This window comes from Equus quagga, chromosome 12, assembly GCF_021613505.1.
Source record: "Equus quagga isolate Etosha38 chromosome 12, UCLA_HA_Equagga_1.0, whole genome shotgun sequence".
Taxonomy (NCBI): Eukaryota; Metazoa; Chordata; class Mammalia; order Perissodactyla; family Equidae; genus Equus; species Equus quagga.
This window is the reverse complement of record NC_060278.1, coordinates 27,900,376-27,971,575: the sequence shown is the minus strand read 5'-3', so window position 1 is coordinate 27,971,575 and position 71,200 is coordinate 27,900,376. Positions and strand designations below refer to the sequence as shown.

The following is a 71,200-nucleotide window of genomic DNA, read 5'->3' as shown; positions in this document are numbered from 1 at the left end:
AGAAGCTATAAAATGCTATCAAAATACGGCCATACCTTGTTTGATCAACAGAATTTCTTCTACAGAAACCAGTAGCATTAATGTTTCTAGAGAACCCCTAAATATTTGGAAACGTAATAACACATTTCTAAACATCCTGTGGGAAAAAGAAATAGCTGGGAATTTGTGGAAGTTCCACCAAAGGCGATAGCCTCCAGGAATGTGGGATTGGCACGTTTTCTTGAATTTAAACCAAGCAAAGTTAGAACTCTAGAGAAATCTCCATATATTTACAAATCAAGTAGCCCATTTTTAAATCACTCATTATTTGAATAAGAAATCACAAGAAAAATCAGAATACGTTTTGAACTGAATGAGAGTGAAAAAGCACGGTAATATTGTGGTGTGCACCTAAAGTGTCCCTCAGAGGAAAATTTATGACTTTAAATGACAATATTAGGGAAAATAAGGGCTTAATGTCAATTATTAGCGTTTTCACCTTAAGAAAGTATAAAAAAGAGCAAATCGAACTCAGAACAAGAACAAATAAAAAAATAAAGATCAGTGGGAAAAACTTAATGACGTCAAAGCATGTAAAAATTAACAAAGCAAAAGTGTTTATTTCAAAACTTTCTGGAAAATAATTCAGCAGTTATTCTGTTTTTACCCTTTGATTCTGAAATACTGCTTCAAGGAATTTTACTATAATGAGTAATTTGAAGCTCAAAAGTGTGCATAAAAACTTTTATGAAAGCTTTTTATGTTAGAAAAGAAGATACATAAATGTTCATAAAATGGAACCTCATACCACCATTAATATTGATGCCTACAATAATTTAATGAAATGAGAACACGCTTATAAGTATAAAATGCAAAGCATATATAGAGTGTGGTGTGTATACCTACATATACCAGAAGAATATTATTCCATTACAGCAACAAAAAGGAGTCGTTTCTTTGTGATTAATAAAATTGATAGACCTCTAGTAAAATTATTCTGAGAAAGAGAGAGAAGCTGAATAGCTATTAAAGAAATAGAGGGGCCAGCCCTGTGGTGCAGCAGTTAAGTTCGCACGTTCCGCATCTTGGCAGCCCAGGGTTTGCCAGTTCAGATCCCAGGTGAGGACATGGCACTACTTGGCAAACGCCATGCTGTGGTGGGCGACCCACATATAAAGTAAAGCAAGATGGGCATGGATGTTAGCTCAGGGCCTGTCTTCCCCAGCAAAAAGAGGAGAATTGGCAGTAGTTAGCTCAGGGCTAATCTTCCTTAAAAAAATAAAAAGACAGAAAAATAGAATTAATAATTAAAATATTTGAGAAAGAAAATAGCAGCCTCAGATAGGCTCACTATTAAAGTATATCAAATTTTAATATAGAAATAATAATTACAGAAACTTCTTCAAAAAAAAGAGGAAGAAAAAATGTTCCCTAATTCGTTTCATACCAAATAAACGTGTTATCAAAACCTGACAAAGATATCAAAAGAATGTACTCAAGTTGCATAAAATGTACTCAATTTAAATTTTTAAAATCTCATTGAAATATCGACAAATTGAGTTAAGTGACATTTAAAAGGAGCATACACCACAACCAAGTCGTTTTTGTTCTGGGAATGCAAGGTTGATCAAAAAAGTCAGTCGATGTAATTCACCAGAAGAACAGAATAAAAAGAAAATGCATGGCCATCATAGAGATGCAGAAATTGCATTTGACAAAATTCTGTAACCATCCATGAAAAATTCTCAGAAAACCAGAAAAACAATGAAATTTTCTCTAACTGATTAAGGCCTTCTATGAAAACAAAAACAAAAAACTATAGCTGGTGTGACACAACGTGGAAGATTCGATGTTTTTCTCATACGATCAGGAAAAAGGAAAGTATGTCAGCTCTCTGCTGGGAGTCAATATTTTACCCAAGCTCCTACCCAATGTAAGATGGCAAGAAAAAGAGGAAGAAAGATTTGAAATGAAAAACTAAAATCGCCTCTTCAGGATTATGTGTTGTTTCTGTATAAAAGCCTAAGAAATAAACAAAGTTAATCTACTAGGATTAATTAATAAATTTAACAAGAATGTAGGTTACAAAATCTTTTTTTACAAAAACAAATTACGGTAATATGTATATTCCAAACAACCAGAAAATATAATTTAAAAAATCACCTAAAAAGGTATCAAAGCCATGAAATATCTAGGAATATATTTAACAAAATTATGGAAGTTCTCTGTGCTGAAAAATATAATGCAATGTTGAGAGAGATGAAAGAAAGCCAAAATAAGTAGAAAGATATGTCATGATAATGATATCAATAAAATACCAATTCTCTCCATATGCATCTGTGGATTAAATGTAATTCCAACCCATATGCTGGTAGATATTTCTTTAGTAGAAATTGACAAGCCAATTCTAAAATGTAAATGCATATTTCTAGAATAGCAGAAATACGTTTGGAAAAGGAAATAAAGTTGGGAGACATTATATTCTTTCAAAAGCTACTATAAAGCAATCATAAATTTAAACATACAGACTAATGGAAAAGAAAGAGTCCAGAAATAGACCCATACATATGTGATCAGTTGTTTGTTGGCACAAGTACATTACAAAGGGAAGAGATAATTTTTTTCAACAAAAGGTCTCATAAGACCTGTACATCTACATGCCAAAAATAAAACTTTAGGGGCCAGCCTGGTGGTGCAGCAGTAAAGTTCTCAACATTCTGCTTTGGCGGCCTGGGGTTCACTGGTTCAGATCCGAGGTGTGGACGTACGCACTGCTTATTAAGCCATGCTGTGCCAGGCGTCTCACATAAAAAGTAGAGGAAGATGTGCACGGTTGTTAGCTCAGGGCCAGTCTTCCTCAGCAAAAAGAGAAGGATTGGTGACAGATGTTAGCTCAGGGCTAATCTTCCTCAAAAAAACGAAAAGGGAAAAAATAAAGTTTAACCTCTACTTCACACTATTTACAAAATTTATTTGAAATGGACTATAGATCCATGGTAGATTGTATAAAATATATTAAAACATAGGACACAAAAAGCACAAAATATAAATTTTTTAAAAGATAAATTAGACATTATAAAAATTAAAACCACCTGCTCTTCTGAAGACACCATTAAGGAAATAAATTGCAAACTATAGACATGGATAATTTATATATAGATATAGCTATAGCTAAATATAAATAATATTTATCTAGAATATACAAATAATGATTTTATTTTTGAGGAAGATTAACCCTGAGCTAACTACTGCCAGTCCTCCTCTTTTTGCTGAGGAAGACTGGCCCTGAGCTCACATCCGTGCCCATCTTCCTCTACTTTATATGTGGGACGCCTACCACAGCATGGCGTGCCAAGTGGTGCCATGTCCACACCGAGGATCCAAACCGGTGAAGCCCGGGCCACCGAGAAGCGGAATGTGCAAACTTAACTGCTGCACCACTGGATTGGCCCCTATAAATAATTCTTATAACACAATAATAGGAAGACAAACAAAACAACAAAAAATGGGCAAAGATTTGAACTAGCGCTACTTCACTAGAGAACATCCAATAAATGTGTGAAAAGATGCTCAACGTCCTTAATAATCAGAAAAATGCAAATTAGAACCATAATTAGATACCAATTTATAGCCAATATAATCTTAAATTAAAAGACTAACAATATTAAATATTGATGAGGATGTATAACAATTGGATGTCTCATACACTGCCACCGGGAATTTAAAATTATGGCCCAGCAGTTTTGCTCATAGGTATTTACCCAAAAGAAGTGAACCATATTTCTAGAAAAAAAAAAACAACTTATAAATGGCAAGACTGGTATCTAACCCAAAACTGAAAACAGCCCAGCAATCCACCCATAAGAACATGGATAAACAAATGGCAGCATATTAAGACCATTGAGCACTACTCAGAAATGAGAAAGGGCAGATGACACAGACTCACAACATAGATGAATCTCACCCACATGCCAGGGAAAGTTAGCCAGAAATAGAAGAATGCATACCGTGTGAGTCCATTTATTTGAATTTGTAGAGCTGGCAGAACTGAGCTATAGTGATAGAAGTTAAGGAGTTTCCTGGAGCAGGGTTTGGAGGAACACGCCAGTAACTTTTATGGGATGATGAAAATGCTCATGGAACTGTACACCCACAGTGTGTTCATTTCATTGTATGGATTGTACTCTATACATTGTATGTGTGTAGTATACCTCAATAAAGTTGACCAAAATTTAATAAAATAGAGCCTTCCACTCTAAGTTAGAGCATCAGGCTTGCTCAATTTTTGAGACATTTTGTGAACGATGAGTTCTGCCTACTCCACACACTGGGTTTCAGATGTGTAGCCATAAAGGCATTCATGGAACTTGGACAGTGGTGTGCTCCTAATACCTGAATGGAATTCATAAATATGTTTGAACTCAAGCTTCCTGTCTTGTAGCTACTTTGGAGAAGCTAGGAACACTTGAAACTGGCTAGAAGGGGGTTAAAAATGTCACAGGAAATGAAATGTTCTGTCCAATCCCCACCAGGAAATTGGAGAGAACATGGTATTTTTGGAGTAGATTGACAATTTATTAGTGTGTCAAAAGTTTGGCAAGTGGTTGGTTAACCACAAATACTATGGAAATATTATTTTAAGGAGGCCAAAGAGTTTATACATAAGGCACACATAGCTTAATATGAAAACATGTACCCAACAAATATTTTTACTTAGAAAGAAAATTACAGTTGAGTGAGGGATTATATACATTTAAAGGATCCACAGAAAGCTGGAAAATATAGACATCTACTATTTTTACTCCAAGTAGCATCAGTACCCATGACATAATTTGACAAATATATGTATATAATAAGAAAAAAAATGATGTTATCGGAATAAGTGAGACTTGGTTATATGGGGAAGGGAATGTTTAAATATTCAATCTAGATACCTCTCTGTAGAAAAGACAGCTTCTACTGAAATACAACTTTAAGGAGAGAGATCTTTTATTTCTTCAAAGACACAAAAAAATAAATGTTTACGGAATTTTGCAGGAATTTTAAGGAATTTTGTTCGGTCGTGCATTCAGTTTTCTAAAACTAAAAATGTCTTATAATATGTGAAAGGAAAGCCACCTGCCATGTGTCTATAAGAAAAAAACAAAAACATATTATTGTAAATGCTGTTTGGCATGTGGCCTTTAAAATTTTGAAAGGTCAGCCGCTTTGAAAACGAGTTTCTAAATTGCAGCGTCGCTATCCAGATTACCCTGGAAAATAGACTTTTCCTGCCATGAGGGGCTCATTAATGCTGTTTCATGGGAGGTGTTTAACTCCTGTGACTGGACTCCTGTGGGCTTCCAACTCTCTGTTGGGGAACTTGTTCCTCTCCAGCATCCCTGCCATTCTGTCTCTCCACAACCCAGCCACATGAACAATATGAATTGCTCTCTATCTTTTTGCTCTCTACCACAAACCTTTGCTTATGCACTTCTCTCAGCCTGAAACACTCTTCTCCCACTTCCACCTGCTTACATCCTCCCTGAACTTGAGTCTGAAGACAGGTGTGTGTTCCCTGAGGAAGTCCTTGAACTTACCCTCTGTCTGTGTTGTATCTCTTTGGTAGAGTCCCCTTCCTTCTGGATGGAGATGCACAAGGGTAGACTTGGTTCTGTTCAGCACTTCATCCCCAGGCTTTATAGGGAACCTGGAATAAAGCAAACACACACATATTGAATCAATAAATCAATGGAGGCGGAATGGCAGTATATTCTTTTCTTCTCTCCTTTCATTTTGTTTCTGCACTTGTTGTCCCATGAGGTAGGCAGAAGTCTTTCCAGGGCTGAAAATGTATTTTACTCCCCTTCACAGACTGTTGCTCTCCTTCTGCTCTGGGTTGGAGAGAGGATGCCGCACTAAACCCTCACCTCGGCAAAGTGCTCTTAGCTGGCTTAGCTTGGCTACCTGCGCTGGGATTTCGAAGTTCATGGAAAACATGATGAAAACTGTTCTGTGCTAGGAGAAGTGATTTCTGTGCCAGAGAAATTTCTTCTGTGCCAAGAGAACTGATTTTTAATCTTAACTATGTCATTATCTAATTCCATTAAATTGGACAATTTCAATTATTTTTGATGGCCTCAGTTTCTCATTTATGAAATGAGGGATTGAACTAGGTGATTTTAGAGGTTCCTAATACTGTGCAGTTAGATGAAATTGCCAGGGCTTTCCGAGCATTTGGTTAGAAATATATGATGCTAATGCATGGTTTGAATATCTTGTACAATCGGTAAATTCAATCTCTTGAATCAATTATATTAGCAAATGTGACAATGTAACAAAAATGCAAGCTGCAGGCTGCAAATCAAATTGGCTAAAACAATAAAGGAAAGTTATGAACGCACGTAACTGAAAGGTCAGAGGAATTCAGGTTTCACAGGCACTTTGGCCAGAGCCCCAGGGCTGCTCCTCCCCTCTTCTTGGATCTGCCCGCATTCTGTGTCTGGGCTTCACATTCCGGCTGCCTGGCCTTGCCTTTTGGTAGCAATCTGCTTACCACAGTTCCAAGCCTGCTGCCCAGTTTCTTCCTCCATCGTTAAATAAAGTCCTGGGCATCATTCTGATGAGGCCAAACAGGAGTACATAACTGCTTAGATCCCTAACGCAATCAATGAGGCTGATGCCAGCTCAACACAAGGTTGACATGAGGGAAGCCATGTTGTAGAAAAGAAACCATATTGCAACTTTGAACGACTTCTGATTAACTAACCCTGACTCACCAGCTCCTTTGAATTCTTGCTTTAGCTTGCCCAGATAAGTAAGGGTCTGTCTCCTGGGGGATTTGCAGGCTCTGTAGATTTTATGGCCCCTTCCGGCTGTGATAAGATGATAGCTTTGTTCTTTTGAGTTCCTTAGGAATGTGATGACCCCCAGGCAGAGAGTCTATGCTGATAGCCATCATCAATGACAACTGAAAGATCAGGGTACAGGGCATTGCTCTGGTCTCTGATGCGTATCCAGTAAAACAAAAGACTATCGGGAGCTAAGCCCAGATGCCTCCCTGACCTGGAGACCAGCCCCCATATAACTGGCCTGTAGTCTTTGTTCTGTAAAATCGTACTTTTGGACATTAGTCAGCCATCTTCCCGCTTGCTAGCAAGCTGTAGTAAAAAGTCTTTTCTCTCCTACCACCTTGCATCTTGACTATTGGTATGTCTTGCAGTGGGCAGATGACCCCCACTAGGTGGTAAAAAGACCAGGGTGGGGGGCAGGGTAGAGATTGTACTGATGAGCTCAGGCTGAGCCCAGGGCTGCATGGGGATCTAGTTCCTCCTGGAACAAACTGATTTGAGGGTTGGGGAAATACTCCAACAAAAATCTAGGTGATTTTATTCAGAAAGGAGGAAGTGGAGAGTTACTTACTCCACTTAGGCCCAAACAAAATGGTCATAGTAGGTAAGCCTTGGAAAACTATTCCTTTAAAACAGAGGAATGATAACTGTGCATTGAGGATGCTCAAAACTGCATCTTAATTCCTAACATCTATCTTCAAATTCACACACACATCTGCAACTGAATGCTATATAATGCAGCTGTCCTGTTGTTCCCTCAACTCAGTGTAAGAGCTGAGCTCTACAAAAGAGCACACAAACCTTCTCCTGTAAACACCAGCCCACAGGACACTCTGTTTCTCTCAGCAGCACCACTGTTCTCTCAGATTTGGGCACATGGAATCATCTTGGGTTCCACCCCCCGCAGTTTATGTATGTGATGATTAAGTCCTGTTGATTCTGCCTTCCACTTGGAAACATACAAACAAGTCTCAGGAAATATTCAGACAAGTCAAGTTTACTTATCTCTATTCCTCTATCTATGTTGTGTCCATCTTGAGGGTGGAACAATACCTTGTATTAGACTTTCTGGAACCTACTACAATGGTCTGCATACAACACTATAACCTCAGGAACAATTTTTAGATAATGATGATAATGTTTATTATGACAACAAATTCTTTAATTTCTGAATTTTCTTTTCCATCTTGTATCCCCAAAGTCCTCCTTCCTACATGGCCATCTACATTTTGAGATCATCTAAATTATATCCCAAGTTCTCAAAAGGAATGTTATGACTTTACAGTAAATTGACCAAGAGACCTAAGAAGGATAAGTTAAGTGAGCATTCTTCACTGTTCAAATTGTTTTAGTTCCTTTTTCCAATGAATAATTTGGATGATAACAAGCTATAAACTCTAGCTGACCTAGTTATTTTTGAAATAGAATAAAAATTATAAAAATTCAGAACATAAATTTTAAAAAGGCAAAAGCAAAGTCCAAGGGCAGGAAATTGGTTGGTTTTTTAATGACAATTTCTTATTGAGCTATCTTAGTGAAAGTCAATAGGAAATGATCTAAATAAAATTGTTTTGAATTTTCTAATTGGCTACTCTATTTCTTTTTCAGGGCTGCTGTACAAGTTACCACAAACTTGACTTACAACAACATAAATTTATTTTCAATAGTTCTGGAGGCCAAAAGTCCAAAATCAAGACGTCAGCAGGGGTTGTCCCTGTGGCCGAGTGGTTAAGTTTGTCCACTCTGCTTTGGCGGCCCAGGGTTTCGCCAGTTTGAATCCTGGGTACGGACATGGCACCACTCATCAAGCCGTGCTGAGGTGGCATCCCACATGCCACAACTGAAAGGATCCACAACTAAAAATACACAACTATGTACTGGGGGGCTTTGGGAGAAAAAGGAAAAGTAAAATATTAAAAAAAAAAAAAAAAGATGTCAGCAGGGCTGAGTCCTTCTTTATTCTCTAAGGGAAAGTTTGTCCCATGCCTCTCTCTTAGCTTCTGGTGATTATGACAATCCTGGGAGTCCTGTGGCTTGCAGCACATCACTCGAGTCTCTCATTGTGTCTTCCTAGGGCCTTCTTCCCTCTGTGTCTGCATGACTCTCCTTTATCTTATAGAACACCAGTCATTGGATTCAGGAACCATCCTAATCCAGGGTGATAGCATCTTGAGATCCTTCTCTTAATTACACCTGCACAGATCCTTATTCCATGTTCATTTTTCTGAGGTTTCCAGTGGACAGGTCTTTTAGGGGCCATCATTCAAGTCACTACAGCTGCTATCCAAGAAAACTGAAAAATATTTTTCCGAGTAAAATAGCCTGGTTTACACGAATAGAAGAAAATATTTCAAGGAGAATTGCAAATAAATTGCACTTATATAATCAGAATGAAGAGAGAAGAGAAATAAAATACCTAATTGTGACAAATTCTCATTTATATTTTTTATATATAATAACTGCTCTTTAAATTATTTTTCACTTGGCTTAATGTTCCTGGTGAAATTTTACCTAGGAGAGTCATTCATTCTCAAGGCTAGTACACCTTCTTACTTATGCAACTACGTATATGCAAACACACGCACATGTGTTTTATACATAAAATTTATATTTTGTGTAAATTAAAAGTGCCAGTTGGCTTCAAGAATCTAAGTTTGGGGTTTCAAAGCAATCTCTGTCTAGAGTGACAACATTGAATCCGGAAAGAGGAACCCCCTTCAGAGTCAATAACTGTGGCAACTCTTGAGCATCCTTTGGATTTAGGCTAATTGAGAACTAGGTCAGCTGAATAGGATTGTTCTGCACTGGATTTGAGGGCCGCAGATCCGCTGATAATAAAGTACCACTTTACTTTCCTAGGCTGGATTTCAGCAGATATCTTGCTGTGGAAGCTCATGGTGAGAAGGAGCATCTGATTGACAGCAAGATTTAGGTACTCCCAACATATACCTTCACAATATTATTATATTACTCAGATAATAGTTTATTTACAGGAACTGTGGGATTTCTGTAGGTATATAATGTTTATAAGCTGTATATTTTCTCTATAAAAAGTGTATGGCTGCTTCTCATTTTGGTGGATTTGGAAATTATTCATCATAATTTCTCTGTCATTTAATTGTGAATAATGTGTCTGCTCACAAAATCTACTGTTGGAATTTGGTTTATGATGGTGGTGGTGGTTGACAACAAGGGTTTATGGTCACTCATTCTTTTCCCCATTCAAGGGCCAAAGGGGTTGTGTGAGTGAATGAGAATTTAAGCATCTTTTAAGGCCGTGATTCTATAGTCTATTCCAGGCACCCGAGAGGTATTTTCACTTCTCACTCACTCACTTGTTTTCTGAATTTTCCCTCTTTCTAAACTCACTGACTACAAGTCAAAACCTTTCTTTATTTTGACCAGGGGTAGAACAATGGTTTCTAAAATAAGAACTTACCTAACTCATCAGTAACCTGGAACTCAGAATAAACAAAAAAGAAGATAAAAATGGATGATGTCGATGGAGAGAAAGAGTGCTCACAACAATAAAGGATGTTCCAGATGAGTAAATGTATTTAGGTCACATTTTGAAACAACTGAAATCAACCCAAATTAATTCTCTTTATACAGTACGATAAAATGATATGACTAGAAGAAAGACACTCAAATGCATGGTTGACTAAAATATTGAACAAAAATGAGAAAATACACTTAAATGTATTCAAGGTACAAATTCTTGAACTACATGTTTGTCCCCAAAGTATACACTGAGAGAGTGCCTGGTGAGCAATCTGCCCTGTAGCCAATGCCTCTCAGTCTCTTGAGTAACTAAATCTCATACCATCTAGGGGAAGTTACAATGTACTATTGCTATTTTAATGCCTAATTAATAAGATGTCTACACCACTTAAAAATACATAAAATATATTCACATGATATCAATGAGTTTCACAAAACAACTGCAAGAGAGTGTACAGGGGTGGTAGGTCATTTTTTCCATTCACAGACAATGAAATCAAGGTTCAAACAAGGATGTATGACTTGGCCATAATCACTAGGGCTAAGAGGTTTCAAAGCCTTAATTCCAACAGTTTTTGACACTAAATTTTGTGTGTTTGTCACAGTGTTAGTAAGAACGTGTTGTCACACAATTAAGCCATGTTTTCTGATAGTATCTGTGGTAGTGAATATTTGAATCCCCATCTTCCTGATTTCTCTGTCTTTCTCTCATTTTTTTTTTTTTAAAGATTTTTTATTTTTTCCTTTTTCTCTCCAAAGCGCCCCGGTACATAGTTGTATATTCTTCGTTGTGGGTCCTTCTAGTTGTGCTATGTGAGACACTGCCTCAGCGTGGTCTGATGAGCAGTGCCATGTCCCCGCCCAGGATTAGAACGAAGGAAACACTGGGCTGCCTGCAGCGGAGCGCGCGAACTTAACCACTCGGCCACGGGGCCAGCCCCTGTCTTTCTCTCATTTGATTCCAAACGCAGAAAAGGAACAAGGGAAACACATATTGAGTGCCACCACCCAGAACAAGCATGAGGTTGGCTATGTGAACCCAGAAATTCCAAGACAAGAACTAATACTTCAGGTATTATGTGAACGCCAATCTCCAAGTTATTCAGATGCCCTTTAGACTTGTTATTTTATTGATTTATATAGATATTTATTCATAATGGCATTTTAGACTTTGTACTATTTGGGGAGATACTTTTACAGTTTCTAAATACTTACATCATTTTATTTAAATTTTATAACAATGCTTGGATGTTGGTAAGGCAATTCGACTAATTTCACACAACCAATTTGTGAAGAACCAGGATTAGACGTTATATTTTTCAAACACTCATCACAATAAAGTTAATCCCTCCTGTTTTCCATCACCCAACCTGCTTTCTGCTGAGTTAAACCATCAGTTTATTTCCCTTAAACAATAGCGTTCTCTGACAGTTAGTTTACTTAGCATGGTGGGCGAAGTTAATACTCATGTCTCCCTCCCACTTGGGAATCCCATTATTTGATTGTGGAGTTCACTGATTTGATTATTTACCTATTTAATCAGTGTTTATTGAGGACACAGTATGTAATAGGTGAAAACAAGTTTTCATGAGTTGTACAAACGTATGAACAGACAGCTACCATACAAATGTCCAGGGCAGCAGAGCAGTGGTTGGTACCTAGGGTAAGGGGAGCATGCAAGGGGCACCCGCTCTGACTTGGTATCAGGAAAGTCTGCAGGATGCAACATGCAGTTACCACAGAAGGAGTAAGAGAGAGCCACCTGAAGGCAGAGAGTATGTTCCATGCAGAGAAAACATAGAAGTTAAAATCCAAAGGCAGGGGACAGCATGGTGCCCTAGAAAAAGTACACATCCAGTGATTCTGCCATATGGAGTGGTGGAATTAGCAAAGCTGGTGGGAGAGGAGACCTGAGAATTTGAGTCTGAATTAGGAAGTGTCGTGCACTCCATCTAAGATCTTCTATTCTATCCCAATAGTAATGCAGTCTTTTGAAGACTAATAAGTAGGTGAGAGACATGATCAGATTTGAATTCCCGAAGGATTCCTCTGGATGCAGCAAGGAGACTGTTTTGGAAAAATAAAGGAGCAGAAGTAGGGAGGTCAGGAAGCTGTTGAGGTACCTCAAGGATTGTCGTGGCTGGAATGGGAGTAAGTGCAGCGGGAATAACAAAAAAGGAGAAGATTTGAGACAATTTAGGAGGTGGAAACACACAACTATGGGGTTGGAGAGAGACCCAAGCATTGAGATCACCCCCAGGTTTCTGTCTTGGGTAACTGGAGGTGCCATCACTGGTGTACGACCCCTTCACCAGCACAGGTGCAGACACTGATCATCTCTTTCACTTTGCCAGTACGTGTCTTTATCATCCACTTCAGTTAAGTAGCATAAAGTCCAAGGTCCCTCATAAATGACTCCATTTAGCTCAGATTGCCTGAGAAACCCAAGGAGTTCTCAGGCCAAAGGGGCAGATTGCAACTTCAAATGACAAGGTGAGAGGGTGAGTAGTCATCCCCACACACGTCACGTTATCTAGTGCCTCAAAAGTGCACTCTTGAATGAATTCTTGCCCCAGACTGAGGCCCAAATCCCATCCACCATTTCCTAAAGCTCGGTGCCCTTCAGGGTGGCCAGATCCAGAGGAACTGCCAGACTCAGGCTCCTGCTGCTCCAGAAAGAGGACGTACCATAGGCATGCAGCCCCATAGTCTAGCCTGGGTATGTTCGCTAGGTTAAACTCCTAAAATGAAGAGGCACACGGAGGTGTGAGTTAAGTAATGTGGAATTTGATTTCTCTCTCATGTAGCGGTTCCACAGAGAGTGCCAAGACTTGTGGAGCAGCGTGTCCCATGGAGTGGTTTAGAGACTCATGTTCTTCAGGAGGCGTCGTAAAGCCACACGCTAGTCAAGGGTTCTTAGCCTTGTTCTGCGTAGTCTTCCTCTGCAGCAGCCTGACAAGACCCATAGACCCCTCAAAAAATATTTTAAATGTCAAACATAAAACAAAGAGGACTACAAAGGAAGCAATATATGAATATAATTATCAAAATATAAAATAAAAAAACAAAAAATTTAAAAAATTGTGGTAGTTTTATGGACAGAATGTTCCACCCCCCCAAAAAAAAATTTCATATGTTGAAGCCCTAACCCCCAGTGTCACTATATTTGGAGTAAGAAGGTGATTAAGGTTAAATGAGGTCATAAGGGATCATAAATCCCTGATCCAACAGGATTAGTGTCCTTATAAGAAGGGACGCCAGAAAGCTTTTGTCCTCTCTCATTCTCTCTCCCTCTCTCTCTCTCCATGTGCATTCACCGAGGAAAGTCCACGTGAATACACAGCAAGCGAAGAAGAGAGGATTCACCAACAACTGAATGGGCCAGCACCTTGTTCTTTGATGGACTTTCAGCCTCCGGAACTGTGAGGAATAAGTGTCTGTTGTTTAAGCACCCAGTCTGTGGTATATCGTTGTGACAGGCTGAGCAGAGTATTACATATAGTAATATTTGTGCTTCTTTAATAAGGCATTAAATAACACAGTCCAGAAGAGGCCCTATTACCCCCGTCAAGTAGTGATGAACGTCACCACGTGCTCATTTTGAGATGTCTCTAATTACTGTGATATGACACGAAGCTATTAGTGACAAAGACAGAGACACTGCTGATATTGTTGTGGGTTCTTTTCTAAATCACAGTTAAAGGAAATGGTAAATTTCTTAGAAGTTCATGAAAAAAAGTTATAACCATTTTTTCCATGACTAATTCATGGATGCTTAGGCCAAGAGTCTCTCTGGAGACTTGTCCTACTTTGCAGGATGGAAGCCAGGTCATGGCCATGTCCGTGTTCCATGTTGGGAGGGACAAGAAAGCCCAGAGCAATGAGCTCTGACATTGAGGTCACCAGATGTGCAGACAAAACTTCCGCCCCATTCCGGTGGCCCGTGCTTAGTCAGGAGATGAAAGGACACTGGGAACATGGGCTGTGAATGAGTAGCCACCTGCCCACGTAAAACTTATCTGCCAGTTGCCCATGATCAGAACCAAGATCAAAGCCTCCAGCCTTCTCTTCATCTCTTGGGGAGAAGGAATAAGAATTGCAGTCTCTTCCTTGCAAATTTCCCTCGTTTCTCATTCACACTGTACACCCTCTCCACGGGCTCTGCATACCACAGGGAAATTCAGCTTTTCCTCATCCAGTCAAAGCTAGAACCAGAAGATAGTAGTGTTATCTATGTATAGGACCTACGTCTCTACTGGTCTACTAATGTTTAAATAACCGTGAGAATCAATCATTTAGTGAACTGGAGGGCCAAAGATAATTGTGCTCTAATATGACCATCAATCTCTGCCTGCACAGGCAGGTGCTAGTAGCTCCTTAGTTATAGGATCTTATTGTACCTATGACTCCATTAAACTAAGATGGGGTCACTGGGGTCCAGGCAGAGGCAAGGTGGTAAGGAGATGTAAGGTCAGTTTTGTAAATGTTGCATTTGACGTCCCTGTGGGAGTGTCAAAGGGCAATTTTCAATAGAAAGTAGAACATATTCTGTGGATTTCTGAAGAGAGGTCTGGTCCAAAAATATGAATGCTTGAGTCATCATCATAGAGTTCATTCCAGAAGGTCTGAGAGAGGACACGGACTACCCAAGGAGTATGTGGGACGAGAAGGGGAGAAATTTTAGGATTGAGACTAAGGAACACCAATCCTAAAGTGAGGATATCAGAAGAGATGTCTGCACGGGAAACTGCTTGAATTTGGGCAAAGAATTTGGGCAAATAAGATCTGGGCTAAAAATTGCCAATATATTTAAGGAGTACATTGGTCACTTTGAAGAGACAAATTTCAGGGTTTGAGAACTGAAAGGCAGCTGAGAGTCGGAATTTTATGATTGTAAAGTAATCTTTCAAGAAATGTATTTCTAAGCCCATGGAGCAGTAGTCTGGAATTTGTGGGCAAGTGTTCTGGATTGTCACAATGATTGTGGTGCTCCTGTCCTTTAATAGACTATATCAGAGGACCTGGATATCGTGCAGTACACAAACAGTCTTGTACACAGATAGAACCATCAGCACCCTACCCAGCTTTCCAATATGCTGCAGGACCCTCCTGAGAGTGAAAAACCTTTTAATTGTCTTCCTTTTATTTTGCTGTACATTAAAATTAGGGCAGCATATTGACTTTTAAAAGTCATTTGTCTAGTTGTATAATATTGTCTGTGGATTTTACATCCAAGTCATAAAGGGAGGTGCTGGGATGATAGCATTGAAGACACTGCTCTAAGGGTGTGTCACAGTTCCTGACTCCACTTCCCACGTCACTCCCTTTTCTGAGAACTACTCCTTACGAATCCATGGGGCTAGGATCCTGGGGCAGTGTTTACACTGCCTGACCCTGTTCCTAAATGTAATCGGTGATCCTGAAGTGTAATGAGAGCAAAGCAGGGCCCATTGTATCCATTCTTCCTGGAATTCAGATTTGGGCTTCAGACACTAATCAGCGTCTGTAGGTGGCCTACACTGGTGTCCATGCCGACTTAGAATAGTCTGGGCAGTTTTGACTCATGTACACCAAAATCAGAGCACGTTGGTTTGCAAGGAGAGAAAGAACAAAGCAGAGAAAAGAGAGACAAGAGTCTTGTTGCCTTGAGTCATGACAGCTCTGTGGGCACAGGCCCCATGAGAACCAGGTCCTCTCCCAGCCTGAGCCTTCCTTTAGACACTCTGAATCTTTACTACAGCCCACCATGTTTTGCTTCTACTGGAGCAATGAGGTTTTCGCACTTGCAACCAAAAAGACTTGCCTAAGTATTTTAATTTACACTTCATGTGGTTGTTAATTAATAATTGTTAAATGAGTTAATGTAAGAATAAATGAATACATAAATTAAGTCAATGGCTTCAGATGACTTTTTAAAATTTTATTAACAACATAAGGCTTTCTACTATATCTTCCTACAGATTATCTTCATCTACTTTTTACATTTTCACTCCCAATTCCACCCTCTCCCCACAAAAAGGAGGCAGTTTGTGTTTCATAGCCTATTATGATTACTTTGTTCAACATATTTGTTTTAAATGAAAAGACTTGATTGTGTAGTGTGTTTTGTGTGTATGTGAGAGAGAGAGAGAGCATGAGAGAGAGCGAGAGAGAGATGGGGGAAGGAGATCCTTCCGTATGAAACTCTCCAGGCAAGAAATATCTAACGTATGGTTCTCAATAAAAATTGTATTTTCTAATGTTAAAAATAGCTAATTCATGGGGCCAGCCCAGTGGCATCGTGGTTAAGTTCACGTGCTCCGCTTCAGCAGCCTGGGATTCACCACTCATCAAGCCATGCTGTGGCAGGCCTCCCACATACAAAATAAAGTAAGTCTATCACAGACGTTAGCTCAAGGACAATCTTCTTTGAGCAAAAACAGGAAGATTGGCAACACATGTTAACTCAGGGCCAATCCGCCTCACAAATGAAAAAGCAAAAAAAGCTAATTCTTCTTTACAGTTCTGGCTGTAGGTCTAAAAGGAAGAGTTATAATTTTTGAAAGCTACAGGAAGTACTGAGGGCTTTCCATTGTTATGGGATTGTTGGATTGTGTATTAAAATTGAGAAAAGTGTTTTATAAAATTGTTTTTATTGTTAATAATTTAATGCATTATCAAGTTCAAATCTTGAAATCTTCTAAGGGGATAAGCTATACTACATAACCATTCAATTTCCATGTTTTAGATTTCATGCATATTTTATGTCATATATTTCTTAATTTTGGGGTGTTTAAATATACGAACATATGCATAATCTATCCCTGAACTAGAGTTTGATGGGAAAAAAAACACCGCACATTGTATTTTGTATATATTTTTTATTTATTCTTCTTTGGTGTTTCTTTCATAGCCATATTTCTGAACTAATTTTATTTTACCTGAATTCGATTGCGTGTTGTAAATCATCCATGTTCCTAGTGCTAAAAAGATCTAGGCTCTCATAGTTCACATTGAGTTTAAAAAGAAAACAAATACACTCACATTTTCTCTGTGTGATGTTCTTTCTGATGTTTACTGTGGGGTAGAGTAAAAAGACACAGTTCAGACACTAAGACAGTGCCAAGTAACTGCAGCCCATAATGTAAGCGAGTGAAGAATGTCTACCACCCATTTGTTCTTGCTAGGCTAGTTGATGTCAGATAACAGACTTTATCCTTTCTACTGAATTGCTGATTATTCGGGGATTCTGTAGGAAAAAGCCCATATAGAGTTGGCCTATTCAATGCTCAAATATTTTTCTCCCGCTAGAGTGTGCATGTGTGCACTCACACACACACTTACATACATACACACTCACACACACTCACTCACACACAACAATGCGTATATAACTCATAGACATGACTTCTCGCCTTTCTTTCCCCTCCCTTCCTCTCTCGCTCGCGCTCCAGGTTCAGGGTCTCAGCCCTCCAGGTTTTGAGCACTCAGTTTCCTATGTCTGGTCTCCCTTGTGTGACATTTTCAAAATAAATACTCCATTGCTGGGATCAAAAGAATGGGTGATCTGTTGCCCTCAGATAAGCGTAATGACTGAGAACTCAAGCCCTCTCCTACGTGGCTTTCATCTGCCTTTTCCATGCTTATAGTCCACTTCCACGCAGAAGGAATACAAGTTACATTCTCATGGCATCTGGGCTTCATTTTTGTTTTCTATAAATCTTCCCTGACTGCTTGAGACGAGTTACCTCTTCCTTCTCTTCATTCATATAGTGATTTTTTTTCCGCATAAATCATATCTGTGTAGTGCCAGCTCCTTTGCTCTCCTCTCACCTTATCATTTATTGTTTGGTTTTGTAAAAAAATTCATATTTATGGAGCTGGCCCAGTGGCATAGCAGTTAAGTTTGCACACTCTGCTTTGACAGCCTGGGCTTCACCGGTGTGGATCCCAGAGGCAGACATACGCACTGCTTATCAAGCCATGCTGTGGCAGGCATCCCACGTATAAAATAGAGGAGGATGGGCACAGATGTTAGCTCAGGGCCAATCTTACTCAGCAAAAAGAGGAGGATTGGCGGCAGGTGTTAGCTCAAAGGTAATCTTCCTCAAAAAAAAAAAACAAACCTCGTATTTATATCTTGACTTCACACACACACACACACACACACATATATATATATATAAATTCACTGAGTGCAACAGCCCTGTTTCACACTGCTTTGTGGTTCCAGAAGTACTCAGCACTGTGTGTTTGCAACTAGATGACAATCGATGCAGCTTTTATTTGACTCCTTAAGGCCAGGGTGATAAAACGGGAAAATGAGATACACAGACAGTACATTCTGTTAATATTTCAGAAGATTTGACTTTTTGGTGAGTGGAATAATAAAGGAGTATCTAATAGAGGAAATGTAAAACTTTCATTAAGTCCCAAAGAAAAGTAATAATGTAATTAAGCCAAGAGGGAATAGCAAGCTCAAGATAAAATAATAATTTGAACCGAAGCTAGACTCCAAAATGTTCACAAAAGGTCTGAGTGAGAAAAACAGGTTGGCTGGATTGGAGTGGAGGGCTCAGCTTGTGGAGATGATCTTATTGAAAACTAAGACTCTCTATCCCTCTTCTTTGCAGCAAGTAATAGCAAACTAAGGGAAGTTCTTGTCCTCTCTAGGGGTGGGTTAACAAGTGGCCTAACATGTTGAATCAGTAGGAGAAATATCATGGCTTCTTCCATAGACTGGCTCACAGATTCTGGAGTCAGACTGAGACCCAATTCCATCTCCACCATTCACAGGCTCTGTGACCTTGGGTGACCTCTGTGACCTTCAGCCTAGCCCCTCTGTGCCTCAAGTTTGTCAGCTCCAAAAAGGAGTTTATAGTCCCATCTCAGAGGGTTGTTCTTACAAATTACAGATAGTTTTAAGGGTATATGGGGGGAAAGGAGGCTGCGGAGGAAGGGCTGTGTGGGTTTGGGAGAAGAAGCAGCAAGACAGGCAGCATGGAGAAATGGTGGTAACCGCTATGGAGAGTTAATCACCGCTCAATCTTGCAGGGAAGTGTCCACAGCTCAGGGGATTTCTCCTGTGTCCATCTGCAAATACGTAGCGCGAAACAGCAGCCTGTAATCACAGAGTGATTGTATACTAACTGAATTTTAACAAAACCAATGAATCTAAGCCTCTTTGGTGCATCCAGCAGAATGCGGGCTTTGCTTTGTTAAAGGCTCACTTTTAAATCATAGTCACAGAAACAGTGCTTTATCGGTAATTGAGTGATTTTCAGCACCTTAGTGCAGCTCTCAAATGTTGTCTAGTACAACTTGGATAGTTAATAAGAATGAAGAAAACCAACCTAATCAGTAAACACAACAAACACATCACAGCTCTCTTTGGCTTGGGAATCTGACATGGCTTTAAGAATGAATCTTCAGTTGACATCATGCCCTCTAGGTCCATCCATCTTGCCTCAAATGTCAGGATTTCCATCTAAGCTCTTCTTTCTATTCCTTTCTTTTACATTCTTGTAGATTTTTAGTGAGATATAGAGACAAATACAAATTTAAGAGAATCAATTGACATTTGACCTCAAAAGAATACAGACATAATTACCAATGGTTGGTGGGTCTGTAAGGAGCCCTTGGAGGTGCTATTCATTTCGTGCTTTTGAAAAGTATGGTCATCTTCAGGTCGAATCCTCAACATACTGGAAATGCAGAGCTTACTTTAAAAATTCTGTCTTAAGAAAATCATTTAATATAGCATTTGGTTTTCATGGTTCTTTGGCTGAGCTTCTGACATTTCCATGACCTGCTTGCCCACGTTTCTAAATCATTCGGACTAAAGAAAAAAAGTCTTTGGATAGTGATAACCCTGAAACATGTGATTGAAAATTTGATATTTTGCATAGTCAGAAAGACTTTTCCTGCTTAGAAAATGTTTTCCCTGTAACACAGATGTGCTTTTCAAAGCCTTGGAATTTCCTCTTTTGAAAATATGTTGAGCCGACTGAATTTTTAAAGAAAATAATTATGTCCTGAATTTAGCTCTGCTGAAAGAGTGTGCAAGATTGCAATCACGCTCTTTGTAAATGTTTTGAAGTTTTCCTGGAGTTTATCAAGTGAGGATGAATTGAAGGGACTGGAGTCTCAGGATTAATGTAGACTTTGATTTTTAAAAAAATGAGAAAGTGCATAGAGATAAAAAGTAAAAAGTGCCAACATGTACATTATCGTTAATCCTTAGAATTTGAAAACCTTGATGTATAATATTCAAAATCCTTATTGGTCATTATTTGTAATATGTTTACCATTAAAAGATTCCTAGTAAAATAAAAATTGAGAGTGGGTGAATGTATGACAATGGTAGGAATGTCCCTTTATGTGCTTTCAATTTGGGGAATTACAAATACAGCCACTGTAAGCATTTTCTTTACAAGGTGGCTACACTATTGGCATTCCTATTAGCAATGGATAAGAGTTCACTTTGGTCAGTCAGCAGTTTTACCAACACTTAGATGGCTGGTCTTTTTGTTGTTCTTCGTTCTAGTAGATATGTACCTCTTTGTGGTATAATTTGAATTTCTCTAGTGATTAAAGATGTTGAGCATCTTTTCATGTGCTTATTTGCTATTCACATATATTACTTAGTGAAGTGTCTGTTCAAATCTTTTGCCTAGTTTTTTTATTGCTGCTGCCTTTTCACTGTTGAATTTTGAGTTTGTTGTATATTCTGAATGCTAATTATTTACTAAGTATATAGCTAATATTTCCTTTTAGTATTTGGCTTGTGTTTTCATTTTCTTAAAGGTGTCTTTCAAAACTCAGAAATTCTTGATTTCAAGTAATTCTATTTTTTCATTTAAGGGTAGTACTTTTGGTGTGATCTCTAAGAAATCATTGCTGAACTCAAGGTCACTAACTTTTTCTCCTACATTTACTTCTAGAAATTCGATACGTTTTAACACTTCGGTCTATAAGCTGTTTTGAGCTAACTTTTGTATACATTGCAAGGTAGGGGCCAAAGTTCAATATTTTTGGATAAGGACGACCCCGACACCATATGTTGAAAAGGCTATTGTTCCTCTGTTGAATTATTTTTGCAACTTTGTAGAAAATCAGTTGAAAACATTTAGCACATCTATTTCTGGACCCCTCTCGGTTGCACTGACTCATGTATCTATCCACCTGCTAACAGCCCGCTGATTTGTCTACTGTAGCATCTAGCAAGGCTTGGAGTCTGGTAGTGCCAGACCCTCCAACTTTGTTCTCTCTTTTTCAAAATGGTTTGGGCTATTCTGTTGCTTTGAATTGCCATTAAAATTTTAGAAATAGTTGTCAATTCTTATAAAAAATCTTGTGTGATTTTGACTCGAATTATATTAAACCCATTCATTAATTTTGGGATAGTTGACGTAACCACCTTACTGAGTCTTCCAGTTCAGGAACAGAGCCAACGGCTGTGTTTATTCATGTCTCCTTTCATCAGTGCTTCTTTGCTAAGTGTCTTTTGGTTTTGGCACATTGATCATGCACATACAGTGTTGTATTGATACGTAAGTATTTCAAGCTTTCTGGTGCTACTGAAAGGGGTCTATTTTTAAATTTCAATTTCCAATTGTTCATTGCTAGCATATAGACGAGCAATTGATTTTTAAATACTGATTACTAACCTCAAGTGTCTGTTCTAGCAGCTTTTCTGTAGATTCCTTTGGATTTTCTTAGACAAGTTGTCTGTGAATAGAGACAGTTTTATTTTTTATTTGCAAACTGTCTGCCTTTTATTTCTTTTTTCCCCTTATTGCACTACCTAGAATGATGACTAGAAGTCGTTATGGGGGCGTTCCTGTCTTGTTCTTGATTTTGGGAAGAAAGCATCCAGTCTTTCCCCAGTAAACATATGATAGCTGTAGGTATTTTGTAGATCTATTTTATTATGTTGAGGAAGATTTCTTTTATTGAATGAATTAATATTAAGTTAGGTCACATATTTTCTTCTGCATCTAGTGAATCATCATGTGTATTTCCTTATTTAATCTATTAATATGGTTTACTATATTGATTGATTTCTAAATATTAAACTAGCCTTCCGTTTCCAGAATAAACCTCATGTTTTACCACTTTTGCGTATTGCTGGGCTCACTTTACTAAATTTTTTTTTAGGATATTTGTGTTTATGTTCATGAAGGATAGTGATCTGTAGTTTTATTTTCTTGTAATGTCTTTGGTTAGGATTTTTGGGTAATGCTGGCCTCATAAAATGAGTTGGAAAGTGTCCCCTCAACTTCTTTATTGTAGAAGAAATTCTGTAAAATGTTTATTATTTCTTTCTTAAATGTTTGGTAGAATTCACCAGTGAAAATTTCTGGGTCTGGAGTTTTCTTTGTCTGAAGAATTTTAACTACAAATTTAATTGCTTTAATAGATAGAAGACTATTCTAGTTACCTATCTTCTTAAATGAGCTGGTAGTGTGTTACCATTTTTTCTTCGTGAGTTTTTCTCAAACCCTCTCAGTTGAATTCAGGCGCTCCTCCGTCTCCTCCCCTGTGCTAACATAGACTGAGGGTTTAACACGTGCACATTAGCTTAGAGGCTATAAAAGCCACAGGAGGGCGTGATGTCTCCCAGCTGAGAGCTCTTACTACTGAAAGGTGGCAGGAGAAGCTAGCCCGCTGATGGTGGAGCAGCCAGGGGGAATTCTTCTCCTCTGTCTCCATCAGTGGCATCCCTACCCATGCATATACCTCAGCATCCAGAAAGACTCTTGGCTCAGGAGAACTTAGTTTCTGCCTTCAGCCCTTTCAGTCACCCCTACACCTAGCTCTGCTCTCTCCACAGGACAAAGCAGGATGGTGACTTGGCATCTGCACCCAAAAGAGCCATAAACGTTTGAGTTCCTCCTAGAGTTAGCCACTCATACTTGTGTGCCTGGACTTTCCTGATTTTTCCACTGAAAGTCCAGGTCCTGGAACCACCTCAATCCCAGCCAACTGAATGGTTGGTCACCTTAGTCCTTACCCCACTGACTTTCCCCAGTTCCTTCAGCTTTGTTCTTAGAGCAGCTGAGGCCAGAGTTGAGGGGGGAAGAGGCAGGAGGGTCCTTCAGGGAAAAGCATAGCTTCTCAACAGGAAGCAATGCTTGGCAGTTACTTTCCAGAGGCTGCCTGTTGAGCTCAAAGAACTAACTTTTCCTCCAAAGTCCTCATCCCCTTATGGACATCATTTAATTCAGCATTGAAGACCCTGTGAGTCAGCATTCACAGCCATATCACCTTTCAGCTGGGGTACTGGGGCTCCCTGCCCTTGACCATGACATCATCTCTCTCTCCTCCGATTGGGAAGAGAGTGCACGACTGCTAAGGTATCATTTGAAAGGTGGATTTCAATCCTACTTCTCCCTGCTAAGCCTCTAAACATTCCTGAACGGATGGAAGAGATGGCTACCCTGCCTCCTTCTTACCTACTAGTAGGGTGAGAGCATTCCCTGCAGAACCCTGAGAAGTCTTCTCATATCCTCTCACCTAGCCTGTGGGGTCCTGACTTTTTCTCTTCCAGATGCCATGTGTTCATTAGCATCCCATCTTCATCACCAAAACTGTCAAGAAATGTGCAGGGTCTCAGATGTTACCCCATATGCAAGCCAACAAGCTAGCTTGTTTCATGGATGCAGGCAGAAGAGACGAGACTCCTGAGTCACGGACAAAGGACTTTACGAGTCATGACAAAAGCAGTGCCCAGAGCTTCATGTTCATTTGCATTGATTCTCCATGCCCCACAAGTGCCACAGGGGTGATGCAAGGGGCCTACCAGGGATGACTGCAAACATAGTGGGTCACATTACAGGAAAGGAAGCTGAACTCGCTGCATTCACTGCTTTTATAGTGAGAAGAAGCAAGTCTGCTCTTTATCCCAGTGGAAGATGTTACCCCATCCTTCATGGCTACTGCCTCCCAACATAATCCTGAAAATGGCTCTGAGTGGTCAGAGTCTGCATTCTTGGCCTGCCCTCAGGGCCATGCTGGATTGCCTCTCCCAACCCAATCCTTTCTCTGAATTCTGAAAATGACATAGGTTTTCAAAATGGCTGGCCAGAATTAGGAATATTAACTGGACAAAAAGTTTAGTGGGATTGGCCATTAATGAGTGACGAGAAAATGCACATATCCCTTTTCTGCTATCAGCAGGTACTCTATATTTGGATAGGGACAAACTTCCAGACCCTGTAAGTCACTGATTCTACGTATATACCTACTCCCCTAGAGGTGAAGAAAACTGCTTTACTCTTCCCAGAAATTAGATAGTTTATCATAGGATTGATAGTGTCATTGACTCTTTCCCCTTAGTTTTCTAAATGGATAGATATTCCTCCATTCACGCATTAATGTCACTGCTCCCACTACCCCATCTTTAGCCTTCTGATTTTGTCACTCACAGGAGTTTACTTTTCATCATTTTGGCTACCATCTACGTACCAATGGCTTTCAAATCTGTATGAAAGTCCTAGCATTGCTTGGTCTTCAGACTCATTACTTAATGTCTGCTGCATACTTCTATTTGGATGTCCTATAAGAAATTCAAGCTTAATATGCCTCCTGGAATGATTTCATTTTTCTCTCCTACTGTCCCATCCCAACTCTTTCCCTTGTGGCTCTTCTTCCATTTATGGGACCATTTTTTACCAAGTTCCTAACGAACAAATCCAGGATTCATTTGAAAACTTCCTTTCCTGATATTAATCAATCCAGTAATTGTCCTAAGAAATTTTCCTCTGCAAATATATTTAAAATAATTCAAATCTTTTTAACCAGTGTCATCATCTTTTGTCTGAAATACTTGCAACATTGGAATATTAGTTACTTCCTCTAGTCTTAGCTCCACTTGAATCCACCCTCTCCCCACCACCATCGATCCAAAATATAATATTCTTCACGTCTCCTTCTTTTTTAACAGCCTTTTGAAGACCCATTTCAACTATAAGTATATAAATTCTTTAGCATGTTAAATATGGGTCTCTATCATAAGCCTGTAGCTTCATCTCCTCTCACCTTTTCCTGGAAAATCATGGCCTACAAAAGCCAAACTGCTTATATTTCTGTGATTTCTTCATTGTTCACACTATTTCTTTTCCTGGAATTTTATTCAGCATTTTCATTAAGAAGATACCTTTAATCATTTTTTTTATATATATATCTCCACTCAGGCAGCCTCTCCTGCAGAAACCCCCTTTGATTCTCTACGCAAAGGCAACTTTATCCCATTTATTCATACTATATCATAATATGCAATTCAGATATTTATTATACATAGTTGTATACACATACGCAAATATATGAAAGTGAAATTACATATCTATAAGATTGCCTTCCTAACAAGAATAAGATCCTGGAAAACAGATAGGGTGGTATTATATCTAAATTTCTGTCCCCCGCTTCTAGCCCAGTGTCTGGCCCCAAAGTAAGTACCAAATAATATTTGTTGAACTATTCTGGGCTAAATAGCCCTGGAGTGGGGAGAATGCTGGAGGAAGATGTGACTATCATTTGTACTTTGTCAGCCAGTATTAGTTAGTATTTTGTGCCTTATCATTGAACTATGCGCTGGCATTAGCCAAGAGTAAGTGGAGATGATCCTCTTCTACTTTAATTGTTCATAATACACACTTTTGGCTCACAGATCACCTAAAACGTGATGAATGTAGACAACACTTTAACAAATAAATCTATCTATGCACATACAGACCAAATTTTGTCTGAAATTCCAGGAAGTTCACAGAACTCTTGATCTCCATCTCCTTTCCAATGTGTACACAGGCTTTCCATTTTGAGTTGGTTGGTATGATTACAACAGTATCCAACAAGACCAGGTGAACCAGGAAGGAATGGAAGAAAGGGTGCACAGGCACAGATGAAGAGACTTGAAAGAAGTCTCTTTCAAGGATCCAGAGGGTCCTCCTTCCACTTTTGGTGGAGAGAGTTGGTTAGGACGTGGTAAAAGAAGAACTGTAGGGTTGCTTACCTTGACTGTCTCCCTCAATGTTCGTCAGAGTTGTCGGTACTCCAGAATATTATCATGAGAAATTTCGAAGTCCTCCACAGGTATCCACCAGCGGCCAGAGTTAGTGGTGTTGACTGGGGTGAATTAATAGGGGGCAAAAGCCTTAATCCTTTGAGGAAAAAGTAGTGTGCTGATAAGAAGTGTTTTTTTTTTTTTTTAAGATTCTATTTTTTTTTTTCCCTTTTTCTCCCCAAAGCCCCCCGGTTCTTAGTTGTGGGTCCTTCCAGTTGTGGCATGTGGGACGCTGCCTCAGCGTGGTCTGATGAGCAGTGCCATGTCCGCACCCAGGATTCAAACTGACGAAACACTGGGCCGCCTGCAGCAGAGCGCGCGAACTTAACCACTCCGCCACGGGGCCAGCCCCTGATAAGAAGTGTTTCAGTTGTTACATGACAACTCTGTGGTGAAAGGAGATAATCCAAATGTGTGGATTTATGAGAACAGGTGGCTAGTCCTTCCACCTCTTCTTTTGAAGCCATTCCTTCCTGCTTCCCTATTCTGCTGATTATGTCGCTGTCAAGTATTCCCTCTCTTAGTTAATCTTTCCCCTCAGCATATAAACCTACTCAGATACACCATTAGCAAACATGCAAAAACAACAACAAATGACAAAAACAGCAAAATTATCTAAACTCCAAAACAAAATAAAATATCTTGGACTATAACCTTCCTCTATCTTTCACCCAGTATATTTTCATTTATAATCAAAATTCTGTAAAAAATAACATGAATTCTAAACTTCCACATCCTACCTTCTTACTTTCCACTCACCCCTAAATCTACTGCAATGCATCTTACGTTCATATGAATTACACTGAAACTGCTCACAGGAAAGTCACTGATGAACTCTCAGTTGACCTATTTTATCATCCTTTAAGGAATTTTTCAGTTGGATGTCTATCATGCCATTCTATAAAAATTGGGATGTCTTTGGCTCTAAATTTCAGAAAACTCAAGTAAAAATGAAGTAATCTATGAGGAAATTTTATTATCTCACATAACCTAGCCACATCCCTTAATAGGAGGTCCCAATATATGGAGTCTCCATGGTTGATTAATCATCAGTTCATACACTGTCAAGGGCACTGCTGCTTTTCATTTTCAATTTTACCATGTTCTGACTTTTTGCTTATCAAGGTTGTGTGTGTGTGTTGGCAAGGACAAGATTGCACATGCCAATGTCCATCCAAAGTAGGGAGACTGTTTCTCCGCATGTACCTATCTTTGAAAACCTGAAAATTTTTTCCAGAAACCTTTTAGCAGCGCCCCCTAACACAGGTCATATACCCACCTATAAACCATTCAAAACCATGAGAGAAAAGATTCCCATTTTCTTAGGGGTTCCTAAATAGAGAAGATCCCACTTGGCCTTAGGTTCCATGCCCACCTATAAATGAATTAATCTCACAGGGAAAGACCATCATAATGGGCCTAGACTAATCAGCGTTTCCCTGATTTATGTAGAAAAGGGATGGACAGAGTTCTGCCAGCAAGGATGAAGGGTGGGATGTTTGTTGAGTAACAACCAATAATGCCTGCTGTACACTTTTCACTGGATTTTCTGCTTCTAGTACAACTACTGACGCTTCACATCCTCTGCTCATCCCTTAAATGTTCATATTTATACAGTTGTTCAGGGCCCCCCTCCAGCCATTCTCCTCCTCCCATCTCTTCACTCACAACTTTGGGTCTATCTAACAACCGTATCCTCTTGATTTTGGAATCTATGCTTCTACGAGAGGTAATTCACTTGCGTTTGAATTGATATCTGCTTGGACAGAAGAGACAGCAAATCTAAACTAATCACCCCTCTGCAAATACACACCCACAGAAACACACAGGCATATATACTCACACACGCACTCATATGCACACAATGACACAGATACACCGACATATGCGCTTGTGCCAAATCTTTACTTTGTCTTTTATTTATTTTTTTAGCATCTGTTGAATTTATTCAGCATAACCACAGAAGTAGTGCCTTCATGCTGTCACACACAGACACAGACACAGATACAGCAGAGAGTCCATATTGAGTCCAAGCGCATTCCCTGGGAGGCTCAGGTCCGTCTGGAGCCCAAGCGCATTCCTTTAGGGGGCTCAGGTCCATCTCCAGCCCAAGCGCACTCCTTGGCAGGCTCATTTATACGTCTTCATATGCCACAGCCCATCATTTAAATAGTGGATGTTTTCAATGCCGATGCCTTTGTTGACCTTTCCGATGTCTTCTGCAGACATCTTCATGACGCCCACACACAGGGCGTGCTGCTTGCCCTCCGCCATGATCGCGACCACCGTGTCTTCCGCAGCGGGGTAGAGCTGAGCCCCGGGGGAGGTCAGGCCGGGACACATGATGTTGGCGCCGCTGAGCACGAACTTGATGGCGCCCTTATCCACCTGCTGGCGCGGCAGGATGAAGGGGTACTTGTGGAGCAGCCTCAGAGTCGGATAGAAAGGCCCCTCTCTCTGTCTGAAGAACAGCAGCTCCCCGTTGACGGTCAGGATCTCTATGTGCTCGTGGCACCGCACGATCTTGACCGGGTCCTTCTTGGGCATGATCTGATGCAGCCAGGGCTCCACGCCTGGGAACTGCTCCACCAGCTGGTTCTTGATGCCCTTGATAACGGAGGTTTTCAACTGGATGCAGTTGGACACGTTTTCTTTCTCATCGAATTTCTTGAACATGATCCAAGGCGAAGTGGGCGAAACGACAGAGAACGGCGCGGAAGAAGGAAAAAAATTGAATTCGCGAGGGTCCCGGAGACGCTCTTACCGGAGGCGGGCCGACAGTGATGGTCGGTGCGGGTGTCGTTAACCGGAAGGGAGGCGCGCTTTACGGCTCTCCGCGAAATCTACTTCCGCTCCTCGGAACATGGCGGCGCTCTTAGCGCGTGATTTTCGGCTCCGGAGCGGGTAGGTGAAAGGGCGGGACTGGAGAAGGAAGACGAGCTAGAGCGATCATTCCTTTTGTAGGAAGGGAGGAATGGAGGGGCCTGCCATTCCTTTTTATTATTGGGGAACGGAATCGTCATCCATCCTGTTAGCCGTGCTGGACGGCCGGGGCGATTCCTGGCTGACGCGCCTCCCCTCCTCCCCACGGTCTCTGCGGGAGTCGACCCCTCTCCGTTACGGCTCCAGGTCTCTCGGATCCTTCCACTCCCCTCACGCCCTCTGACGCTGTTGAGCGCAGGTGCGTGTAATTGCAAACAGTGGTTGCCTGGCACCCCCGAATGCGACCTTGTCCCTGCCGAGTCCTCTCCGCCTGCCCCCTCCCCCCGAGAGGAGAGGCTTTGCGGCTAGGAGGAGTGCAAACCTGGCCGCAGGATTTCGGTCCAGGGTACACATTCCCAAACTCATGCTGCGCCCCAGAATACGGTCCCTCTTGGCGAATGTTCCAAGTGCTCCTGAAAAGCATGTGCGTGTGCTCTATACCTGCCAGTAATGTCCCGTTGGTGGATAGAGTCGTTCAGATCTTTTCTATCTTGACTGGTTTTCTGCCTACTCATTCTGTGATTACCGAGCCGCGGATTGAAACCTGCAGCCGCCATTGTGGATCTGTTTCCCTTTTCATTTCTATCAGCTTTCGGTTCATATATTTTGAAGCTTCGTTGTTAGGTCCATGCCCGTTTAAGGTTAATACAGAAGTCACCCTGTTAGTTAGCATTTTATCCACGTGGATTTTACTTGTCGTTCTGAAAAGTGTGAGGCCCGTGAGGGCAGGAATTGTGTATTTTATCTCTGTGTTCTTTCACCCAGCACAAGATCTGTTTCACAGTACATGCTACATTCACAGTAAGTGACTGATAACTAAGGGAACAAATGCTTCCTCTTCCTCGAGATCTGGTCCCTTTCTTTCCCAGACAGCGCCGTGTGAAAAGAATAAGGGCAGATCCTTGCTATCTGGACACTTCTCCAAGAAACACGTACTTAATTTAGGAAGCCTATATTTCAGTAGGAATTTTAACAAGTGCTGGATATACAGTGGAAAGCTAACATGCATTTCTACGTTGGTGGGAGCTTATAGTCTATAAAGGTTTCATATGTGTGTGTTTATGTATGTGTATGTGTATATATGTATTTTTATATATATAGTATCCCCGTTTTCGGGACAAAAACCTGTATGAGTCTGGGTTCTCCCAGTCTATATATATATATATATATATGTATGTGTGTGTGCGCATATATATATATATATATATGCACACACACATATATTTAATTTTTATTATAAGGAATTGGTTTACATGATTATGGAGGGTGAGAAACCCCAACGTCAACAGTCAACGAGCTGTAGAGACTCGGGAGAGCTGATAGTGTAAATTCCAGTCTGAGTCCAAGTCTGAAAGCAGGAGAGGACCAGGGTCCCAGCTCAGAGGCCATCGGGCAGGAGGAATTCCTTCCTACTCAGTAGTGAGTCAGCCTTATTGTTCTATTCAGGCCTTCAGAAGGATGAGACCTGTCCACACTGGGGAGGACAATCTGCTTTACTCTACCAATTAAAATGTTAATCTCATCCAGAAACACCCTTATAGAGACACCCAGAGTAATGTGTGACCAGATATCTGGGCACCCGTGGACCAGTCAAATTCACACACAATTGACCATCACAAGGGTAGACTATCTTAAATGAGACAGGATAGTGGGTGTTTGTGTGTGCTGACTGTAGAACCCAGGAGTGAGTCCTGCTCCATCACTTGTAGACTGGGATCCTGGAAGTTAGTGAACTTGTCCATGTCTCAGTTTATTTATCATGACTGTCTGGTTAACAAGAACCCCGTCTCCTGGGGGTGGGTGTGAAAACTGCTTGAATTAATACTGAGAACCATTGGATTTTAAGTATTTCACATAGCTATTATTATTAAATTAACATCAAAACAGTCACATGAATATTTTTACACACTTTTCACACAGGATATGGTACGAGTGGCTCTAGATTTGAGCTTCCTGTTTATAGCTGAGCCTCTGATCTGCCTCCCCGAGGCTTCACTCCAGTCGCTTGATTCTGTGGGGAGTCACAGATTTCCAGACACGTCTCTGGTTCTTTTACAAACAGCTCACCTTGTCCATTACGGATGGGTTTTATGTGCTTAACTCTTGTAGGATGATTCTTTTTCTTTAGTTCTTGGGAGTTATCTCATTTTTCCTATGTGTAAAGACAATACCGTAGAAGCAGCATAAACCAGATGTCATAGAAATTCACGAGAGGAAATGTCGTTGCTGGCTAGCATGACCAGGGTGACCTGTCTGTGGATGCCTAGGAGCTTAGTGATCTGACCTGGAACTGGCTGTCAGAGGAATGCCCAAAGGATATTTTAATGAAGCTCTTTTAGACAGAGGACTCTTAAGAAAGTTTAGTCTGGAGTTGCATAGCAATGAAGACTCTTTTTGAAGTTAGTGATCCTTTTTATATGAAGTCATACTCTTAGTTCTGTAGGATGTAACTCTTTCCCAAGGTGCATGTTTCTTGGCCCACAAGCGTCTGTTGCTGTCTACCATGAAAAGGATGCTAAGTGCTAGTTTCTGCTGCTAAGTTCTTCAGTTAAAAAATGAAAAACCTCTTTTTTAAGACTTTCTAAAAACTCACCTTCTCTAAAATCTTGCGGCCTGGTTCTTAAACTTTATAGAAGAACCTAGGTCTTTGAGGCTGACATACATTAGATATGAAAAAATATGAGATACAAGTGTTGCTGTAAACAAACTAACAAGTTAAAACTTTAAAACACTACCAATTTATTCTGGTTAAATCATTTTAAATCAATTTAAAATTAATTAACTATGGATTTTAAAAAGAAGAAGGAAAGGTAAGGCACAAAATTCAGTCTTTCAAGTCTGGGGTGTACCACTTCCTAAATTTTATCAGCCTCCCTCAGTATCACTTTATTTCCTCCTGAAATCTGGATACAATATATACTTCACAAGGTGTATGGAGAAGTTCTGAGGAATAAAAAGTACAGTATATAAATGACTTGCCTAATAGTAGGAAACACAGTAAGTACTTTTAAAAGTGTTTCATTTATCTATTTATTTGTAAAAACCTTTATGTGGTAGTTATAAGCTATAAGATTATACTATATTTGTAAACATTTTACAGAAAATTACTGTAGCTTTGAATAATTTACTCTCTAAGTTAAAGTCAAGAGATACTGCAATTCAGTTTTATGTCAGTAATCTGAAGGGAGTATGTAATCTAGACTTGGTGATTATGTTACAAAATTAAAATGAGGAAACTGAGTGAGAAAATTTCTCAGGTTCTTCAAGTCTTTAAAATTCAGAGCGTGATTCACAGACCTGGGTTGTATTAACAGTTTCAAACATTTGACCTTAATACAGCTTTGTCTGCGGTTTTAGGAATGACCACTAGAGGGCAGGAGGCCCAAACTGAAGTCTGCATGCAGCTCACCACCACTGAAGAATGTTATTGGAAGAAATATTCTCAACCAAAAGGTCACAATTCTTTATCATACAATTATTTTTCCCCAGTTGTATTCCCTAAATAAATAAACCCATCTGTACAGAGTCACAAAATATTTCCCAAGCTCTGGTGAAGCACATTCTAAATAGTAATCTACTTGATTTATAATTTGTGAGTTTTCTCTGTATCTGTCTCTAAATAATCAATAATAAAATAATTATTTCTAAAATGACTTTCTATAAAAAATACATTAGCCCTACATTTTTGATCTGCTCAAAGAAATATAAAAGTGCCTTTTCTCACATTGCTTCAATTTATGAACTATTTTTGAAAATTAAAAAATTATATATATTGTAAAAATAATCCACTAATATCCAAAATGTTTTAAATGATCTCTTCCTCATTGCTCCATTCCATAGGTAACACTGCTAAGTTTCTCATACACTCCAAAAATGTTCTCTGCATACCAGGCATATCGATGGATAGATAGAGGGAGCGTGCGTGTGTGGGCATGCCCAGAGGAAACGGCTCCACACGGGAGGAGTGGGCAGGGATCCCCAGGATCTTAGGGGTTCTCATTCCCAAAGCAAAGCCTATGGGAGGATTGAGCCCTGGCCTAGGAGTACGAAACCGTCCCTTCTCCTCTGGGCTCTGCCCACCTCCTGGGCCCTGGGCCAGTCCCTGCCTCTCCTGGCTTCAGTTTCCCATTTGTCCCATGGGGGCTGCACATGGAACTGCATGAACCTGGCTCAGTGTGGATGCTGCCCAGGCTCCTGCCCCTTGGGTGAGTGTGGCGGGGTCCCTCCGGGGCACAGGGACCTCCTGTCCACAGTGACAGACAGCACCCACAATACACCAAGGGTGCCCAGCTGGTCGGTACCACACGTCCCCACAGGCTGCTGCTCTGGGACCTCTGGGCCACCCCACTCCAGCCAGGAGGGCTGGAGACTTGGGACATGAGAGTCACAGAATACCCCCCACTCTACTGTCCTGGCCCCCAGATTCCACCCCAGGGGTCAGTGCGATGGATGGCTGGGTCAGGGGTTCTGGAAGCAGCAGTGGACACAGTCTGGACAGGGAGAGGGTTAGGCCGCTCCTTCCCCCTCCTCCTCTACACCCCCGTCTCCCTGTCTTCTTTGGCAGGACCCTGGGACATGAGGGCCAGCCTGTCCCTGGCCGCCCTGACTGGTGTGAGTGGCTGCAGGGAGCCCTGGGAGGAGGTGGCCCCACAGTGAGGCAGAGCAGGGGTTGAGGGTGGATATTGTTATTAGGAGCCTCTCCTGGACGCTCAGTGAGTTCACCCCACTTTATAGATGAGCGGTGGCACCAGTGCTCAAGGTCACTCAGCTCTGAGTGACCAAGCCTAGCCCAAATGAAGCTCTGAGAAGTCACGAAATAAGCTTGCCATCACAGGGTTGTGATGTGGCCCCAGGTCAATCTGACTTCAAAGGCTGTGCTGTGCACAGGAGCCCAGGAAGTGGCTTCTGAGCCCATCTTTGGAGGTGAGTCCATCAAGGATGGGGCGAAGGGGAGGGCACTGCAGGCTGGGGCTGGGAGGGGCCAGGGCTCTGGAGGGGGTGCCTGGGTGAGGAAGGCTCTAGGGAGGCTGGGGCGGGAGTGGGGGTGGGGTTCCAGGGAAGGCCTCTGGACCAGATCACAGAGGGCTCTGAATGCCAGGCAGGGAGTCAGGGACCACTGCAAATTGGGAGTGGGCAGGAGACAAAGGGACCAAGGGGCCGGGCCACCTGTCCACATCACCAGCGTGCTCGTCTGTGGTGGTGTTGGGTTCCTCTAGGCTGAGGGGATGAAGCAGCATCGGTCACCTGCTGGATCTAAAACAAAAGAGCTGTGTTAGCAGAGCCCAGAGACAGTGCTCTTAGCTGTGTGGCCGTCATGGGCATGGTGGAAGCTGAAGAGGAGGAGATGCTGCTGGAGGCAGAACTGATGCCGTAGATTTGGGGGTACTGTGAGGAGGCCAACTCCCAGAACAGAGCGGGATGGCAAGGTCAGCAGAGGCCCTGAACTCTGCAGACACCCCATGTCACGGTGCAGGTTTGGAGGCTTCTAGAAATGGGGGCTTGGCTTATTTTGTGGGTGCAGATTGGGAAGAGAGGGCCTGTGGAAGTGCCAGGGAGAAGGGGTGGGCACTCAGCTTCTTTTCTTGGTCATCAGTGGACTTCAGGACAAAGCTCAAGGTGACGACCTCCACTTCAGAGCTGGAGGAGCTGACCGAATGCACGCTGAACACATCAGCCACATGCCTACTGCTGAGGTGGGGGCCACACCTGAGTGGTCCCAGGACCAGGGGTGGAGCTGCCACTGGTCCTGGGCTCCATGTTGGTGCCCTTGTGGCTGGATAGTGAGACATGCCTGTGGGCACCAGTGGCTGTGACCAGCACTCTGGAAGGCAGTGAGAGATATGTACAGAGGGTGGTCCCCGTGAGGTGGGCAGCCTGCTGTCCCCATTGCCAGTGCTCCTTGGCAAGTGTCAGCAAGTTGTCTGGTTCCCAAAAAGCAGAAGAAACTTATGGCCGTGAGCGGACAAAGGGAGGCCAGTCCAGCTTGTGGAAGGGCAGGCATGATGGCTGGCAGCAGGAGAGTTTCAGGGTGAATCTGAACTCTGGGGGTGGCCTGGGCTGGCAGGTTGGGCCGAAGATGCCCACCTGGTCTGGGACACTGGAGTCTGTAAGTGCTTAGCTACTTGACTAGCCAGACCCTGGGGGGTGCGGCCTTGTGCTGGCCAGTGGTAGGGACCAATTCAAAGGTGTCCTTGTCACTCTTGAGTCCTGTCTACTTCATGCGAGGGAGGGTTGAGCTGGCTCCGTGCTTGACTTTCACCCCCTTGGTGAAAGTCCACTTCTTCAGGACATAGTCACAGTTAGTGGTGGGGTTCATGGCATAGCACAGGTTGGCGTTAGGGGTCTGCAGCTCTGGTGGGGAGAGAGACAGAGAGGGTCAGCTGTGCTCAGGAGAGGGCCAGGGCCAGGGAGAAAGAAGTGCATAGAAACAGAAAAGAGATTAGTGGTGGTCAGGGGCTGAGGGGTATGGGGATTAGACCCTTCCTGGTGCCACTGTTTCCCACTCTGCACACACAGAAAGAGCCACGTATCCCCTGCTCCTGAACAGAGCTTCTGGAATCCTCCAGAGCCAGAAGCAGGCCTGGTGTGCCTGGCAGAGTCCGGGCATCTGCATTAATGTGTACAGGATTTCTGTTCGGCACGATAAAAACATTCCAGAAATAGACAGTGGCGATGGTTGCACAGCATGTTGAATTCATTTAATGCCACCGAACTGAAAAACTTAAAGTGATTAAAAGGCAAATTTTCACTGTATGTAAATTTTAAAACATAAACTAATAAACCATAAGTACATGAAATAGAAAAGGAAAATTTAAAGCAAAAGTTGTCATCACTAGGGAGGGAAGGACAGCTCCAGCACTGGAGCCGGTGCTATGGCGGATGCTAGAGGTGCATCTGGCTTTGGCTGTGGCACTGGCATAGGCTCTGGTGCCAGTGCTGGAGCTCCTCTATCTCCGACAGTGGAGCTAAATCTGGTTCTAAAATTGGCTGCAGTTCTGGGGCTGACTCTAATTCTGGTGCTGGTTCCAGAATTGGTGAGAGAACTGATGATGGGTATTGCTTTATGTCTGGAGCTAGAACCAGAGCTGTCTGTAACTCTCGAGCTGGTCCAAGTGTTCAAGCTGGAGGTGTCTCTGATTCCATGGCTGGTCCTAGGGCTATCTCCAACTTCATGGCTGTGTGAGATCTTGTGCTAGGGGTGGCTGTAGCTTTGTAGCCACCACTCACTGGCTGTGGGTTAGATGTTGTCCCATTGTTAGGGTGTGAGCTCTGAGAGCAGGGAAGGTGTCTGGGGTTCACATCATTTATATTCCGGGTGCCTGCACACTACAGGGAGCAGTACTCAGGTGCTGAATACATAAAAGAATGAATGAATCAACCCTTTGTGTCTCAGGTTTCACATCTGTAAAAGAACAACAGCTACCTCATAGGACTGTAGGGAGGATTACACTAATTCAGTACATCTGTAAGTGCCTACTATGTGCTAGGCACTATTCTAGAGGCTTGGGAATACAGCCAAGAAAAAGCACAACCCATGCTTGCATGGAGCTGACTGGAGCAGGGCTTAAATGAGGGAGTGTGGGTCACAGGCAATGGTCCAAGCTCAGCTGGGAGCGGGTGCCAAGATCAGCAGATCGTACACCTGTCCTTGTCCAGCAGCTCAACTGCCAACCTAGGTGGGGATGGAGGGATGTGGGCTCCTTGGTCTAAACACCCATGCTACACGTGATCCCCTGTGACCATTCCCTTCACAGGTCCTCAGTTTTGCCATCTTTAAAATGGGCATGTGAGGAAATCCATTCCTAGCTTCCTCCATGAAGTTCGTCTTGATCCTACTAGACAGACAAAGAGCTCCCTGTGATGTCTTCCCACTGGTAACCCAGAGAAGTGGCATTTGAGTTCACCGAGGGACCTGGGAAATGTCTTCCAGGAGACTGGGTAGGGTCCCCTTTCTGGTCAGTGTCCACACTGGGCCCAGATTCCTGGGCTTTAACTCCCAGTGGGCATGAACACCCTGGCATTGGTGGCACACTAGTCAAGCCATGTCTCCAGGTGCTCAAAAAAGCCAGCTTGAAGTGGGAGGGACAGAACAGTGAGGGTCAGCCCTACGAGCCAACAGCCAGGGAGGGAGCTTTGCACATCAGTAAAGAGCTCCCTCCCTTCACATACTCTTCCTGTCTTTTCCCACCTACATTATATTTCATCTCATGGGTGGTCATCATCCATTTAACTAGGTCACAAATGAAGGAAATTGGGTTGTTTCCAATCTTTTGCTCATATGACAAAGGCTGCAATGAATAACCGTATACATATATCAAAGGTAGAGGTGTTTCCATGGTATAAATTCCCTGAACTGGGATTGTTGAATCAAAGGGTAAACACATTTATAATTTTGATAGATACGGCCAAACTGCCTCCGTGGAAGGCAACTTGCATTTCCACCAATGAAGAATAAAGTTCCTATTTCTACAAAGCTTCAGAGTATACTTGCAATATTTTGCATTTAGTAATTTTGTCATATCATGACTGAGACCAAGCATATTTTATGTGTTTAAGGGCTATTTATATTTCTGTTTTTGTGAAGTGTATGATAATGTCTTTTTTTCCATTTTTATATTGTATGGCTGCTCTTTTTATTATCAGATTCTAAGATCTCTATAGGGGTTGATAGGCCCTTTGCCTGAGATTCTGAGTAGCAAATATTTTTTCCCAGCTTGTTATCTGTTCCTTTTTAGGTTAGGATCTTTTATGCTGGTATAATATTAAAATGTCAGCACTCCCCAATTTGATTTATAGTTTTGATATAATTGCCATGAAATGCCTCAGCAGGTATCTCTTTGTGGAAACTGCTGAGCTAATTTCAGAACTTATAGAGAAATACAAAGGGCCAAGAACACTCAGAACAGTCCCGAAGAACAAAGTTGGAGGACACACAATACCAGACACTCAGACTGTTTACTAAGCTACAGTGACAAGGCAGTGAGGTAGAGGTGCAACGATAGACACATGGAGCCACAGAAAGTATAGATCCCAGCGCAGACTCCCACAAACAGACACTCATGAATGCTGCAAGAACAGTGAGGGGAGCCGAACATGAGAGCACGTTCTGAGGACGGCTTAAACACCATAGTGCTCGACATTAACGGGGTGAAGGGAAAACTACGTGATCATCTCAACTGATGCAGGAAAAGCATGTGACAAGATTCAACGCCCTTTCATGATAAAGGTACTCAAACTAGGAATAAAAGGAAGCTAAACCTAATAAAGGCCTTTTGTGAAAAACCCACATCTAACATCATCCTCAGTGGTGAGAACCTGAAAACTTTTGCCATAAGTTCAGGAACAAGTGAAGGACTCCCACTCTCATTACCTCTGTTCAACATAGTACTGGGAGTCCTAGCTGGAACAGTTAGACAGTAAAAATGAGTAAGAGGAACCACATTGGAGACACAGATGACATCTCATAGGTGGAAACTGTAAAAGTTTCACAAACTGTCAAAACTAAAACAGAATTCAGCCAAGTTGCAGGATACAAAATCAACACGCAATTCTATACAGTAACAACAAAAGAACATTAAGAAACAATTCCATGTATAATAGTATCAAAGAGAATAAAATACTTAGAAATAAACCTAACCAAGGAGGTGAAAGACTTGTGCAAAATATTGCTGAAAAAATTTTAAAAATACAAAAATAAATGGCAAGATATCCACGTCTGTGGCTTGGAAGACTTGCTGTTGCGAAGGTGTCCATACCAAAGCGTTCTAGAGGTCCAGGGCAGTCCCTATCGAAGTCCCAATAGGATTTTTTGCAGAAATAGAATTCATCCTAAAATTCATGTGGAAGTTCATGGGAATCTGAATAGCCAAAATAATTTTAAAAACGAAGAACAAAATCCTAGGGGCCACCTTCCAGTTTCCAAAACATACGACAAAGCTACCACAATCAAAACTGTGTGGCACTGGCATGAAGGCAAACAAATGGATCAATGGAATAAAATAGAGAGCCTAGAAATAAACTCTGGTGTATATGGTCAAGTGATCTTGGACAAGGGTGCCAAGACCACTCAATGGGGAAAGAACAGTTCCTTCGGCAAATGGTGTCAGGAAAACTGGATATCCATATGCAAAAGAATGAAGATGTACCCTTATGTCACACCATAGAAAAAAATAATCTCAAAATGACCTGTGTGGTGATTCACCTATAGGGGCTGTCAAAGGCTCCAAACAGCATCCTGTCTACCCCTGACGTTTCAGGCACTGTTGGCTGTGCTGGATCATATGGCCCAAGTGGCAGAGCAGCTTGCACAGCAAACCTCGACCTGCTGCAGATCCTTCTCTTGTTCTGGGCCGCACTCTAACTAGCAGCTTTTCAGGTCACTTGATAAATGAGCTGGAGTGGTGCACCAAAATGAGGAATATGTTGCCTCCAAAATGGGAAGAGGCCCACTAGGAGTTGTGCCTTTGTTGGTTGAAGGAGATGCCAGATGAAATATTGTATCTTTCTCCTTGGAAGAGATATCTCAACTTGCCCCAGACCACTGGTACTCTAGAAATTTCACCTAGGTATAGGCCCTTGAATTTTGTTGGACTTATTTCCCACCTCTGACGTGCAAATGTCTTACCTATGAGTCTAGATAGTTGCCACTTCTTCCTCATTGGGTCCAGTCTCCATAATGTCATCAATGTGATGGACCAGTGTGATGTCTTGTGGAAGGGAAGACAGCTAAGATCCCTGCAGACTAAATTGTGACATGGCTGGAGAGCTGATATACCCCGAGGTAGGACAGGAAAGGCATTTCCCAGATCAGTGGATGCACGTCAGGTATGAGGGGATGAGCTATTTTGCTCAAGCAATGAAGTCACATCTAGAGAGAGCAGCAATTGGAGTCACCACCTGGCATTTTCCATGGTGCATCTTGGGCCCCCAGTGCATTTTTCCTCCTGCACTGTAGACACCACTGCTGAGACACCATTGGCAAATCACTGCTTTGTGTCTTTTTCCAGAGTCCCATTCTTGGGGCACAGGGGACAGGCACTTTGACAACTCTTGTCACACATGAGGGATAGCTACAGATGTTCACAGTGCACCTGTGACCCAAGAATGTCCCTCTCGCTGGGACAGGCCACCCTTTCCAGGTGGGTCCTGTGTCCGGTCCTCATCATGGGAGCCAGGAGATGCTGAGCTCTTAGTATGATGGGAGGGGGCAATCCAGGTGCAATCTCATCGAACTTGTCTTCATAGTACGATGTGAGGCTGCCATACCCCCATTTCACAGGGAGGAAACTGAGGCTCATATAGTAACACCTCTCCAAGGTCAATGGGTCTGTCTATGCCCCTAACCACTAGGAGGCACTGCCCCCTCACATGGCAGCTGTACCTCACTGCCCTCTGCTCACATCTACCTGCTCATTGTACAATCAGGGGCTTCTCTTCTTCCTCCAGGGAGAACCTGGCGAGTTCCCCCTTTGAGGACAATGTTCTCTGCTTGGCAGCTCCATGTCTGGGCAGACGTGGCTGACCGCGGCTTCACCCAGCAGCCTCACACCAAGTGGACTCCACCTGACCCAACTTTGAGGGAGATGAGGGCCTCTCCCTCCCCCACTGAGCAGAGCCCCCTCCCACGTAGAAGCTGAATGTGCTGGATATGTGGGCTGGGGGCTGGCGCAGGGGTCACTCCTGGTGAAGCCTCAGATGTGGTTTGAGTACTTTTTCCATTTCCAAAGCCCCAGCCCAATGCCCTGACCTTCCAGCAGCTTCCCTGAGCCCCCTCTGTGCTTCCTAAAGACCTCCTCTGCTCACACAAGCTCACGTGGGTTCTGCTATTGCAACTGAGAATTTCATCTGGATGGAGCACGTTCAGAGTTGTCCCCTTGACTTGCTGAGCTGCCCTAGATGTGTTTTCCTGACTGAGAGGAAGGGGCTCTGTGCCCAGAGGGAGAGGGAGCAGGCAGGAGCAGCCAGGCCATGCCCTCCTGTCGCAGGGAGCAGGGCCTGGCTGCCGACCTCAGAAGCTGGATCATGGAGCAGGAGGTGGCGGGAGGCATGGACAGGGCCAGAAGCAGGACCATAGCCTTGCGGTGAATAGTCTGTATAGACTGTAACGAGTAGTCTTCTATCTTTGGAAAAATGTGGAAGAATTTCCTTTGGATAAATTCCTGGGATCAGCACTGCTGGGTTATAGGTGGGCCTGTGGGACCTGATGGGTCCGTGAGCTCTTCTCCCAGAGTCCTTTCACACTTCCATCCCGGGGGCCCCTGCTTCCTCACCAGGACTGGTCTCACCAGACATAAAAACAGACAAGTGGGGGCTGGCCCGGTGGCGCAGCAGGTAAGTGCGCACGTTCCGCTTCGGTAGCCCAGGGTTCACTGGTTCGGATCCCAGGTGTGGACATGGCACCACTTGGCGAGCCATGCTGTGGCAGGCGTCCCACATATAAAGTAGAGGAAAATGGGCACGGATGTTAGCTCAGGGCCAGTCTTCCTCAGCAAAAAGAGGAGGATTGGCAGCAGTTAGCTCAGGGCTAATGTTCCTCAAAAAAAAAAAAACAAAACCTATAAGTGATGGTGACAAATGGCATCTCCCTAGTGCTCACATTTGAATGTGTCGTTAGCAGGGAGGGAGCATTTCTGACATTTATGGCCACGTACATTGCTTCTTGTTTAAACTGCATGTGTTTGTTCTTTCTCCCTTTTTAAAACACTGCTTTTTGAGACCTGTTGGTACCACAGGGATGTTAAAACTTTCTGTGGCCTTGGGTTCTGAGGAATGCTTTCCTAGTTTTGGTTTGTCCTTCCACTGGTGACATTTTCCTTGTTTTGGGTTGGCTACAGAACGGCCAGCTGTTTATGGCTCCTGGCTCTCATGTGGCGCTTAGAAGAGTGGTTTCTACCCTGAGATTTAGAATATTTCTATTTCTTATAAAGGCTTCAGTTTTCACATACAACCTTTGGTTCATCTGGGATTTCCGTTTTAAATAAAAAAGTATTTTAAATTAAAAAAAAAAGCCAAAATTAATTAGTCCCCTCTTAAAATATGTGGACGGGCACAAAAAGCGACATCTAGGACTCCATTTATATGAATAATCCACACTAGGTAAAGAAACAGAGGGACAAAACAGGGTAGCCACTGCTGGGGGTGTGGGGAAGGGATGGACGAGAAGTGACAGCTTGGGGTACAGACTTTCCTTTTCAGGAGAGGAACGTAGTCTGCGATTAGATAGTACTGCTGGGTGCACAGCATGGGGAAGTACTTAATGGCTCTGACTTGAACGATTTAAAATGATTAAAAGGTTAGATTTTATTTAATCTAAATTTTAATATGTTTAAAAAAATGAAAATATAAAAGAGAAAAATACAATAAAATAAATTTTAAAAAAATGATACCATCAGAGGGGAGAGGAAGCAGGCTCCATGCTGGGTGTGGCTCCGGAGCTGGCACTGAGGGATGCCAGGAGTAGCTCCAGCCCCACAGGTGGTAAGAGATGCAGGCTGGCCCTAGCACCAGAGTTTCTGCTCGGACCGGCTGTGCACTTAGCTCTAGCTGTGGGCCTGCTCCTGGAGGTGGGGCCAAATCTAAAGACGGAAATGCCTCTAACTCTCGAGAAGCTTTGCTTCTGCAGGTCTGCAGCTGGATCCAGCTCTCGACATTGTACGGGGAGCTGGTGCTGGAGCCAGTGCCACTCTGGAGATGGCACTGGAGCTGCAAGAGGAGAAAAGATCAACATGACTGCCTTCCCATGTGCCTTTCCAAAGACAGAACACCTCCCAGTGCCTTCTAGAGAAGCTGCAGCCCAGGACCCCACAAGAGGAAGTCTTCCCAGACTGCAGGCCACCTGATGGGTGGTCTGAGGCCAGTGTTTGCTTCTGGCCCTACACCAGCCCCTGGGGGCTCGTCCTTCAGTGGTCCAGTAGGGATCCCTCCTCATATGCTCACATGCACCCGTCCCTGGCCTCCTCACCCTTGGGCTCTGCCTCACTGGGCTCCTGGTCATCCAGCTGGGTCAGGAGAAGGTGGGCACGGTGCTCCAGGTTCAAGCCAGGCATGGTGAGCTGCACATAAGCCACAAACTGCTTTAGGGCAGTCAAATCCACAGGCTGACAAAAATCCTCTGGATGCTGGTCCAGCCAGGTGCCCAGAAGGAGCGGACCGTGTTGGAGGTAGGCAGGTGGGCAGCAGAGTCAGAGGCCTGGCCTTTCCTGCTCACACACCTGCAGTACCTGGGCTCTTGTGCCAGCTCCTACCCATCCAGAGGCCAGCCCCACTCCAGTGTACCCCCATTTGGCTGTCTAGGCAGGGGCTACAAAGAGTGTCTACTGCAGGAGCCCAGATCAAGGGTCTGACCCCTGTCCCCTTCCTCAGGGAAGCCTGACACACTTCTCTGTCCCTTTCATCACAGGAAGGCAAATTCCACAAAGGCAGGCAGGGGCTGTACCTGCTCCATTCATTGCACTGGCTGGTACACAGTAGGTGCTGCAGAAATATGTGCAGGAGGAGGGAACATGCAGAGTGTGTCCTGCCCAGCCTTCACGGGCCAGCGTGGCACCTCAACCTGCAGCTCATGCACCAACATGCTCCCTTATTCTCTGTGGCTATGTGTGGGGCTCGTCTTCCCACCAACACTGTTCTCAGGAATGGCAGGCACAGCCAGCCCCAGCCCCAGGTGCAGCTGGGCTCAGGGGATGGAGGTGCAAGGCCGATGTGTGAGCAGGGTGCCCCCCACACATCCTGTCCTGGGCCCCAGGATCAGGGCAGAGGGCGAGCAGGGCTGGGAGGGGCTGTGGTGGGGATAGATTCTCTCAGGGGCCAGCTCTGAGCCCCCAGCCTCCCCTCTGCTCCCTGAGGCAGCTCTCTGACTCCTCTCCTGCAGGAGCAGACCCAGACCTGGGCCCTCTAGTGGGAATCAAAGCAGGTATGGAAGCCAGGGTCTGCCCAGGACCCCAGCCTCAGCCCTCAAATGTCCCCCACTGTGGAGACAGGAGCCCTCTCTCTTGACCCAAAGCCCACTCACTTCTTTACTAGTTCCTGGGATCTGTCATCCTTCTGACCATGAGGGCAGAGCAATCCATATCTCAAAGAGGCCAGCAGGGCGTCATATTGAACATCCTGTGTCTTCTGCCTGCTCTGATGTCTGGTGGGACTGGCTGACTCCTCGAGTTGAATGGAAGCCCCAGAGGGCAGGGAGCTTTGTCTGCTCCGATCATTAAACTAGGCTAAGTGCCTAGAAAAGTACCTGTACCTACTGTGTGCACTTAATAGATAGACTGTTGACAGAATGAACCTTCTCAGACATCTGAGTGTACCTGGGGCCCCTCAGCCAGCCCCCAGGGATCCCTGCTCTGGCTACACCCAGGATGGGCTCCCCCACACAGAATGTGAAACCTCCTTTACAAATGGGAAACAACTTTGCTGAAGGCCACGCGATAGGTGAGGCTTGAGGCAGAGAGCTTCCTCACGGGGGAGAGGAAAATCATAAATAAGGACAACCACAGCCCTTGGCATCCCTTCCCACAGGGCCAGGCCCAGGGGCAGCACTGTCCAGGGCATATCCCATTCACTTCTGGCAACAACCTAAGAGTTTGGTCCTCTTAGCAGTCCAGTTTTCACATGAGCAAACTGAGGATCAGAGAGGGGAAGTGACAATCCCAAGACACACAGCTAGGAGGTGCCTGAGTGACCACTGTGCTGTAGAGGGGGGAAACACCTACCTTTTGAAGAGCAAACCATGACGTGCTGGGTGCTGGCGAGGTTGCAGTAGGTGGACGGGCAGGTGAGGACACAGGCGCTTCTGCTCTGGAGGGCAGGCACCTGGTGCTCCACCAGCTTCTCCAGCCGGCCTGCCTTCACGGTCTCCAGCCTGCAAGTCTCACCCAGGTTCAGGGCCGACTGATTCTGATGCTGAGGCAGGACAAAGGAGGGACGGGCCAACAATATGAACAGTAGCAAAACGCAAAAATACCCATGGCCGTAACGTGAAGAGAAAGCAGTATATAGAGAATTTTCTCAGATATTTCCACACGTGCATTAAAGTAATTTTGCAAGTGGCCAGGGGTAGGGGCTGATGGGTGGAGGCAGAGGAAGGGAGCAGCCCCCACTCCTTGGGATCGGGATGTGGCCACTCAAGGGCAAAGCCCTGTGTTTGTAATCCCCAACCACCTGATCCCACACGGGGTGCCTCATGTTCCCCTGCAACACACACACACACACACACACACACACACACGGCCTCCCAGTCTCCCTGTCTGCACCACGGGGACCATTCTAGCATTTACTTCCTAAGGATGTCATCAGGCATATGAGAGAGAAGACCTATGAAACTCGTAGGGTGATATATATGGTTAATACACAAACTTAGAGATGGGAGAACGACAAAAAGGAGGGGGACGTAGCACAGGATACAACTCAAAACAGGCCTGGGTTCTGGTCTGTGATCTCGTGAAAGTCACTGTCCCTCTTGGCCTCATTTCCTAGTCTGTCTATCCCATGGGAGGGTTGAAATGAAATGAAATTCAGATATTATCCTCCTCTGGCATCAAACTTCCAATGACATCTCATATTCAGAATCAGGCCCAAGAGACTCATCTCGGCCTATGTGGTGGGCAGCCACAATGGCCCCCAGAGACCTCTGTCTCCTGGTCCACATGTGCTTGTGTAATCCCTTCCTTGAGGGTGGATTCAACTCAGTAACTGGCTTCTAACCAATAGAATATGACAAAAGTAATGGCTATCACCTCCAAGAGGATTTACAAAGAGTCTGAACTTCTGTCTTGATTGCTTTCCTGTGCTTATCCCCCCAGCTCCTGGGTTCCCACTGCAAAGAATCAAGAGAGGGCTCTGATCAACGATCAGCTGACTGAAAAGAACTGAGGACTGTGGGTCCACAGTAACTCGTCAATGAGCTCAAAAGCGCATCCTGCCCCCGTGGAGGCTCAGGTGAGAGTGCAGCCCCAGCCTCCTGGGAGGCCTTGAGGCAGACGCTCCCAGCTGAGCAGAGCCTGGATCCTGATCACAGAATTGTGAGATAATAAATGTCTGTTCCTGTAAGTGCTAAGTTTGGGTAATGTTGTCACACAGCAATAGATAACTAGCACTTTCTTCCAGGCCCCAGGGTCTGCCCCTGCCCTCCTCTCCTTCCAAGCTCACTCTAGACACATCGGCTCCTTTCTCAGCTCGTCTCTGGCCCAAGTCTCTTCTGCCGCAGAATCTCTGCCCCTTTGGGCTTCCAGCTGGCACGCTGTTCTCAACCTTGTGCAGGGCTGGCTGGTTAGAGAATAAACGTCCCCATGGAGGCCTTTCAGCCCCAACCCGGGGCCTCCCCTCCCTCTAGCACGCTGCTTCGTTTCCCTACAGCACCTGCTCTTCTCTTTCACGTGGATTTGCTTTCGTGGTTTTGTCCACCTCCCCCTCCAGGCTGTGAGCTCTTGGAGGGCAGCCACCATGTTGGTCCTTTCCGCACCGCCCCCTGGCCTAAGGAGGCCCCTGCTCAGGGCGGGTGCTGGGGAAACAGTTGCTGAATGAGAAGATCTCAGAGTCTCCTCTCGCATCTGAGCAGCTCACACTGTGGGCATGGATGCTAGTAACAAAAGGTGCATGTTGGGTCGGAGACAGGGGGAGGCCCAGAGGGACCTCTAGGCATCCCTTCCAGGCTCCAGTTGCTCTGTTGAGCACAGTGGGCACAGCCGCCCCCTGGTGGTCAGCGTCAGCACTGCAGGCACAGGCAGGAAACCCGAAACTAAAACACACCTTTGTTTGGGAGTCATCAAGGCAGTGGGGTTCCCAGGCCCCAGGGGGCAAAGGAGCAGGACTTGCGGGCTCCAGGGGGGATGAGGACCTCGGATCCTCCATGTCCCCCAGTTTCCATACACCATCCTGGGGTGTCCAGATCATTCACGAGGCCTCCACACCCCAGCTAGGGCAATGACTCCGTTCACTTCCAACTGAGGACCCCAGGCTCCTGCAGGGTGATCCGGTCCCTGGTCCCACCAAGAGCAGTCCAGTGTTCTGCCATGTTCCGCAATACCCAGGTCCTCCGCCCCAGGCCCCCAGGCTGCCCTTTGTTCCCAGAGACCGCAGGGCGTGCAAAGCATTTACTAGACTCAGCACAGAGGGCTAGCGATGGAGAACCAAGGCCAACAAGCTCTTCCACGAGCCTGTGGGACCCTCGGGGTCCCCGCCCCAAGCACGTCAATTTCTAGAGGAGGAATCAGCTCTCTCCCCATGCAGTGGGTGTTGGGGTCTCACCCTCGTCCCGGGCGCCCTGGGGACGGCCCGGCCCAGCCGACCCTGGGAACTTCGGGACCCCAGCCCGTCAGTCCGACATCTCTCCCCTCCAGATGCTGTGCTCCCCGGGCGTCCTGCTGGGAGACCCGGTGCCCGCCCTGGTCCTGCCTGGGTAGCAACGCCTGGCGCGTGCGCACATCCACTCCCCGACCTCCGACCTTCCTCCTCCAAGGATGTGGGTGGGCCCACCGGCTACAGTTAACCGGCGCATGGGCGCCCCCATCCAATCCGGGCGTCAGCTGTGGGGGCGTCCCTCTGGAGCCGTGGGGCTGCCGCAGACGTCCTGAAGCATGGAGACGGTAGAGAAGATCCCTATCCTGGGATTGGGCACCTGGAAGGTGAGCGGGCCTCCGAATCGAGGAGGGCCGGCGCCTTTCCTTTCCGCATGCGCTCTGACGCGGAGGGGCCACCTGCGGGGCCACCCACGCGGACACCCGCAGGGACCCCTGCTGCAGCCTTGACCCGGCTCAGCTAGTCGCCCGTACCTCCCTCTGGGCCTCCTCCTTTGTGTTTGAAAGATGGACTTTTTAGATAGATTTTCTGAAAATGGAGGTCTCCCTGTGGTATTTTCATATGGAGGCTGTAGGGGAGCAGGACATTTCCTCTTCCCAATGTGGGTTCGTCTGGCTGGAGAACGAATTAAATTCACATGAGACAGAATAGCAAGAGAAAATTAAACAAAGCTTTATGAGGAACCATGGCCCGGGGCCTTTCTTCCCGAAGGAAGAAAGGGCACCGAAGAAGTGGGGTACACATAGTGGTTATATACCCACAAACAGGGTGTTTCACATGTGATTGAAATGTCCCTCCCACAATAGTCACAAGATTGCCCTGTCGGCACAGTGCTTGATGGACACAGCAGGTAGTGGGTCTGCTGTCTCAGAGGGCGTAGCGGGAGGCAAGTCGATTGTGTGGAGCTGGGCTGTCACAGGTGAGCTCAGCAATCAGTTCCTAGCCTAAAGAAAGATGCTTAATCCTTAAAGAAATGCCAAAGTTGGGAGGGGGAGGGAAGTTAGTTAGAGGAGGTTACCAGACTAGCACAATAAAATACAGATTCAAGTCCTTGCCTTTTATTGATTAAGAGTTTTTAGAGAGAAGGTCATCGCCTTTCTTCTTCTTGGTACAGAGGGGGAGGCACCTTTTACAGATAGAAATTTACTTTACAAACGTAAATGTGTCCTAACAAAGGGCAAGTTCCATTCCTCCTTCCCTGTCCCAGTTTATCAAAAGCAATCAGCCTCAAATAATCCTGATGCCAAAGAGACATATCTTGGGGTGGCCAATTCCAGGTCCCCACAAGGCCAAATCATAATTATTCAGAAAGAATGTTTGGGAAAGCCCGGAAGAAAAGGTTGTGAGGCTTGGGTAAGGGCAGAAAGATTGACAGTCACCTAACTAGATCAGAACAGCAGCCAGCCTGGAAGATGAGAAAATGTTATCTGGATTGAAAGGATAAGGAAGCGCTGACATTGCCAACTGGGTTGTAAAAAAGGAACTTTGAAACTTTATCTCCTTCCCTGTGCAAAAACACGATAGTGAGATCACGCTGGAACTTTCTCTGCTTGGGACTTTCTAATTCTTGTCAGCGATTAAGACACAGCACTAACTAAAAAGCCTTTCACATGTGCTTTTTTTTTTTTAATTTAGTCTTCTTTTTTAAAGATTTTATTGTTTTCCTTTTTCTCCCCAAAGCCCCCCAGTACATAGTTGTGTATTCTTCATTGTGGGTCCTTCTAGTTGTGGCATGTGGGACGCTGCCTCAGCGTGGTTTGATGGGCAGTGCCATGTCCGTGCCCAGGATTCGAACCAACAAAACATTGGGCCGCCTGCAGTGCAGCACGTGAACTTAACCACTTGGCCATGGGGCCAGCCCCTTAACTTAGTCTTTAATAAAAAGATGTTCATTTAAGAAGTCACTTAGGAGGTTATTGGATGAGTAGGAATTAGAATGACCAACCCCTGCTCATCCAATTATTATTTCAGTTATTTCTTCTATCCACTTGTCAACTGTTAGAGGCCAAGGATGTAATTTTATTCCTTGTGGTTCTCAGCATCTAGCCAAAGACATACAGTAGGCAGCTGTTCCGTAAACACTGGGTGGGTTTAAGTGTTTTGAATTTCTTGCCTAACTTTAATTCTGTCCTTTGTCTGCTGTGTCGTCTGCACACAGCTCAGTGTGCGAGTCCACACCTGTGTTCTTGTACACAGGGTAAGGAAAAGCTGTGAGAACTGTTCTGAAGGGGCTGAGATGTTCATTTGTGGTTATTGTTAGACCTCAGGTGCATAGAATTGGATTAATTGCGATCACCCTTCCCTGATCCATGCAAAGGCTTGTTTTATTTAGTTACTTTGGATGATGTCACATCACAAATCTACCATTAGCTGTCTCTTGCCCAAGAGATAGCTACATCAACAACCAACCACAAAAACTTGGTGGCTTTACAACACCGTGTGGTTCGTTACCCCTGCACTAGGCGGTCAGCTGGGCAGCTGTGTGGGTCTTGGCCCGACTCTCTCACACGTCTGGGGTTTGTCAGGTGTCACTTGGGACCGTTGTGGCTACTCCCCCGCTTGCCTGCACTTGCCTCTTCTCCTCAAGCAGGCTGGTCTGGGAATATTCCCATGGTAACGGCCGAGGCAGAAGAGAGCAAGGGGGACTAGGTGGAGCGCGCGAGGCGTCCTGAGGCCTGAGTTTCGAACCCGCCCCTCTGCTGCATTCTCTTGGTCCAAGGAAAACACAAGGACCGCCCAGATTTGAGAGGTGGAGATGGAGCTCTGACTGGGCCTGTAGAATCGCGTTAAATCTATAGGTCAACTTGGGGAATTGACATCTTTATGACATTAAATCTGTCTTTCTACAAGCATGGTATATTTCTCTGTTAATAAATTGTCCTAAATATATTCCGTCACTAATTATCTCTTCATATGGTTTTTCCTCTAGAGAACACCTACTTCGTTTGTTGGATGTATTCCTGGGTGCTTGATGGTCTGTTATGCTATTGGAAGTGACACTTCTCTGAAATTATGTTTTCAACTTGTTTGCTGTTGGTGCATAGAAAAACAGTCGTCTTTGGTATGCTCATCAAATTTCCAGCCACTTTGCTAAACGATACTATTGTTTTAACTTGCCTATAGATGCTTTTGGGTTTTCTACATACATGATCTTATGCATCTGCAAGTAATGATAGTTTCATTTCCTTTTTTCCAATCCTGAAGTCTCAGATTGCTTTTTCTGAGCTGCTTGTTCTGGCTAGGACCTCCACTGCAGGGGCCCTTCTTGCTTTGTTCCGGATTTTAAAGGGAATGCTTCTGCTGTGTCCAGGATTAGGATGATGTTTGCCCTAGGTCTTTTGGTTTGTTTGTTTTTATTCTTGATTTTGTCATTGCTGTTGTTTTAAACATGGATATTCTTTATCAGGTTAAAGAGTTTCCTTCTTTCCTAATTTATTGAGAGTTTAAATCATGAATGGGTGTTGAATCTTAGCCAACAGCGATTGAGATGATTTTCTTGTTTTTTAATTTTTTTTCTCTTTTAATCTACTAATGTGGTGAATTATTGTGGATTTTCTAATATCACGCCATCCTTGGCTATCCAAGATAACTCAATGTGGGTGGGTATATTATTTTTCCATATGTATTATTGCATCCAATTTGTTATTATTTTACTTAGGAGTTTTACAATTATATTCATAAGTGAAATGAATGTGTAACTTTCCTTTCAATATTTTTGTCTGCTTTCGATTTCAGGGTTATGCTGGCTTGGTAGAAGGAGTTGGGAGTATTTCCTCTCTTTGTTTTCTCTGAAAGGTTTTATGTTAAATTGGGATGATTTCTTTCTTGAAAGTTTTATAGAACTGTGTGTGTGTTTAACTAATTGCTTCACTTTTTAAATAATTATAGGACAGTTCAGCTTTTATTTCTTCTTAAGCTTTCCTATGAATTTTTTCACTTTGTTTCATTGTTCTAAATTGTTGGCTTATAGTTATTGATAATATTTTCTTAGATTTTAAATCTCTTACCTTTATGTGCTGGTTTTCATTCATGTCATGAAAAGGAAAAAAGGTCTTCTCAGTCTTGTCAGAAGTTTGTCTACTTTATTAAGGTTTTTCAAAGAAGTGAACTCTGGCTTTGTTGATTTTCTCTAGCATATCTTTATTTGATGTTCATTCTTATTTATTTATTTTTTTGTGAGGACTATTCGCCCTGAACTAGCATCTGTGCCAGTCTTCCTCTCCTTTTTTTTTTAATAATTATTTTAAATGAAATTTTTTTTTTCCCAAAGATTGGCACCTGAGCTAACAACTGTGGCTGATCTTCTTTTTTTTTTCTTCTCCCCAAAGCCCTGCAGTACATAGTTGTATATCCTAGCTGTGAATGCCTCTGGTTGTGCTATGTGGGACGCCACCTCAGCATGGCCTGATGAGCGGTGCCATGTCTGTGCCCAGGATCCAAACTGGTGAAACCCTGGGCTGCTGAAGCGGAGCACGTGAACTTAAATATTCAGCCACAGGGCTGGCCCCTCTTCCTCTACTTTGTTTGTAGGTCATTGTCACAGCATGGCTGACAAGTGGTGTAGATCTGTGCCCAAGATCTGAACCGGCAAACCCAGGGCTGCCGAAGCAAAGCGTGCCAAACTGAACCACTAGGCCACAGGGCCGGGCCCTCGTTCTTTTTTTTTTTTTTCTGCTTTATCTCCCCAAACTCCCCCTGTACATAGTTGTATATCCTAGTTGCAGGTCCTTCCAGTTGTGGGATGTGGGATGCCGCCTCAATGTGGCCTGGCGAGCGGTGGCATGTCTACGCCCAGGATCTGAACCCTGGACCGCCGCAGTGGAGCATGCGAACTTAACCACTCGGACACAGAGCCAGCCCCAGGGGCCCTCATTCTTATTTTCATTTTCTCTTTCCTTCTCATTTCTTGGTGGTTCTTTTTCTAATTTAAGATGGATACTTGGTTCATTAGCTTTCAACCGTTCTGAATCTGTTGCTTAATAAATGAAGATCATTATACTGTTACATCTCATGGGCTCCCTGTGCAGTTCAAGTGTGAAAGTGCTTTGTGAGCTATGACACCCTCTGGGAGTGTTCGGTCACATGGTGTCGTGAGCCTTTGCCACGCTTTTCCCTCTAGTTCCAGCCCTTGTTGCTTGAGCACCATGTCTACAGGGAGCTGCTTCTTCTCTGAACTTCCGCTTTCCCGATGGAACCCACACTGTGCCTGTGGGTTTGGGCAGATGCTCTGTGTGATGGATTATCTTTGTGAGAGGACACACCGCTTGACCTTTACACTTGGACTTGTGGTCTTTGTGGGTGGAGGTGAGTCTCTACCTCCTTGTGTCTCAGTTGTTATTATTATTCATCCTGCGCTTATTGATTCCTTCGTTCATTCAGGAAGCATAGCCTCTAGCTCGGTTACTTGCAGGCACGAAAAATACCTGTGGTGTTTTCCCCAAGTAAGTAAAGGAGTTGGAACTTAGATTATCTATAAATCCTGTCTGACTCTGACTTGCCCCAATGTTAGGACTGACTGACAGCAGTACCGACTCAATGACTTCATTTTTTGTGTATCGTTGACTCTACATTCTAGAAAGAGAAGGAGAAATTGAGTGACTTCTGTCTTGTTCATGTGGCAGGAGGCTCCGGGGGACGTGACGAATGCCGTGAAGGTGGCCATTGACGCCGGCTACCGACACTTCGACTGCGCCTCCTTCTACCACAACGAGACTGAGATTGGAGTGGGGATCCAGCTCAAGGTCAAGGAGGGCGTGGTAAAGCGGGAGGACCTGTTCATTGTCAGTAAGGTAGGAATGCCCATGGACTACTCGGGGCTTGGGTAGCAGGTCGCTGAAACAGCGCATGGAGGCTCTCTGGTCTCCTCAGAGGAGCTGATGACTCCATTCGTACTTGGACCAGACCTGACAAGAACGTCTGTAGCTTCATGCATGTGCTGGGAGTGGTGCAGGTGAAGGTGTCGGAGACAGCGTGACAAGCAGAGGGGATGGCTCGAGCAAAGGCACAAGGCACGCACAGCGCAGTTGGTTCAGGGGCCTAGAAGAAGCTTGGCGTTCCTGGATCGAAAACTGTTAGGCAGCAGAGAGCAATGAGAAGCGAGGCTGGCGGAGTGGACCGGCCAGATCATGGAAGGCCTGGATGCCATCTAAGGAGCTTAGTCTTTTCGCATAGAGAGAGGAGGACCGTTGGAGGTTATTAAATAGGGGACTTATATTCTGTATAAGCGAGACTTGTATTGTAGGCAGGAGATTGTAGCAGCTGAAAGAAGCATGCATTTGAACAGGAGGCAGGAGACATTAACGGCAGTGTGGTGAGAGATGATGACAGCCTGAACTAGCACAGTGGGAAACGATAGAGAAGAATAGTGGCTGTAAAGGCCAGTTAGGAGGCGGGCCCTATAAGAAATGCCGGCGTAGACTGAGATAGTGGAGAATTAAAGAATTCCTTTGCTTTTGACTTTAAAGCAGAATGTTAGGCCAGGAGTCATGGGTTCACATTCCAGCTGTAGGTCACGGGCTGTGAGAGACTGGGTCAGTCACTGGATGGCTCAGGGGCCAAGCTTCGTCATGTAAAACGAGACTCTGGATCTCAGTAGTCTCCCGAGTGATTTAAATTTCTATAATTGCAAGATTCACTGTTGTTTCTGTCATAGATTTGCTTTTCTGTATTACTTTAAGATAATTTCTGGGGGCTGCTCCGTGGCCAAGTGGTTAAGTTCGCGCACTCTGCTTCCACGGCCCAGGGTTTCACTGGTTAGATCCTGAGCGCAGACCTAGCACTGCTCATCAGGCCACTCTGAGGTGGGTCCCACATAGCAGAGGTAGAAGAACCTACGACTAGAATATACAGCTATGTGCTGGGGGGCTTTGGGGAGAAGAAACACAAAAAGATTGGCAGCAGATGTCAGCTCAGGGCCAATCTTTAAACGGAAAAAAAAAAAAAAAAGATAATTTCTGTAACTCCTCAGTGCTGTCTAAAGCTAGAGTGCAGGGCTGGTAGTGGAGAGGCCTGGCTGTGAACGTGGCAGAGGAGCGGGAATCCCTTCTGACTGTCGAGGTAGGGGAGATGGGTGACTGGAGATTCCTAAGTCTGGCAGCCAGTCTGGGGATGGGTTGCTCCTGAGTGCATCACAGCCAGCAGTGGAAGTGTGTGCTCAGTGTGCTTGAAGTTTGCAAAAGTCAGGGAAATACAATTAAAAAAAATAAATCACTTATATCCTCCCCATCCGGAGAGTACTGTTGTTTACACTGTGATGTATTTACTTGCAGTTTTTCTCACTTTTGTTAATCCACTGGGTTTGTAGTTTGTTTTTACATCTTCTAATCGTCTTTCTTTTACTTATTTATTTTTGTTTTTTCTTCTTGCTGTGATAGGCCTTCAGATTAGTTTCTGTCACAGTTAATACTAAATGAGGGGAAAAGCAAATGACAGATTTTCTCCTTAAAGAGGGAGTGGATGGAGATGTCTAACAAGGATAAGGCGGTGTATGTTAACTTCTCTAACTTCTTATCCTGCACGATTGTGAGGCCTTAGGAGCAGAGGACCTTTAACATAGAGTGCATTTAAGTGAGAAACACGATGTAGAAATTCTTCTGACTTTTCCTCATATCCTTTCTGCCCGCAGGCATTGTTTTTTGGGTGGGGCTCCCAGTGGATCCAAACCACCAGACGGCCCTCCTGTCAAATATTTCACGGGGTCTCCAACTCCCTTTTGGAGCAATCAGCCCAAAGGAGCCCAGCTTTGGAGATCCCTCCCTGAGGGGTCCCGGAACCCTCTGAGGATGATGCCATTGCTCTAGTGTGTCTGTTCCATGTAGTCTTGGAGGCTGTTCCTCCTCCGGATCCCAGACTTGTGGGCCCCAGTGGCAGATGTCGTGTTGACACTGGCTCTGTGGCCCCGTGTGTCAGTGCTTGCTCCCTCTCCTCTTAGCTCTGGTGCACCTGCCATGAGAAGTCCCTGGTGGAAGCAGCATGCACCCGGAGTCTCAGGGCCTTGAAGCTGAGCTACTTGGACCTCTACCTCATGCACTGGCCCATGGGTTTCCAGGTACCGTTCGGGAGATGGTGAGATACCCTGCTGGCAGCGCCTCCTTTCCCAGTCACACCCCATCTGGTTGTGGGACGAGCTTGGGCCAGCAGCCAGGGCGTGTGGGTTCTCGGGCTGCGTCGGCCTCACACACACATTCAGTTATCTCTGGGCCTCAGCTCAGGGCAGGCTTGGACATGCGGACCTCTGAGGCCCCCACAGTTCTGACACACTGTGGTTCTTTGTTCCAAACCAGTCATTTCTTCTCCAAGCAGAGAGAGCAGTGGTTTGCCTAGAGGTCTTCAGGTGAGAGCAGATATGAGACGGGAAATACTGCTGCTCCGAGCGGCTGCCGTGTCACCTCCCAGGCTAAGTGAATTCCTTGGCTCCGTCTTTCCTTGTTGGGCCTGTTCTCTTTGGGGAGTGGCTGCTCCTTCGCCATCTGGGAGACATTCGCTTGTTCACTGGCAGCAGGTCCACTCGACCTGGCGGTGGATGATTTCTCCACTTGGTTTTATTCTCTTTACTTGATTGCTCCGCACATCCCCTTTCTCTCTAAACCCTGCTCAGCAGCTTCCCAGCCTCAATCTCATGTTGGTCTTGGCCAGCATGTCCCTGCGCACCTGCCCCAGACTGAGATGACAGCCTCTCTGGCTGAGGACACAGTCACACAGGTGGCATCGGGGAGCATGGCAGTCCTGGGAAGGATTCGTCCCACGTCGGAGTGGGCGAGTGCCCCTTGGGCACCTCCCGTGGGTGCACCTGTCGGAGGATCTACTGGTGCACCAACAGAACCTGCTTCATTCTGGCGCAGCTCTCTGTGAAGGCTTTGTATTTAGCGTCACAAAAGGATGTGGCACTGTGCATCCGGCACATCCATAGAGAACAGAGACACCCAGGGAGCAGAACAAGAGAGAATAGTTCAGAAATTATTTCTGTATCCTTGAAATCCAGTGCACTCAGAGAATAATGCTTAAAATAATGATAACAGCTGGGTCGCACTTACTGTCAGCTCTTAGTGTTATCTTAACGATGAACCAGGTCCTGTTTTAGGCACTTTACACATGTGAACTCATTCAGTCCTTACGATGGTTCTCTAAAGTGGGAACTGTTAATATCCCCAACGTACAGATGATGAAACTGAGGTGCAGAAAGATTGAGTAAGATTATCGGGGCCCAGAAGCAGGTGCTCAGGTCAGATGCCCGTTGCTCTGCCAGGCCCGCATCTTCTGGCGGATGCCTGGGGGATAGAAAAGGAAGAGCCCTCAGATCACTCAACCTATTACCGAATAGAATTCCATTTATGAGAAATTGAGAGTTAACAAAATAAAGCATAAATGCTTAGAAGGGGAATCCAAACATCATGCAGAAATATTGAGACTCCTTGGGCCTTATTCTCATGCAGTGTAGACAGTGCGTCTTCCGCCAGGTGGGAACCGGTGGACCTGCTGTGCTGTCTGCTGGTTGGGAGCGAGGTCAGGAGGGTGTTTGTGCAGAGGCAGAGAGAAACATCATGTCCACATGGGAGGCAGATTTGAAGCCAGACAGTTGCTTCGGTTTATCATGAACAATTCCCCTAAGATGTGGATCAGCCCGCAGTTTTAGACATTCTCCCCACTGCTGCTCGAGCTAAGGAGTAGGTGTCGTTAAGTAAACATGTGTCGTCCCCCATCCCCTGTGACATGCTACACGGAGCCGTGTGTGGGCGAGGAAGGCAGATTGCGAAGCGGTACCTGCAGGTGCTCTGAGGGATGACTTCAGTCCCCCTTTCACGCCGTCCCTCTGCCCAACTCTCCCGGGCACTTTGTATTAATTCTCCATTCTCTGTCACTGTGATGAGAATTGTAAGAAAAGAAGATCCCAACAGTGGGCTTGGGAGAAGGTTGATGGAGGGGGCTCCTAAGACGTGAAGGAAGACCCTTTTCCCCATTCTTTACCTGAAATTGCTAAATGCTTTTCTGGTAACAGGCGAGGGTTCAGGGTCTCCCTTTCCTGTCCGTGCAAGGTGGGCAGTGAACGTCGAGGCTGGCGGGAACTTTGCTGACCATCCAGTCCACCCAGCCCTTGGTCTTGTACAGGTGACACCATCCCTGGAGAAGGGAAGGCACTCGGCTTAGTGTGAGGGCCATGGCTCTGACCTGGACTTGCTGATCCACCTCCAGCATCTCCCCTACATCCGGATTCTCCCGCCACCCCGTCTCCTCTTCACAGGTGACCACAAGCCCCCAGTAAGCTCTTTTCTTCTGGTTCTCACAGTCTGGGAGAAACGAGTTGCCCTTGGACCAAGAAGGCATGGTTATACCCAGCGACACGGACTTCCTGGACACGTGGGAGGTGAGCTGAGCCGTGAGATCCTGAGCTTGTTGTTTCAGAGACACTGGGTTGTCTCCTCGAGACACAGGTGTGCAGTCTGAAGTGGAAACGGACACCTGGCTGAGGACCTGAGACGACAGACGGCTGTCTGGTTTCCTTACTTTCGTTTGTTTCATCTTTGAAACATTTATTTTAGGGATAGCTAATTCAGACCTCTTTTTTATTCTCAAATGTTTATTTTTTTTGGTTAAAAAATATCACATGGTCATTACAGAAACTATAGAAGGGTATAAAAAAAATTTAAAAATCCATTTTTCCATTACCCAGTGGTAACCACTACTAATATTTTATGATTCCTTTCAGCTCTTTTGTAAACATTTCAGAACGACAACTCTGGCAGCGTGGTGAAGTTTGGGGTGGGGCTGGGAGAAGCCTGGAGGGAGGGTCACTGCGTTTCAAGCCTGCTGCCAGAGTCCGGACGAAAAGCGATGAGGCCTGAAGTAAAGCGGGAGTCAGGGGAGGTGATGGGTGTGAGATGCGTGGCAGTGAAGTGAGGGGGTGGGAGGAGGACAGGTGGATTCCTGCTGACCCCGGCTTCTAGCGCAGGCGACCAGGTGTGTGCAGTCTTGCAAACAACACAAGGGTAGAGGACGGCAAGTGTGGGACACAGGAAGAAAGCGAGTTCAAATCGGGACTTGCTGAGTTTCAGAAGATGAGATTCTGGAGCCATTTGTGTGAGATTGATGGGTGCAGCCCGGGGAATGCGGAGGTCCTCCAGGCAGGGCGAGGAGGGGAGCACAGACAGGGAGGAGTACCAGGCCAGGCTGGCCTCTCCTCCAGCAAAGCAGAGACTCCAGAGGTGTCTGAGATGTCAGGACCAGTGTCAGGGGCCAACCCTTTCTGTCACACTATGTTGCCTCTCCTAAAGATTTGGGTCAAACTCGGGGCTTTTGTGTGGCACGATTGAGGTCCCCAGTGATTGTTGCAGCTTTGAGGCAGTAACTGGTGCACAATGACTTGGTCACCAGCCCCGCACCCACTCGAGACTTGTCACTGTCACTTACCCTGGCCTCGAGCCACGCTCTTTCTGAAGCTGAAGGCCAATCCATCTCGCTGATCTGTGACCAGCGCAAAGCTTTGGCTGGCTCTGCCCTTGAGTCCCTTAAAATGTTAACTGGAGGGTGGACTAGGAGAGTGCTGAAGCATCATGGTGCTTAAGAAGGTTATACTCTAGGGTAGAAGGAGAAGTGAGCAAAGAAAGCTGCACTGGACATCTTTGCAAACCCCATATCCGCAGTTACTCCGAATACTAGCAGTAGCAGCAGCTGGAGCGTGTTGAGTGTTTGCTAGATCCCGCCCTGAGCTAATGCTCTGTGTGTATCATTTGATGGAATCCTAGAACTGACCCTGGGGCCTGGACAAGGTCATCCCCGTCTTGCTGATGAGGACATCGAGGCTTAGCGAGGTCATGTCATATGCCCAAGGTGCCCCAGCTACCAAGTGATGGAGCTGGGAGGAGACCTCGAGTGCGGAAATGCCGATGAAGCCTCATGTGAAAGATTTAAAAATAGTGGGGGTAGCCAGTTTAAGACTACTGTGCGACGTGGATTGTCAGTGGAGTAGACAGAGCCCATACGCCCAAGTCATTCCTAGTTCTCTTCAGGCCATGGAGGAGCTGGTGGATGCAGGGCTGGTGAGAGCCATTGGGGTGTCCAACTTCAACCACGAGCAGCTTGAGAGGCTGTTGAACAAACCCAACCTGAGGTTCAAGCCGGTGACCAACCAGGTGAGTTTGTGAGCAGCCGCGTGGCTTTCACGGCTGGAGCTGGCTGTTCAGCTGTTATCTCCACACGGCCGGACTGGAAATGCAAGCAGGAGCGGAGCATGTGAAGGAGGCCTTTTTCCCTCGTGTCTGTCCAAAATCGTGACTTAGGGAGCAGTGAGGCAGGTGACAGGTGAATGGGGAGAGACCTTTCTCTAAGGCCTGTTGGGTTGGCGTTGCCTGTAGCGTGTGTTTGTCACAAGCAACTCCCAGCTTCGTTCATTCACTTGACAAGTATTTACTGAGTAACTTCTGGAAGGCTGGCTTCTTCTAGATGTTGGGGAGACGTCTGTGAACAAGACAAGATCAGACCAAAAGCCCTGCTTCAGGAGCTCCCATCCTAGTGGCAGCAGATAGAAAATAGCAAGTAACTGCCACACATGAGATGTCAGACAGAGCTGGTGCTGCAGAGGAGGTGAGGGGGCGGGGCTGGGGGACCTCACCGAGCGGGTGCTGCGCCAGCGTCCAGATGACGTAAGTGTTCCTCAAGCCTGGTTACAGCAGGCCGGCATCTCAGCCGTCACTTAGTCCAGCCGTTTCACGTCACCGGCCTAGGCCCTCAGGCCCCGAGGGGCTCATGTAGCTCATCAGCAGCGGAGCCCAGACATGAAGGGAGGCCCTCTTCTCGGGGGTGCTAGGAGACAGTCTCCTCTGGTAAGCTGCGATTCTCTTTGTAGATCGAGTGCCACCCGTATCTTACGCAGAAGAATCTCATCAGTTTTTGCCAATCCAGAGGTGTGTCCGTGACTGCTTACCTGCCCCTCGGTGGCTCCAGGTAGGGATGCCTAGTGGTTGCCAGTTGAGGCCCTAGCAGGAAATAGACGCACCCTCCAATTTAACGTGGTTAGTTAGTGGAGGGCTTAATGAGGGTGTGGGCAGGGTGTGGAGAGAGCGCAGGCTCCCTGCAGGGGGCACTGTCGCCACCCCTGGGCCCAGTGGGCTGAGGGAGGGAGGTGGCACTGGGAGCCAGAGGCGAGTCACTTTGAGGGGCTGCCTTGAGAAGGGCAGTGACCCTTTTAGAGACATAACCAGCTGGGAGCGACCTCTTCGCCGAGCTCCTGACGACATCTAGTCCTCCACCAGACTTCTCTATCGGGATGCTGTGCAGGCAGCTCGATCTCTGTGGATTCCACCTCCACATGTGAACTTTCCCCAGAAACTGAACTGTGTACTGTGCTCCCTACATCGGCGGAGGAGCCACCACCCACTCAGCCGCCTCGGCCAGAAAGGTGGAAGTCACACCTTCCCAACGCCCCCAGTCCAGTCCATCCGCACATCCACTGATGGCGCTGCCAGAGAACGTGGAGTCTGTCTCCTGGTCTCTGTTCTCTCCATTGCCGCCTTCCTTAAATCAGAATTCTCTCAGGCTGTGATAGCCGCCTCTTAACTCCTGCTGGATCTGCCCGGTTCCAATCTGAAGGGCGCTGTCTCAGTATGATTGTGTCACTTTCCTGCTTAAAACTCCTTCTCTTCTCGGCATGGCCTAGGAGTCCTGACTGTTCTGGCCTCTGCCTACTTCTGGCCTCGTTTCTTCCTGCAGACACACTGGTACTGTTGGAAACTACGCGAGGTTCCTGGAATGGAACATGTTCTCTCTGGTCTCGGTGCATATACTGTCCTCTTTACCTCGAGATTTTGTTGGTAGTAGTATTTTTTTTAACCTAGCTAACTCCAGTTTCTGACGAAAGGCATGATTCAGCATCACCTCCTCCAGGAAGCCCACCTGACTCCCCTTATTCATGTTTTGTCCACAGCCCTTGTCACACTGTCTTCTCATTATTTTCTTCTCAGTCTCTTCCCCTTGTCAGAGCTCCTTGAGTGCAGGGACTGCACCTAATTCATGACTTTCTGCCCAGCCCCCAGCTCAGTGCCTGGGACATATCAGGGGCCCAGAAAAGGCAGAGATTACTTGACTGTTATTACCTGTGTGTTTCCTGTGTGAAATAGAGCATGTGTGTCAGAGCTTGGTAGCTCAGGAGTTCCTAGAAAGCTGGGTCATATTCGGCAGCTGAGCTTGGGGTGGTGGGAGCCATCCGGGGGGAGGGCAGCCCCAGGATGCCTGGGCCCAGGCCAGAATGGAGTGGGTTCTGCTGGTTCCTTCAGGAGACACCGAAGCCTGTTTCTAGCCCAGTGTTTGAATCTGGTAAATGCTTAATAAACGTTTGCTGAATAAGTGGCTCTCCGGAGTGACTGGGGCCTGTCCTCTGCAGGACACACGTTGAGGGATAGAGCTTCTGTGCTGGCCTTCAAATCCTCTGCACGTTAGGTCCCGCCTGTTCACAGTCTCAACTTGTCTTGGTATTTGAGGTGAACTCTTCTGAAGTTATCATCCTCATCAACCATTATTTATTATGGTGCTGTAGGCGTTGTTCTAGGGCCTACAAGAAGAGCTCAGAAGTCAGAGAGCCTTTAAATATGATAGGGGCCCGCCAGACCCTGGAGAGCCTATGATCTTGTATGCCCTGGGGATGCCCGCTGGTTCTCAGAAAAAGCACCAACTATACGTGAAAAGCCACATGTCTAGCCATCTCCACCAAAATGTTATGGGGTCATCTCTAGATGGTAGGAGTTGGGTGACCAGCTTTTCTGCATCTTTGACATTTCCCACACTGAGCAAGTATCGTGATCAGACAAAAACATAAATCTAGCTTTTCCGTTTTGGAGAAAGTTTTGTTTTCTTTTTAAGAAGGATGCAGACGTGTTTGATCTCACAGCTGCCTGCCCTGTGCTCTTGGCTCTAGTGAGGGGGTGCACCTGCTGGAGGACCCTGTGATTCAGAGGATCGCAGAGAAGCACAGCAAGTCTTCAGCTCAGGTGGGTGGGGGCTGCCCACTGGGCTGGAGGAGGACGCGCTTGCTTACCCTGGACAAGCTGATGACTGACTAGCACTTTCCGGTGTTCACCTGCCCCTTGGGGGCCGCCACGTTCCCACTTGTTTGGGCCATGCTCCTATCTCAGCCCGTCACAGAATTGACCAGCGGGCAGTTCTGTGCACGTGGAACCCCCGGGCCGTGTCCCTCAGCCCCGCAGCTGATGGAACGGAAAAGGAGCGTCTCTCTCTCTTCCTTCCTCTAATGTCCAGCTGTTTGGCGGACTGGACTCAAGGTCCTCTGAGCGTCTCCAGCAGCAGCCAGCACAGGCACACTGCTAAAACCGTTCAGAAAACGCCCGTTTCGTTTCTAAAGGCCTTTGGAACAAAAGAGCTTGTAATAGACGCTCCTGCCATCCCTGACTTTTCGGCTTGACTGCACCATCAAACACGAACTGTGAGGGAGACGCCCGAGCTGACCCCAGGCGGTCTCCCTTTGTCTGATGTTAGACTTTTTTTTCCTGCAGATTTTGATCCGGTTTCACATCCAGAGGCACGTGATAGTGATTCCCAAGTCTGTCACCCAGACTTGGATTCTTGAGAATTTCCAGGAAAGTGTTCCGCTCTTTGGCCTCAGAGGGTTTGGGATCTTGTGTTCACTATGGGGCTCACCCCTGTCCCAAGCAGGCCCAGCCCCTGTGGCTTTGACGCGGTGGAGAGGGGCGGGATGAAGCATCAGCCACATCAGGAGGCGCCAAGGGCGGGGCAGGCACTTACCAGCCTGGGGGCTGGCAGACGGGGTTATAGGGGAAGGAGAGGTGACGAGAGGGCAGGGCATGGCCAGAGCTCAGGGCACTGCCTGTCCTGGCGCTGCTCAGTGATGCTCCCCATGCTGCCCCACTTGATGTGTAGGGACCCTCCAAGAACGGTGCACTTTCCACCCTTAACCCAAACTCCACCCCGGCCCCCAGCTCTCCCTCCAGTCAGAACCACTGACACTGAGTCCCTGCTTCTGCTGGAGGTCGGGGTGGGGGGTGTCCTGTGGGTCGAAGTGACCTGTCCCCTCCCGGGCACAGATGGAATCACTCCGTGCACTCTTCTTTCCCGGCTCCTCAGCTGTGGGGTGGGGTTGGCTCACCTGTGTGAAAAGCTCCAATTTTAGGATAAAAAATCCTAAACCTGGGGCGGTGGGGCAGCTTAGAATACTGTTTTCGAAGGAACAGAAATAAAAATGGCACTGTGTTATAGAGTTAATGGTCCCGGCGACCAAGTGTCTCCCTAGCTGGTGGGGTGGGTGGAACAGATGTTCTTTTGTTTTGGGGTTTTTCTTGAGAAATGGGAAGAATTCTTCATTGCACCTTTTAATGGTTACAGTATGTCCCTCGCTCCTACAGCACCAATGCAATACATGTCCCATGTTTTCCAGGGCTCCTAATCGGCCCCGGCTCAGCCAACCCCGGGCAAATGGTCCAAGTCCAAGAGCATCCGGGAGCCGAGGCTGACGTGTAGGGGAAGTTTCGGGTGTTGCGTGAAATGTCCCATTTATGTCTTTGTGCCCCCCCCCCCCCTTAGGTTTAACACAGTGCTTTGGAGGTAACATATGCCAGCCAAGTGCTCACTGAACTGAATTTCCTATGAACATTTTATTTTGGTTCCAGGTGTTTGACTTCGAATTATCAGAAGAGGATATGAATGACATGTTAGGCCTGGACAGGAATCTCCGACTGGCGACGTTCCCCATGTAAATACGGCTTGTCCTTTGCTTCCTTTCAGAAAACTCAGATTGAATGATTGGTTCCTCAGTAGGTGTTTATCATACACATTTTAGCTTCTCATGATTCTTTTCTGTTTGAGGATGAGCCACTGGACGAATCCCAAGACTAAATTTAATACATTAGGGAGTTTAAAGATCCATAACTGCGTCTTTTAAAATGTTTCTCTGCAAAAATAATCATCCTTCTCTGTTTCTGTTTTGGATTTGTCTTCTGTTTTTCAGAGCTGGAAATCACAAGGACTATCCCTTCAACATCGAGTACTGAGGGTGGCCTCCCTTGTCCTCCTCCTGCTCGTCCCAGGCCAACCCGCCCGTGTCCCAACCCCGTGTCCGTCCACCTTGGCACAGGGCCTGTGTCCCCGAGGCAGAGAAAGCCTTGGCCAGGGACGAGAGGGGCAGAGGTTGATCCAGGTGGATTCCCGGCTGGAAGAGAAGCCGAGTCCCCTGAGAAATCCAAAGACTGGAGTGTGGTCTGTGACTGAGGGAGGACGTGTCCCTTGCGAGAGAAGTGACCCCTCTCCGTGGAGGACCCACACAAGCGTTAGGAATCCTTTGAGCACGCAGTATCATGGGACTTTTACAAGATGTACTGTGTGGCCTGATGCTCAAAATAAAAGATATTTGATGACTCATGAATCATTTGCCTTCACATTTAAAAAAAAAAATTGGGTTAGGAAATACTGAAACGTGTTTGGAGTCGAGACGACAGCATCACGAGACCCACTCCCACTGCTTGGCTGCAGTTCTCACCACCCGGCCCGGCCCACTTTGTCCAAACTCCTGCTCCCTACCAGTACCCCCAGATGATCCCACAGCAAAATCCTGACCTTCACACATCGAGAAGGAAACTGGGTGAAAGCAGGAAGATGTGTCAGTTCAACAGAGAGGCCTTTTCTCTCATTTAAAATCTAAATTTTATTTTTTAAATTCTATAATAAAGTCTTCTGGGAAGTGAGATTATACCTGTGGAAACCCCAAATTGGAGATGCAATGTGGGTCTTCCCCGCCCCGCCCCATGCACTGTGTTGAGGAGGGGCATGAGTCCTGTCCTACCTCGAGAGGACAGGTGGGTGTCCACACAGCCTCGTTGAGGGTGATCCATGTTCCCCTGCGGGCTGGTCTGTGCCCTCAGTGCACACAGTCTCTGGGGATGGGACTTACTGGGCCCACTGGTCATTTCAGCCAGCCGGCCTCTAGGACTTGGCTTCTATCTGCAGGGAGTTACTCAGAGGGAAACCTGGGTGTCCGCCCCCTGAGGCCCCTCAGTCTACTGTATGAACCCCCAAAGTCCCCCCAGCTGGCACAATGGCTGGGAAGGGACGGAGGCCCAGAGCTGCTTTTGTTGCCCAGTGGCTGAAGGCATCTGGTTTGGGGATGGGTGGCCTCCGCGTGGTTTCCATTTCCATCTTTTCCCAGGCCACGCTGGGAGCAGCTTCTGAAGTCTGATGTCCTGGGTGTGAATTCAGCCCCATCATTGTCTAGCTCTGGGATCCTGGCAGATTAGGTAACCTTCCAGTGCCTCAGTCCCTTCCCTGCTAAGTGGGGATCATTTTGGTACCTCACAGGGTAGTGGAGATGGTGGCCAGCCCGTGATGAGTCCGGGTAATATGTGGGTATTATATCACCGTTACTGTCGCCATCATCTTCCTCCTTGATTCCTCGTTCAGACTGACCCCCCGCGGGTCCGTCCACCTACCCCCACCAGCCTTCCCGTGCCCAGCGGTCTATGAATCTCCTGGCTCTGGAACCCCAAGAGAGGGGTCCTCCACAGGCCTCTCCAGATGAAGACATTGGTCAGTGATGCAAGAAGGAAGAAAGCCCAGTTTGTGTAATGTCAAATGTTAGTCACCCTGGGGGTGGAGCTGGGACGGGGTGTCACGGTTTGATCATAGCTCCCAGGAGAGGTTTAATTAAGACTGTGAAGGACCAGGAAATGGGAAGGTCCAGAGAGAGCTTGCTCCTTTGAGGGTCTCCTGCTCCATAATAGTATCAGGCGATTTCTGACCCTCACTTCTGCTCACTAGTTACGTGACTGTGCGAATTATTTAATCTCTTAAACCTTAAATTTTCTATCAGTATCTACCTAGAGGTGTTAGGATTAAAGTACACGGTACTTGTAAAGCACTCAACAAAATGATCTGCATAGCACTCTGCACACATGTGCATGTGTGTGTGTGCACACTGTGCCTATGTGTGGGTACACATGTATGTGTGTGTTTGCATGTGCATATTTTTCATTCTCTACATTTCCTACTCCCAGTCATAAATCTAACCATCCCATTTAGCCTGTGTCTCTGGTCATTTATTCCTAAACCATTGCTCATTTGCTCACTTGCAACATTTTTGTTTCTTAGCTCTGATTCACATGATGTCGCTCCTGCCTTCTTCAAAGGCCGACTATCTCACATCAGAAAATGAGTCGACGTTCAGCCTGGGGCACGAGAGGGTCAGTGCTCACAGCAGTGCCCTGGTGTGGTCTTTGGTCGATGAGATGCTTCAACCCCAGCCTCGTGCGTGAGGATTGGGAGTCCCCTACCTTCACCTGCCTCCAGCTCCCATTCACAGCCCCAGGCTCTTAAGTTTTCTGCGTGGGCTGTTTCTCGCTGAACGCTTGCAGTGTATCTGTGTCGTCATGGTTCTAGGATTCCCAAGGGTGTGCAGTTCATTCACACTGTGGCTGCTGTGCTCCAGGACTCCCGTTTCCATCAGAGAGAAGAGAGTGACAAGGCTGCAGCTCATGTGTCCTCTGGGCTTAGCAATTTTCCCTGACAAGGTTGTTCCCAGGCTCTGCCAGAAGAGGACCCCCATCTGCTGTGGCCTTCAGAAGTGCCGGGGCGGGTGGCAGGAGGTCCCAGAGGTCCCAGAGGTCCCATTTCATTGGCCTGGGGTGTGGCTCAGCGGCTTTAAAGGCTCCCAGTTGAGTCTAACGGACAGCCCCAGGTGGGCTTTGTTTCCCTGCTACTGAGACAGAGGGCCTTAAGAGAATGACTGTTTTAAGTAGTTTACATTTTGTTAAAAAAAAAAAAAAACAAGTTTTTGTTGTGAAAAATTTCAAATAGACACCAAAGTAGAGAGAATAGAATAACGGACCCCAATGTATCTGCCTTTGGTCCGGCTCCAACATTTTGCTGATCTCTGTTTCATCCACACTCCATGTTATTTCTGCCTTGACCAGAATTTTGTAGAAAACCTGTCTATCAAATATATGACAGTGAGAAACTGATGGTGAACCTCACGTTGTCCTTTCTTCTTTTTATCCTACTTTCTGCTTTTTCGTGCAAATAGGCGCATACTCTTCAGAGGTTTTCTGGGCATATTTCATCTGCAGAATGTAAATCTAGCATTCACTCTGGAATTTCTCTCTGTCTCTCTCCCTTTCTCTCTCTGTGTCTCTGTTTCTCTCTCTCTCTGTGTCTCTGCCTCTCTCTCACTCAGGCACTGATTCCCAGGGGAGGGGCCAGTCCCAGGGTTCTTCTGCTCATGAAGGCTTGGGTGAGAATTAGCTGGATGGGAGTGGAGATCACGCTTCCCACCAAACCAGACGGGCTGGTGCTGGAGTGCTCACGAACACTAGCTGGGGGTCAGCACTTGCCCCAAACTCTAAAGTGGAAAGTTAGAATCTCATGGCTCTTCGCCAGCAAACCGTTGGCCGGATCGTGGCCTGAGGAACAGACGCAGGGCCTCGGGCTTCAGACACTGCCAGTCTATCGGGGTGCAATTTGGGACTCATTGCAGTCTGTGTGCAGTCTGCGAGCCCTGCAGGGCGGGGGCCCAGCCAGCCCTGCCTCTGCTTTCACTCAGCTCCTCTGCTCCAGGGACCCGTGTTCTCTGGTGGGACTCAGGGAAGAAGGGAGCTGCCCAACCACCCCGCAGGCCCCTCGCCTTTCCTTTGCCAGGGACCTTGGAGACAGAGCCAGGTGAGTCTCCTTTTCTAGCCAGTTGCTGGTTTCCAGCTGATCCCTGACACCCAGAGGACATAAAAACCACTGGTGATGTGGAGACAAGACTTTTCTAGTTGAGTTTCCAGGAGGAAGTTCCTGCTTTTCCCTTCTTCAGGGTCTGCGTGTGTGCAGAGGGGGTGGTTTTGTTGAGGGGCTGGTCTGCGTTCCTGAGGGAGTGTAGCCTGTGAGACGCACAGTACCTCAGCCCACCCCCACGAAGCCCCCGAAGACGGTGCTGTGTCCTGTTTCCACAGAAGATCCTGCAATCTGCAAGGCCACCCCACCTGTCCCCGGCAGGCCTGTGAGGTGAGCCCAGTGCTCAACCCTGTCCAGGACCAGAGTTGCCTCCCATGGTGGGAACCTGTGCCCCAGGGCTCAGGAGGTTTGAGGTGGAGTCAGGGGCTGTCAACCCTGGGAGAATTATTTTTGGTAAAAGATACTTGGCACCTCTCTTCCTGTGTTGAAAATGCTCCGGCCTCCCAAAATACTTTCAATTAATACAGTCAATTCTCATTATTCACGCTAGTTATAAAGTCACCGTGAACACGGAATTAACAGACACCAACCCTTTCCTCCTGGAAGAAACACAGCGGGGGGGTTTATGTGAGCTTTTGGTCACAGCATTGGCATCACCGATCAAGGATCAATGTATAACCTTGGTTTGTGCGTTTCTGTTTAAAGACAGCTAATTGAATATATATTGTTGAGTCGCTGCAATTGAATCCACAGCCAATAGCACCATAATTCATGCCTGAACACAGCTGAGCTAGCACATGTTTTCTCTGTGAGTCTCATCACAGCTTTCTTGCACTTAGGGACTAGAGACAGCCATTTGGCACTGTACTTTGGGACCACTATTTTTTCAAGCTGCTATAAATTATCATGTTAGATGAAAAAGGCTCATTTTCGTGAATTGCTTACCAGATGTTTCCCTGTTTATGTTAAGTGTAAGAAAATTTCTGCCCAATGCCTAATAGAGCTTTCCATTAATAATATTTACAATATTTTTTATTTAATCAAGTAATTCTACTTGATTCAGAATGAAAAGAACACCGAAAAAAGCTCCATGAAAGAAAATAAAAATGGCCTAAAATGCCGATATCCAAGAAGAATTGTCTTTTTGTAGTGGATTCTTCTAATCTTTGCCCCATCTATGACATATATAGACACGTAAATTATATAAAATATGTAACACATATACATATATAGTAAAGTGCATAAACACCTATCTCATAAAACCTATCACCCAGAGTGTATAAAGTTAGTAACTTACTTTTCTTAAATACACATATATACATACATATATACTGGATACACATTTATGCAACTGTTTGCTTAAAGTTTTATAAGGAAGCAAATAAATATCATGGAACCTTTAATTTTGTATGTTTTAAATGACATCCTTTTAATTGATCATAACATCTTGATACCTAGTTTGCGTTACACATTTTACAGTCTCCTCATTATCATAAATTGAATTCAAATCTTTTAAAGGCACTGCATGCTGGAGAGAGCATTTTCCTCTGACCTCTATGCTTTAACTTGGGTGCTGATGAATGTCAGTTCACATACGTAAGCCTTGAGAGACTCAACAATGCCAGGGGGCTATATGTTCCAATAACAGCTGCCACTTTTAGATCACTTTATATTTAACAGAAAAAATTTTACAAATTTTTAAATTTTTTTTTACTAGGACCAGTTTAAATAGCAAAGTCACCAACAAAACTCACAAAAATGATAAACACTTGGTACCAAACAGATCGTGCAGAGGACACGTTTACACACTGAGAGAATTGCCTTATTTTGCTTCAGCTGGGAACCAGCTCAGGTGGCTCAGATTTTTTGTTTCTCTGTGCATGTCCAAGAATGATCAGGAAGACACCGAGAGTGTTCATTTTGGTATTACAAATAAATTTTAGCGAGTAGGCAAAGACTCAAATATGGAACCCTGAATAATTATCGCCTTCCTTTGCGTGGAAGGATTTATTCCCCAGCCCGCATCAGAGCTGTTAGCTAAACCTGCCACCAGGTGGCGCCAGAGAACTACCTAATGGGCAAGCTCCTTGAGGATCTGACAGGAGAGGGCGCCTTGTCCTGTTTATTTGACTTGAAGGTTTTCTTTTTTTTTTTTTTTTTGCTTTATCTGTGCATCTTCTGCCTCACAAGCCATCCTCTCTCTGCAACCCTGCTGTTCTCTAGATAAGGTGGCTTCTGTGTACGTTCTTCTTTCCCACCTGGGGGACTGCGGAAAGAGGCTCTGCTGAGGGGAGTTACAAACGGGACCTCTTCAAGGGGCCTCCTTGTGTCAGATGGCTGGCTGGTGTTTCTGATGAGTTTAGGACTAGGGCTGCTCATCTCAATGGATACTTGTGCCCATTGGGCATTTTCTCTTCTCATTTGAATGGAAAAATCCAAGGATAAGTCGAAATTTAAAGGCATACACAGCAAGGAAGAAAACAGCATAACCAAACTCAGGAGATGTGTAACGGCATCATTAGCTCAAGGAACAGTGGTGTGTTGTGGATAGACATTAGGGAGGACCGGCAGGGAAAAAGGAAGCAGGAAATTATTGAGGAGGCAGGAAAAAAAGATGGAGGCCAGACACTGAGGGCCTTGTATTCTTAACCACATTGCTGGACTGGATGTATTTTATTTTATATATTTTTTGCGTGAGGGAGATTAGCCCTGAGCTAACATCCATTGCCAAGCCTCTCTTTTTTTGCTTGAGGAAGATTAGCCCTGAGGTAACATCTGTGCCAGTCTTCCTCTACTTTGTGTGTGGGATGCCTCCAAAGCATGGCTGATGAGTGGAGTAGGTCCACACCCGGGGTCGGAACCTGTGAACCTAGGCCACGGAAGTGGACCACATGGAACTTTAACCACTCGGCTA

General features: G+C 45.4%; 2 protein-coding genes across 10 annotated transcripts; one reads left to right on the top strand and one right to left on the bottom strand.

The window, feature by feature from the left end:
* Positions 1–28,238: 28,238 nt before the first annotated feature.
* LOC124248898 (malignant T-cell-amplified sequence 1-like) lies at positions 28,239–29,168 on the bottom strand. Its single transcript, XM_046679499.1, has 2 exons — positions 28,434–29,168; positions 28,239–28,394 (listed from the first exon to the last, which is right to left on the bottom strand). Exon 1 carries the CDS (start codon positions 29,026–29,028, stop codon positions 28,483–28,485), a length of 546 nt encoding a protein of 181 aa, XP_046535455.1. The 5' UTR covers positions 29,029–29,168; the 3' UTR covers positions 28,239–28,394; positions 28,434–28,482.
* Positions 29,169–29,215: 47 nt separating this feature from the next.
* AKR1E2 (aldo-keto reductase family 1 member E2) lies at positions 29,216–64,971 on the top strand. 9 transcript variants are annotated; one of them, XM_046679491.1, is made up of 17 exons: positions 29,216–29,256; positions 32,692–32,787; positions 34,069–34,257; positions 37,089–37,272; positions 42,956–43,501; positions 46,131–46,266; positions 47,667–47,951; positions 50,555–50,686; positions 53,247–53,414; positions 55,556–55,672; positions 57,908–57,985; positions 59,628–59,750; positions 60,464–60,561; positions 62,528–62,600; positions 63,123–63,206; positions 64,254–64,336; positions 64,592–64,971. In XM_046679491.1, the coding sequence occupies exons 7-17, from the start codon at positions 47,904–47,906 to the stop codon at positions 64,632–64,634; spliced, it is 1,047 nt and encodes a 348-aa protein (XP_046535447.1). In that variant the 5' UTR covers positions 29,216–29,256; positions 32,692–32,787; positions 34,069–34,257; positions 37,089–37,272; positions 42,956–43,501; positions 46,131–46,266; positions 47,667–47,903; the 3' UTR covers positions 64,635–64,971. The 9 variants fall into 9 exon arrangements, with proteins under 9 accessions (XP_046535447.1, XP_046535448.1, XP_046535445.1 ...); XM_046679492.1 differs by having other exon boundaries at positions 32,674–32,787; XM_046679489.1 differs by lacking the exons at positions 29,216–29,256; positions 37,089–37,272 and having other exon boundaries at positions 30,524–32,787.
* Positions 64,972–71,200: the final 6,229 nt, after the last annotated feature.

Bases quoted from the DNA above. Each gene is read 5' to 3' on its own strand.
- AKR1E2 (XM_046679491.1), top strand. From the start codon at position 47,904: ATGGAGACGGTAGAGAAGATCCCTATCCTGGGATTGGGCACCTGGAAG. The intron at 50,687-53,246 runs GTATGCTCATCA...TTCATGTGGCAG, and splicing joins TAGAAAAACAGTCGTCTTTG to GAGGCTCCGGGGGACGTGAC. The intron at 55,673-57,907 runs GTACCGTTCGGG...TGGTTCTCACAG, and splicing joins ACTGGCCCATGGGTTTCCAG to TCTGGGAGAAACGAGTTGCC.
- LOC124248898 (XM_046679499.1), bottom strand. From the start codon at position 29,028: ATGTTCAAGAAATTCGATGAGAAAGAAAACGTGTCCAACTGCATCCAG.